At 37.1% G+C, this 72,089-nt stretch overlaps 2 protein-coding genes across 5 annotated transcripts; both read left to right on the top strand.

Moving 5' to 3' along the window:
- Positions 1 to 1,259: 1,259 nt before the first annotated feature.
- Positions 1,260 to 11,067, top strand: LOC140331958 (carbonic anhydrase 3-like). Its single transcript, XM_072413283.1, has 7 exons — positions 1,260 to 1,349; positions 1,823 to 2,020; positions 3,122 to 3,240; positions 6,266 to 6,358; positions 7,928 to 7,990; positions 8,595 to 8,750; positions 10,339 to 11,067. Exons 1-7 carry the CDS (start codon positions 1,310 to 1,312, stop codon positions 10,456 to 10,458), a joined length of 789 nt encoding a protein of 262 aa, XP_072269384.1. The 5' UTR covers positions 1,260 to 1,309; the 3' UTR covers positions 10,459 to 11,067.
- Positions 11,068 to 18,420: 7,353 nt separating this feature from the next.
- On the top strand, positions 18,421 to 41,440 carry LOC140330664 (carbonic anhydrase 2-like). 4 transcript variants are annotated; one of them, XM_072410973.1, is made up of 8 exons: positions 18,421 to 18,512; positions 19,459 to 19,648; positions 20,754 to 20,951; positions 33,533 to 33,651; positions 34,867 to 34,959; positions 37,965 to 38,027; positions 38,783 to 38,938; positions 40,777 to 41,440. In XM_072410973.1, exons 2-8 carry the CDS (start codon positions 19,615 to 19,617, stop codon positions 40,894 to 40,896), a joined length of 783 nt encoding a protein of 260 aa, XP_072267074.1. In that variant the 5' UTR covers positions 18,421 to 18,512; positions 19,459 to 19,614; the 3' UTR covers positions 40,897 to 41,440. The 4 variants fall into 4 exon arrangements, with proteins under 4 accessions (XP_072267074.1, XP_072267073.1, XP_072267072.1 ...); XM_072410972.1 differs by lacking the exon at positions 18,421 to 18,512 and adding an exon at positions 18,805 to 19,022; XM_072410971.1 differs by lacking the exon at positions 18,421 to 18,512 and adding an exon at positions 18,805 to 19,105.
- The last annotated feature ends 30,649 nt before the right edge of the window (positions 41,441 to 72,089 follow it).

The following is a 72,089-nucleotide window of genomic DNA, read 5'->3' as shown; positions in this document are numbered from 1 at the left end:
GAGTCAAACTGTCCAATTTTCCATATCATGGTGGCAAGTTAACTAACTTGATCTTGCTCTTCCATTTTCGACTTTTTGATTATTCTATGGTATGCAGCAGGTGTGATGAGGTTCACTATACTTTGGTCAATGCTGAAGGTGAAGGTTTATTAAGCAAAACTGAGATGTTTGGTGGGGATATCTTGCTACAAGAGTTTTCTAGAAATATTATTATTTTCTACGAATTCCCTACAGCTGGCTCTGCCAAGTGGTGCTGGCCCCAAGCTACGCAAGCACCATTTTTTGGGAGGTCAGTCAGCCACAACTCAATGAACACCTTAAAACTTTTAGAAGAACCCTAGGGTTCTACAGAGTCCTAGTTGAGAATGGCTATGGTAAGTATTCTATTCATTTTTAAGGCTCTAGTCTGGGCACTTATGCTCCGAGAGTTCCACATATAAATGGTAGTTATAGTAGTCATCTTAAGACATTCCCATTAATAGAGCCCATCTCCCCCCACAGTTGAACTAAGAGAAGTGATTTTGGAGTATGTGTGTTGAACTATCTTGGGGTCTGGGATATCTTTGCATATGTTCATGGTCCCGGATAGTTTCTAAGCAAAATTTGTACACTGACCTGCTTCTGTTTGTTATGTTTCAATTTGTTATCTACCCTTTTATATTAATCCATATTAAATGTTTGCTTATTGTATTATTAAAAAAATAGATTTAAAAGAGAATGATTATGGCAGGGGGTAAAATGTGTCAGCCATTGTCAGCATTTTCTTCAGTCACGATGTACATTTCTAAAATGTTGTATTATTCCTTATGAATCTGGTCCAGCCAATAGCTGGGTCCTAAAGGCTATGAAACATATACTGTGTCTAATACATTTCTCTAAGTTCCAGTATTCCCCTTTCTTATACCGACAAGATGAACTTATAAATGTTCTAATCATGTACGTGTTAATCACTTACAATACTAATGGCCTTGGTGGGACATTTTCTCACATCATCTGCTGTGATTTAGTTACTCTCAGAATTTCAGCGTGTGTGTCTGAATGTGCCTGGCAGGGTGATGTATTCTTGTAAACAGATTAGCTTTGCTCCCTACAAATATGAGATGGGATCAGAATATCTCCATCCGAGTCCCACAGGGCCAGAGGGCTTGTTAGTCAAGATAACTCTGTAATTCCCTTTCCATCTAGCAGCCATGAGGGAGGGGACGTATCATTGTGGTCTGAGCATGAGTTAGTACAAGTATATAAATGGGAGATCTCACACATTGTACATCCATCCATCCTGTAAAAAGGAGAAAGATTCATTACACTGATGTCACGAAGATATGAATGGGGATATGGCCCTGCCAACGGTGAGTGACTCCGACTGACATAATGCATACTTGCATATAATTGTATTCTTACAGGATTAATGGAATAAATGTATTAAAGAAATGCAGAATATTCAGTTATCAAAATGAAAAATCCCTTGGTAAGAAAATCTTCACGTTGCTCAGTGAATGGGGATAGGCCATTCTGCCTTTTACCCATCTAACCATGTAAGCAAATTGTGTAAATTTTCATCATATTCACCGAACCTATTGAAATCTTATTTGAAGAGTGAGAATTTACTTTGCTAAGTGAATAATCTGAACTCCTTTATTAAATCAGCCTCCATTGTTTAATGTACAGTAACAATCAGAATTCAATAATCTTAATAAAGAAATCATCATTGCTCTTCATTGCAGGGCTTATTATAGAAATGATCAGCAATCTATAAAACTATACCCAAAAATCTTGCAATATTATTTAATTTTTTTTTGTATTGTTTGTTTACTATATTTAGGTCCTGACATGTGGCTAGACTACTTTCCATTTGCCAAAGGTGAACGTCAGTCTCCCATTGAACTTCATACACGGTATATCAAACATGATGGCAGCCTGCGGCCCTGGACCCACACTTATAACCCATCGACCTCTCTAACAATCGTCAATGCTGGCACCACTGTAAGAGTGATGTTTGATGATTCTTCAGACAAATCAGGTGATTCTTGTCTTCTTGTTATCCAAGAGTTTGCCTTAATTTAGGTAGCATTCCTACCACAAAGTAGGTAGGAATGTGATGGCAGTCCTTCCCCTGGGGCCATAATATTATCATACTTGCCCCCAACTCTTTGAGCACAACTGAAAGTTTTAAAATTTTTGCTGCATTGTTTCTACAGCGGTATGGGGTGACTTGTTAAGAAAGTGGCGCTTAGAGGCCAACGAGGAAGTCCCTAAAGTTTTCCCGGTAGTGCATATTAGTGAAACCAATTGTTGGATGTAAAGTGTGTTTATATGAGCCTTGGAAAAAACAAATATAATGGCTATTCTGTAAGTACATGAAAATTAGATACCCCTCCCCTCCAAAAACAATAAATTGTATTATACTAACTATAGATAAGTAATACCATCCTCTGAGCCATACCATATAAACATAACATAAAACTGGAAAATCTCCCATGTTGATCTGATGATACTCAAAAGAATTCTGTACTGTATTTACACAATGTGTATTGATGTATAAGGCCTGATTTATTAAAGCTCTCCAAGGCAGGAGCGATCCAGCAAACCTGGAACGGATTTCTTGAAAGTCATTTGCTATTTGCTATCAAATATTTTGAATCTTGGACCGGATTCATTTTAGGTTTCCTTAATTAACCAGCTTTACTGATAAAAGTCACTCCTCTCCGGCCTTGGAGAGCTTTAATAAATCAGGTAAATAGGAATAAGTATACTGCTTTATCAGTTATACCTATTCCTATAGGCACAGTGGGATGACAACGAACTTTGCAATATGTTGGCATTATATAAATATCAGTAAATAACAATAAAATAAAATAATGGTTATCTTTTATTTATCTGTAGTTTTACTAATCCTCATTAAAACACCCTTATTTGATGCTTCCCTCTCTCACTGTGGGGTTTTATTATTATCTGCATAGCATAACTACACAAGTTCCTTCATAGTATACATTTAAAAAAAAATTAGGCTACAGTTTATAAATATCACCACTTTATTGTTTAAATTTAAATGTATGTTTTGAAATCAATATGGCTGGGCTTAGGATGCTAATGTAACCTCCCTTCTTTTTTATTTTCCTAGTGATAAAAGGTGGCCCTCTTAGTGGCACCTACAGGCTTCGGCAACTGCAGTTTCACTGGGGTTCTTCTGATGACCAAGGATCTGAACATGTTATAGATGGCCTAAAATATGCTGGAGAGGTGTGAATATTACCTGTTCTTTTTACTGACTATAGGAATGCAATGAGAAAAAAAATAATTTAACCCTAAAATTGTAAAACAATTTAACCCCTCCCTTGTTCATCTTCAGTATCAGTGCTTTAAAGCATCTAAAGTGGTGGATACTGGGATTGTTTAGTATACAAAGGTCCAACTCAACATAATTTATTTCAAGGAGTTAAATAGCAGGAAGCATTCGCTGTTGCATACATTACCAATGTGTTCATTGGATGTTAATTTAACTCAGGGGGTTCCCCGCTGGATGCCAGTACTTGAGATGGTGACATAGAGTTAAAGTAGAAGAGGACTAGATTAAATCAAAATTTCAGTGAACTGCATGGAAAGGTAAGTAAAGGTAAGTATTTTTAAAATATTTTATTTTACATTTTTTTATTATTGCTTTATCCTTCCGTTTCTAGTTCAATTCAACTATAATAGGGATCCAAAACAAAGGAAGAATGAATGCAGATAACATTACCGAATCCTAGAAACATATTTTGGATTTAAAGCTCAAGTCTCCACAGAGTTTGCCTCTCGACAATCCATCATCCTTTTATGAGTTTAATGACTTCTGAGGGTGTATTTATAAATTATTCACCTGTCAATTCTACCTTTGATTTGTTACTAAATTTGTTAAAAGATATAGCACTTACCGGTACTTACGTGTGACTGCTGTGCTGTTTTCATAATTGACCACTAGGTGGCAGAATGAGTCTTAGTTTTAATATGCATTGAAACCAGCAATTTATAGAAATTTGCATGGCTGTGAACAAAAATTTAGCTAAACTGAGAGGTGAATAATTTATTTTTCAAAATACAGGTAGTCCCCGGGTTACTTACAGAGACTGTAAGTTTGTTCTTAAGTTGAATTTGTATGTAAATCGGAACAGGAACAATATTTAATAAATGCAATTAGAACAGATGTTTGTCTGAACATATTATTAGGCAGCGTGGTGTCAGTTACTTTATATAATCCTTACTGTAAATTAATCACAAACAAAGCAAAAAAACAAAGGAAAAAAAAACTTAATGGAGCCTAGACATTTATTAACTTCTGGAGCAAGCTGTGCTTTGATATGCAAAAGGAAACAACTGCAGAGTTTGTCTTGGTCATTAAAGAGTTACAAGAGATTGCATAAGAGCTCAGTCTCAGGTGTGTTTAGCAAAAGATTTCTTCTGCAAGTCATGTGAACTGCCCCTCGCCCCATCAAGCCTCCATCCTGCACACGAGCGAGCAGGGAAGCCCTGTTTGTATCCAGGAGTCGCCCGTATGTTTTTATGTTCTTAACCCATAGACTACCTGTACACCCCCTACAATAAATCAATCTATTTCCCCTTACTCCAGGGCATCAATAGTCCACCAAGGATTGCAGAAAGCTGCAAAGTGTTGTTCCTTGTAATTACATAGTAACACTTTTTGCAGCATTCAGTATTCATTATCTATGCTGAAAGAAGCAGGTGAAGTGGAGCTGTGTCATCACAGGACTAAACCAAAGACACCATCATAAAAAGGCCTCCATTTTTTGGTAAAGAATTGGCAGGAGACGAGGGGCAGGGGCGATCCCTAACCCCCAACTAGGTGATAATCAGCACAGATTTCATCACTAATTCTCTGTGTGCAAATATTATGAGGCTTTCACACGGATACTTCACATGGTCAGTACAATATGTACTACTGTTGGGGTTACTTTAGTAATAGATTCTAGGGTCAATATTAGGCTAGGGTTAAATCAAGGTTTGACAATGGCAGGTGCAAAATGTTCCAATGCTTAAGGGCCCTGGACCTTCCTTAGCTAACAGAGGCCCCACAGGGCCTCCAAGTCAGTTTGTCAGGTGGGGCCCTAAGTCAGTCATGCACAGGGGCCAGCTGTTAGTTATGTTCGCCATTGCACAACAGTAAGTGTCAAGGTTTACATGGGGTAGTAGCACCAAGTTTAAATTGCAGGACTGGGCTCTATTTGATAGCTCTGTCCTGTATGGTGTAAAAGAGAGAGAAGGAAGTATGGAGGCTGGAAGGACATTCAGCATGGCTTCTCCTTCCACAACTTGCACTTCCTGTCTAAAGACACAACAGGAAATTGAGTAGATCTCTTCAAAGTAAGTGAAAACTTTTAGACAGTTTGCACCTAAACAGTTGTCTTTTTAGCAAGGTTTCCAACTCCTGGTTCTGTAAAATCTCAAGATTTTAGTTTTTACCTTACTTTCTGTCCTGGTTACAATAGATAATGTCTATTATAGACCAAGTAGTTCATTGAGCCCGCTCTTTTTTTTCCTTTTTGTCTGAGTATAGATCTGTGTGTCATTTCCTCTATTCTGTTCCAAGTACCAACTATTCTTTCTGTAAAACAATGTTATCTATAGTTACTTTTGATTTCTCCTCCTACATAATGTACCATGTTCTCTTTACACTCCCATACACATAAAGAATAATTTCCCATGGAACTTTCTATCTTATAATTCATCTAGGCTCTAAGGCAGGGGTGTCAATCTCAAATACACAGAGGGCCAAAATTAAAAACATAGACAAAGTCGCGTGCCAAACTTGAAGTTTATTGAAAAAATGTAAGGTTTTTCCTTCTCATTAGATATAAAACCTTTTAATATGGAAATAAAGAGGTTTTGCTTAACATTCATCAATCTGGAACAAGCTTATAATAGAGAAATAACACCACTGCTACAATTCCCTGCATCTAAACAAACAGTCCAATGTGGGTCCATGCATAGGCAGAGGGGCCGCTGGTCTATAGACGCGAGTGATACTGGCAATTGTAGTAACAACGCTATTTAAATGCAGTGGAGGGCCAGCTGCAATTAATGTTTAGAAATTCTTTGGGGGCCAAAGAAATTCATTTAGGGGGGGAAATTTGGCCCTCAGACCAAAGTTTGACACCCCTGCTGTAAGGCCTACTAACCTTCAGCTTTTACCAATATATTTGACATTCATGATGTTATATGTAGGATATATGATAATATAAAATCCTAACAAATGCATTTTTTTTTATTTCAGATTCAGTTTGTGCACTGGAACTCCAAATATGACAACATTACAGAAGCCAAGAAAAACCCTGATGGAGTGGCCATAATCTCAGTGTTCTTAAAAGTAAGTGTCACTCCATAATCCGGGAAAATGCCTTTCTATATGTATACTTATTCAGTTGTTTAGAAGAATTTATCAGTTTTACAATAGCCCTAAATTTATTGAAGATCCTGTTGCTAAATCATTCATTTCAACAAAAATCCTCCCATAAGATATTATGTGCATTTAACACATTTTATGCATAGGAACGTCCTGAGTCTCCGGCTTAGTTCTGCCATCTTGGGTATGATGTCAGCCACCCCAGCAGACTGAAAGCTGTCATATGACATTGCGCTGTATTGTCCTTTCCTTTTACCCTTGGAAGTTACATAAAAGTAGGCAGATGAGAGAAGGGGCGAAGGGCCTGGGTCAGCAAAGACAGTAATTAGAGATTGTGATATGAGAGGAACTAGAATAAAATGTGGCTGTGCTAGGTAATCAACTTTTTAGTAGATTGGTTAAATTCCCAAACAAGTTTAAAAGCATATTACCTGTGAATAAAGTAAAACACTTCAAGTATGCATTTAAAATACAGTAAACTCCCCATGTTCCAGAACTCAAGCAACCAGCATCTTTTCTCCTCCCCTGCTGTCATTGGAAAGAATTTCTTAAAAGTCATTTGCTATTTGTGAGCAAATGTTTTCAAACCTGGACCAGATACTTTCCCTGTTTTCAGGATCACCCAGGTTCACTCATGAAAGCGTATCTTCTCCAGTCTTGTAGAGCTTTAACAAATCAGGCCGAGTCTAAGGTGTCATACAACTCACGGCCAGCAGACGTCACTGTGGTAACATGATTTACATAGCAGAAACCCATACTGTAAATTGTATACAGCTTCATACAGTATCTTCTCCAAAAATGTTTATATTAGAATGCCACCATGTATCTTCATTTTAAATATAAACTGCACCTATACTTTATTATATTAACTCTGCTCCCGTTCCCAATAATAATATTCATTATAATATTTATATTATTATTATTATTACTAATAATCTGCACCAATACTTCATTATAACAATTATACTTCATTATTAGAGGTTAATTAACCTCTAGTGCCTCGGGGATCGCAAACAGGAGGATTCCCAGGGAATCTTGTGAATCCCCTGTGAATCCTCCTGTTATAATTTCCTCGATCTTCAGATAGTTTCGTGAAATCTGTTTGTCAAAATTTCCTGAAACCATCGGAAATTTGAGGAAACTTTCGCAAGAATGCCAGAGGCTCATCCCTATATATCCCTTACCATCAAGATCTAGTACAGAGCCTTGTGGTACATCACTTATTTATAAGATCATTATGCAGAATCAATATTCATTATGCAATCATCATTTTTTGCTAAAATCAAGATAAATGGTGTTTACAGCACCACCTTGGACTAAAACAGCTGTGATATAGTCAAAGCAATAAATCATCAGTGAGATAATGTTGTATTAGGTCTGAATTCTATGTTTATAAATGATCAAATTACCTTTGTATATGTTTCCATTCATTGTATCTCACTAATCTGAAATTGTCAGTTTATTCTTTATTATAAGTCATGTGCTAGGTACAGGACATTATGTTTCTTCTAATTGCTGTTATTTGCTTCTTAGATAGGTAAAGCCAAACCACACCTGAAAATGATTTTAGAAGCACTGGACTGTATTAAGGCAAAGGTAAGATAAGCAGAATTCTGCAATTATACCATACATACAGACATTGTCATAAATATGATAGTAGGCTAGACAGACCAAAATAATTGCCAAGCTAAAAAAACAAGCATGCAGTCAAAGCATGAATGCTGCTCCATTTAGAAGTGTATTTTACAATGAGGTTGTGCATAGAATTACCACAATGTCCATACATCATTTGCCATACCGATAGGATTGTCTCCCCTACTACACAACGTATATCTGATTCCAGAGTACTCTCAGGTTCTGGAGAGAACAACTGCATGGCATTGCCACTGTCACCTAGTACCGCAAGAGATCTACACTGCATGGTGAGCAGCAGGGACTGCTAGACATTCTCATGATGTTGGGAGCTCATGCACCTCTGTGCATCCCTTGTTGTTCCTTCTCAAGCAAGTAAAGGATTCCAAAAATTGTTTTTTTAATGGTTGACTAGTAAATTAAAGTAAAATTTAGGTTTAGCAATCATACATCCATAAATGTTTCTGTAATACAGGTACACTTATAGTAAATAGCTGGTGCTAATCTTGTGACATTATTGTAGAAAAAAATTGCTTAGCATTTTGTTGACTGTGTATTTGAAATTTAGGGCAAGAAGGCTCATTTCACAGACTTTGACCCTTCTGTTCTGTTCCCCATGTCCCATGAGTACTGGACATATCAAGGATCTTTTACAACCCCTCCATGTGAGGAATGTGTCACCTGGTTACTTCTTAGAGAGCCAATCACGATCAGCCCAGAACAGGTAATGTATTGCAGATATACAAGATAAAATATTGTAATATATAGATATGTAAGATATAGGTAATGTATTGCAGATATATAAGGTAGCTTACAATAATATACTTTGTAAGCTACCTGTAGTCAAAACAAGGCAGCCCTGATCAGTGATTCAAGGGGGAAAAGGTAAATTTTAACCTTATCCCACCCTATGTAATGATTATCTGCTTCAGCAGCATAGAATTTTGGCCCTGCCGCAAATTCTTTCACCCCCCCACCCCTTCCCCACTACCGCTGAACACCTTTTATACCTATCCCTTGCACCCGGTCTGGCAAATTTAATTCTGACCACCAGGGCCACTATCAGAAATTGCCCATGTCAAAAAGTACCAACATACTTGGTAAAGCCACACTTATTTTGATTGGGACCCGGTACAGAAGTACCCCTTGTACCTCCTGATGGAAGCAATTCTGACCACTCAATCAAAAAATAAACAAATGATTGTCTTCTTTCTACATCTTTTGAACTATGATATAAAAACATGTACGACCGAAGAGGCAATTTTAACTTTGATCGCTGTTTTATGTCTGGACAGCTTAATGCTGGTCACATGCATTACATTTCAACAATCTATATGCAACCTAATTTGAAGGTATCCACATCCAATTCATTAGTACAATCCCTATTATATTTACCAACAACTATGTACCTTCAGGGCCTTTTAATTAGGGTTATCAAGACAGCATTGTTAGGTAGGTCCTTAATACACTATTGTTGGTAACTCAACTTAGGAAGTTATATGTAAAGATAAAACACAGTGATATTTTAGCCTGTGTGGCTCCCTACACCTTATTTATATATAAGCAATTCAATGCAAGTAGATTCAGCATTTCAAGGATTAAGTTTGGGGTAAGAATTTGGTTAAGGTTAACTTTTTAGCTTTTTTAGGTCATTAAGGGGTCAATTTTAAAAAGCACCCACTTGCCAATTATCTTGGCACCCAAAGCTGATGCTGAATATGTGCAGCTCATATTTTTGCAAGAGCAAGGTAGGCAAGAGGGATTATTGCAGAAGGGACATTGCCTATCCCTATCTGCAAAAATGACCAGGGTAATCATGGATTCCCAAAAGTAGAACTTTAATTCCGCTATAAACATAAGCAATTATTTTTTTAGGGTATATTAATTGCTAGGACTAAAATAATGTTATACTCAAGTACAGTGTTATGTTTTGGCTTACGGGGGAAGTGTTAGATTGAGGGTAGGTTTAATTTCAGGTTTACCTTCTTAATTAGGTGGCTGCGCTTTTATGGAACAACTTTCATTTTTTTATGGCACCAACAACCCTGTACTAGACACTACGAGCACTGGTAGATATCTATCAACATGGTTGAGTTATATAATAATCAAATGTTTGTAGTGAACAAAATCCAAATCTCACAACTATAGTACGTACAAAGGTCTTCTTCCATAAAAGAAATGCTGCAGAATCTAAGGCTGAAGATTTGGTATTCAGAAGCATAGGGAAATTTTCATCTCCTTTCATATCATATATCTGTATTCTACCTGTTTAACTTTACCTGGAGTATATCTTTGTAATGTTTCTATAACAGATGGAGAAATTTCGGAACACCTTATGCAGTATGGAATGTGAGGTCCCTCTGAAGATGGAGAACAACTATCGCCCCACCCAACCGCTGCATGGAAGAGAAGTCAGAGCATCCTTTGATTAAATCTTGCATTGATTTGCACAAGATAATAACATTACAAATACAAGGAAGAGCAAATTATTTTATATAAATGTCTATTAAAGGACAAATAGGTTGAAAATGATACATTGATGTTTGCTGTTGGCTGTTCTCAAACATTCAAAGATATTTGGCTGGTATCAAGTTAAAAGCAAGGCAAGATTTTATATACTAAAAACAATCCATATAAACTGTGCAATACATAAAATGACACTGTTGTGGCTTTATTATTTTTCATTGTATTATCATATTTTAATTTGTTTATTCGGATAGTTTTCATATAACTAGCAAACTATAAAACAACTAAGAAAAATTAAGTAACTGTAACCCAAATGTTTATAGCTGCCCATGCAGGAGTTTGGATTGACATCTGAGAATTAAATCCTGTCCTATTAAATGTAATATTTTTTTTGGGGGGTGGGTGGTTGAACATGAAAATGTAACCTTTAAACATGTTTTTATTCTAATTTTCACTACCATTTTAAATTTTTGTGTTTCTTCACTTTTGTCCCAGAAAGAGTTTGTCTTATTCTGCCTGTAAAATCCTTCAATTAGGAATGTCTTTTTTTAAATTTACTTTTAATAAAAGGCCCCCTTCCCACCTTCTTGGTCTCGTGTAGTCAATTTGACAATGTGATAGTTTCTTTCCCCCATCTTTCTCCTACCCATATAGTATAGCCTATGTAAATATCTGTTTATATATCCATGTTGATATGGATAGTAAATGTAATCCTGTAGCACAACTTCAACCCAAGTTATAGAATTGAACGGATCAGTACACATCATTATAATTCCCATGGGATAGAGTACACCATTCTGGTGCCACATCCCATCTAAGTAACATTATTTTTTATTAAACGACAAATAGGTAAATAAAAAGCAATATTAAAAAAAAATAAGTTAGAAATCCTTTTTATTCATGTCCATAGATCGCTACAAGAATCAATAATGGTGGTGTATATGAGTGTATGAGTGTCTGAATCATTACAATATAATAGTGATATTACTCTTCTAAAAATACCTGTGTATACCTCCCAATTATCTCTAATTTGGAAGGACTGTCTATCTTTAAGACCTTCTGTCTCTCTTTAATTATTTCTTTTTTTTTGGGGTAAATGTATAAACATGTGTAAATATGGTTGTTTTTAATTATGAAAAATAGTATTTTGCATAAATTGTGCCATTAATTGTTTTGTATACCTAATAGAAAGAAAAAGTAATTTGGAAAAATATTCATTTTTGTGTATTTGTTTTTGATGGTCTGCACAATAGGGGCATGGTAAGAGTAAGTATTTTGTCTGCAAACTTTGTTTAAATTTTTCCCTTCCCATGTATTTTCAAAAACTGGGAGTTGTGCCTATGGATGAAGTCTTGTTCACCATACTGTAGGAAGAGATCAGAAAGCCTATTAAAATGGCCAATTAGTATTCTCCAATAAAACAAAAATCTCAAAAATCCAAATGAGAGGCACTCCTTCATTATGGTCCCATTGGTGGGGCAGAGGCAAAATGAAGACATTGGACATATATTAGGAGCTAGGGGAGGATTTAACCCAAAGATGGCTACTTTATACCAACATATTTTTTGCTGACAGAAATTGCTCAAAATCTTTTCTAACTCTCTGATTTTCACAAGGTTTGCAACTCAGGAATGTCAAATTTAAGTCAAAAGTCTTTAAATTCTCCATTTGGGTAAAAGAATAAGGTCCTTACATACCCAAGCGAACCACCAGCCTGGAAACATTTGCAATAATTTGTGACACTGACCCAGAACAAGTATGGAAATGAAAACCGCTGACATTTATCTAACCCTGATGACCTGCGTAGTTTAGGGGTCAGAGAGTCAGAAAATATTTTCAGTATCAGCTGGATTTAGAAGGAAGTCAGTAATGGCAACTTTCCTGTGAAATCTCCATTTATATATATTTATGAGTAGTTGTGTGTTGTAATACCTAAAAACCAAAGCAACAGCTTTTAAAATGAAGGTCACTTGTAATGCACCTATTAACTGAACACAAATAGAGAAATGAATTTCCCCTAAATGAGGAAAATGAAAAACCCCTTTGATACAAAGACCATGTGAAGGCTGTAACCCATTGCAAACAATCCTAATTCCCCTAGATTGTAAGCTCTTCGGGGCAGGGTCCTCTCCTCCTCCTGTGTCACTGTCTGTATCTGTCTGTCATTTGCAACACCTATTTATGTCATGTTTAATAATATTATTATTATTTTTATTATTATTAATATTAATAATAATAATAATAATAATAATAATTTAGCTTTCTGCAGCTTAAATAGGAAAGGAATTGATGATCTGCAATTATCCTCTTAATGGCCACCATAAATGACTGTACATGCTGCCCTTAGCACTAATTATTTAAATTGCTTGTTGCTTGAAAGCAGAAATTAAGACATTTTCTGTGCATACATGTTTAATTCTGCGTTCTAGGAATAGCATTTAATTTACAATTAAAATCCAAAAAGATTTAGGAACAATTCACTTAACATTCCGTGATTGATGGGCTTTTTTTCATCTGTAGAGATTTGATATAATTACAGTGCTCTAACAAGGGTTGTAGACGTGGTTTAAATACTTAATGATTTGTGGTGAGATAATGCATTTCAGGTAGTGTTTACTGTATAATAATATTAGGTTAATGACTGAGGAATGCTGATATAAGCAGGATGTTGGTACTTTGAAATACCAATGATTGCCGGGTTTAAGCGCAATGGTTGTATAAATAATAAATTACAATAATAGAGTATTACATAAATAACACATATTCACAATTTTAAATGATAATGCAATAATTTTTACAATTTGAAACTCGTCCAATTTAAAGTTGAGGTTTAGGATACCAACGGTGGAGCCCTGGGAAGGTCAGAATAAGTGGATTGGGAGGAGGGCATTGGGTTAATTATTGTAAGTACAACCATAAGCAAAAAAATAAGTACAGGTAGTCCCCGGGTTACATACAAGATAGGGACTGTAGGTTTATTCTTATATTGAACTTGTATGTAAGTCGGAACATGTATGTTAGTTTAATAAATGCAATTAGGACAGATGTTTTTCTCAACATAATATTAGGCAGCATGGTGTCAGTTACTGTATAAAATCCTCACTGTGCGTTACTCAAAAAACAAAGCAAAAAAAAAAACTTTATGGAGCCTAGACATTCATTAATTTCTGGAGCAAGCTGTGCTTTGATATGCAAAAATAAACAACTGCAAAGTTTGTCTTGGTCATTAAAGATTTACAAGTATTGCAGAAGAGTCCTTAAGATCACCCACAACCTCAGCTGTGTTTAGCAAAAGGAGCGAGCAGGGAAGCCCCGTTTGTATCTAGGAGTCGTCCGTATATCGGATGTCCTTAACCCATGGACTACCTGTAAAATGATGGCAATTTTGGTTTTCTAAATCCTCTTTTTTATTTCCCAATTTTAATTTGACCCTGCCAGTACTTTTGCAGTCCTATTAACAGTGACATGATTTGCCTGGTCCTTTAAAATTTAGCTATTTATAAATGTTAGGATTTAATAAAGGTGCACTTCCATTGTGAAATACAAAAATAAAACTGATAAAAATGAAGCAAATTTGTGCATTGGGAAAATTTTTAAAAATGTACAGTAAAAAATTTGACTCTTCATGGTGCATTTTTCCCCATTGTGTAGCCACAACCTATGTAGAACATCATTGTGTTGTCTCTCCTAGTAGCCCGTGGCTGTATGGACGGTTAGGATTAGGGCAATCCGGAGTAGTATGTCACTGTGTCTAATGCTGCTCCCATCTGCCTTCTGTAATGTAGGTCATTATTGTCTTCCTATATGGTAGTATTAGACATGGAATAGAATTCATGCCAGAAGGGATTTATGTTGTATACTGTCCTTATAGACCGTCTATAAGTGAATGTGCAAAGCCCTGGAGGCCTGCTAGATGATCTGATGATAAAGATGTTTAGAAAAATTAGAATGTGCCAAAGTATTACATATTATCTATCCTGTCTTGCTTATAGTACAAGAACAGGAAGCATTGATGAGCAATGTTGGTCCTTACAATGACCACAGAGACATTACAATATTATGTTCTAATAAAACATAATGACAAATGACAAAAGTATCTCCTAGATTGTAAGCTTTCCTCCTCCCATGTCACTGTCTGTATCAGTCTGTCATTTGCATCCCCTATTTAATGTACATCACTGCGTGATATGTTGGTGCTATATATATCCTGTTTATTATTAATAATAATATTAATAATAATAATAATAATAATGTAACCCTGTACGTTACCTGTATGTTACCTGTCTGCAAAGTGTCCTGCTGCCTTGACCTCAGACCACAGTTTAAGGAAAACATGCTAAGGTATTTATAGTATATTTTACCCAATTACAAAAATCTCATATAGGTTTTACTTTCATAAAATAGTTTCAAAAGTACCTATAAATATTTTTCAAAACTGCAGCTTTCATTAAAATGAAATCCAGTGATTCTGCCATGACAGATCTTTATCCATCCACAGACTCTCTCAAAGGAGACCCAAGCATCTCTGCTGAATTCCATTACACAGGCATGGTCCACTGCTGGAATCATCAGGAAACCTGCCTAGATAAATACTGCGCCGCAGTTCATGGATGTTGGCCATAGGAGATAAACAGCATTGCAGTGAAACAAATAATGATTTTTTAAAATAATATTGAAAAATGGCGAGAGGTGAGAGGTGTTTCATTTAAGGACATTTAACCTTTTTATTACAATTGAAGTCCACGAAGCATTAGTATGAACTGGTTAATTTGGAAGTTTTTTTTTTTCTAAATCATGTTAACTTTGCAAGGTACAAGGCACACAGATCCTGATTTCTATTCCGAGATGTCAGATGTATAATGGCACCTTAATCTTAGGCATCAAGTGGACATTACATTACATGGGAACCAAGTGGTAAAGAATATAAAGAACAACAATACATGTCACATATCATACAAGGCACAATCATAAACTTTAATAAATCATAGCCATTACTTTATGTTTTATAAAAATCGTACTTTGGCTCTTCTATTCATTATGTAGACAATATAGAAATGGCTTGTTAAAACTTTTCTCTATTGTTTTATTGCAAAGGTGGTGTCAGCATTCACCAAAACATCTCAATGTAATCTTTACAATAAAACCGAGTTCATAATAAAGAACATTTTACTTGTATAGAACAAATCCATATGACATTAGACTGATATAAAACATGAAATGTCTGTGCCTTATGTTCTAAATTTAAATGTCTATAAATTATGTTATAAAAAAACATAAAATGTCTAGAACTTGTTGCTTTCTGGGAATGAAACAATCCGGCTTAAATCACAGCTTGTAAATTGTCCTCCTTTCCACCACACCTTCTGTACAGGAGCTGCTTAAATATTGGCTTGTCTGCACCCTGCAAACTTTACTTAGAATAAAAGTCTTCTAATAATCAGAACCACCTTGTAAGTACATAAAAGAGATTACACTGCAATCAAATACCATGCAGTCGCTGAAATTTCAATTAAAACCAAATGACCTTTGAAATCTGTTCACAGGTCTATGGCACGATATATGAAAAGCTTTGTGTGTTCACATTGTACAGTGATATTTTATACGGGTAAATCAAAAGGCCACCAACATTGAACTTGGAAATGATTATCTGGCTGCCTTTGGCTTTAATACTGACAAGAATATGCTTTAGGAAGTAACAGCAAATGTATATTTATTTCAATACAGAGCCTTTGTATTTATTATTATAATTATTATTACTATTATTATTAATAATAATAATAATAATAATAATAATATTAAACAGTATTTATATAGTGCCAACATATTACACAGCACTGTACATTAAATAGGGGTTGCAACCGGCAGACAAAGACAGTGACACAGGAGGAGAGGAGAACACTGCCCAGAAGAGCTTATAATCTAAGAGGTGTGGGAAACAAATATGATTTGCTAGGTATACTGCACTTTATTACAATCCTATACTGCACTCATCTCTAACATCTTCTTTTCCGCCCATAGCAGTAGGGATCGGGAGGTAAAGGAAGTGACATCAGAAAAGGGGAGGAGCAGGGTGGAATTGGGAGGAGCTACACCGATCCATGCAGTGCCATGTATTGCCTACCTTTGCAGAGGGCCAAGTGGCCTAATATACACCGGGGCAGGAAGAGGACTGCTTTTAGGTAGTGTCAAAGCTTGCATCTTCCTCCTGCTGCTTCCAGTGTGAATGAACAGGAGGCATGCTGCTCATACATAATCAAGCACATTGTATTTTGAATGTAGGTGCTATAAATCCCTGAATGGGACTTGTGTTTAGCACCTATGATCTCTTGTACAGCAGCACTAGGATGTACTCTGATTAAAAAGAACAGGTTGATATGAGAAGAGACCAGAGAGATAATCTAATTGGTTACTGCTTTTCCTTCACAATCCAATCACAGAGGTGATCTGACTGGGTTGCAAAAGTGCATTGATTTTGATTTTGCCTTCAATATTTGGCAGGTGTTGATAAACAAATGCCTCAGTCCAATGAAAACAGCAAATGGATCCTAAATGCTCCTAAAGCATTAGAGTGTTACCACAAGGATTCTTAAAGAATAAAATACCAGGCATGATTAGCGCATTAGAAAATGCCTTTATAATCAACTAAAAGGTCAACTAACACTAAGGGCATTTAATAGCGTTTTAAATACCTTTACTATAAAATCCCATGTAAACCCAGCCTAACAGGCCTTACCTTGTACCATACACCAATATATATCCCTGGAATCAATTACTGCTATTGAAACACATGGACCTGGAAGGTTCTCACAAGTGATTGTTTTAGGGGATTTCACATTCCCTGGTATACTCCTATAAATATTTGGAAGGCGATCACTTTTGTTTTGGTATACACAATTCCAAATGCGCAAAATAGTTTGCATTCAATATGACAAAAATAACAAAGACGCCTGAGAAAGAATGATATCATAACCTCATCACACGCACGGCTCCAAGACTTCTCTAGAGCTGCCCCATTCTCTGGAATGGTCTTCCTCATCCTATTCGACTTTCTCCTACTTTCTGCTCAATTAAAAAAGCACTCAAAACCCATTTTTTCAAACTCACCTACCCATTATTATTATTATTATTATTATTAATATTAATAATAATAATAAACAGGATTTATATAGCGCCAACATATTACACTGCGCTGTACATTAAATAGGGGTTGCAAATGACAGACTAATACAGATACAGGAGGAGAGGACCCTGCCCGAAGAGCATTTTCTGCCGTCCTTTGAAACTGACTGTCACTACTTCCCACCACTACATATGTCCCCTTCCATTGCCTGTTACTTCCCCCGCCTACTAGACTGTAAGCTCTTCGGGGCAGGGTCCTCTTCTCCTGTGTAACACTCTGTATTTGTCTGTGACTTGCAACCCCTATGTAATGTACAGCGCTGCGTAATATGTTGGCACTATATAAATCCTGTTTAATAATGATAACAATATTAATATTATTATTATTATTATTAATAATAATGATAATAATATTATTTTAATAATAATAATAATAATAATAATAAAATAATAATGTTGACTAGAAGACTTCTGTTGTCTTTAGAAGAAATCCAACTGGTGTATGATTTATTATTATTAGTATATTTATTATTATTATTAATAATAATAATAATAATAATAAGAAGAAGAAGAAGAAGAAGAAGCTGTGTAAAGTGTGAGATCCTAAAAATGTGCCTTGCAATGATTCCAGGTGGCCGCTAGATGGCGATACTAAACCATTTACAGATGTGCTCTCCCCTGCCCTCCATACATTCTTTTTCCTATTCTGCATCTGCAACTTTCCATTCTATCCAGCAGGGGGCGTCCCATTACCATCAATTGAATGTAATCCTATCCTAATTAATAAAACAGATCACACAAACGCTGTTCCACGTCTCAGAGCACCAAGGTCAATGTCTGATTTATTGCAATGCGTGAGATTATATTATTTTTGGATCGCGTGAAGCTAAGCAGAGTCAAGGTAAGTGTTTAGAAGAAGCTGGGGTGGTTTAGGGGTAGGGGTGAGTTGCTGGGTATGGATGTTATTTTGCATGCAATGCACCAGCAGTGTCTATAGGATTTCCCTGCTCTAATGTGATCTGATGTTGCACGATCTTCCATGCAGAGATGGATGCTGAGAGGAGGAGCACAGGTTTACACATGATCCATCAGATGCCATTGCTGTGTTAATTCTTGTGCTTATATGTTGCATGCAGTGGTTCTGCTCTCAGGATACAATCTCACCACCCCCTGCTCTTTAATTCTTTGGATTCCTGCAAGTGTCCTTGCACAGACTTCTGGAGAGCAGAAGAAGAGCCCTGAGGTCTGTTGCTCTCTGTGCAGCTTTTTGTGTGCTAGGTGAATGTTCAGAATGACATCCTGATGATACATCTACATGTGACCTTGAACAAGCTACTTGTAATAAGAGGAAGAAGTGTTACATTGTAGCAAGTGGTCACTTCTGCAGCATGGAGGACAGGACAGTGCCAAGGTAAATGGGATCACAGGACCCTGGCAATCACAGGATATCCTGAATGGAGCTGTAAATCTGTATATGCCGGTTTTACATACATAGTAAGTACTGTGTGTAAGGTTTATATTTGGGGCTACTACTAGTCTTCCTATGCACCACTCACTTCTTGCACTGTGCAAGGTGAACCCATTATCCTTGGTGATTTATGAACCGTCCCTTGATGTTGTGTCTTTCACTATTGTCTTGACAAACTTGTCAGGTGAGGATAAGGCTCACCTTGTTATGGGTGCTTGGAGATTGCCTTGTACAGCATGCATGTGTTTTGTGTATACAAAAGTTAAAGATCAGAAATGGGAGGAGTGCAGAGCAACGGGATGTCAAAATGTCAAATCATCATGTATGCCCTAAAGGGAAAAGAAGAGGTTAATTTATTTTTCTCTCCGCCCCTAAACAGGCTGATCTCTAAGAGCCAAGCCCACTTACTGTGGTTTGCGTGAGATGGAGCTGGTGGGACCCTATAAAAGCCCACAAGAAGAAGCCTGGTGGCAAACATTGACTCACTGTCATCCAGAAACACCTGACCAGCGGGAGCAGCAGAGAGCACCTCATCATGGCACACTCATGGGGATACGGTCCTGACAATGGTGAGTGATGGGGACAGGTGTCCCCCCTTTCTTTCACACCTAATTAAGAACTATTCTGAAATGGAATTGGTATGTTAACTGCTGTCATACTTACCTATTTACAGATCTCTAGACTAAAGTACTTCTCCTTCACAATGTATAGTTCAAGAGTGTGGGTGATCACCCGAGGCTCTATTTTTGAGTGTTGTACCTTCAGTGTAGAATAGATGACAGTATCAGTTACTTACGCCATAAATAGAGTTCCCTGTTTTATTCATTACACTAGATTGCCTTTTCATTAACTTGTAGAGAGTCCCCTTGGAATGCAGCAACAGAAATTCAACTAATTGCATTTGGAAATCTTTCAATGTAAAGATCTGTTTATCTGACACTTTGGTGATATGTCCTTTTACAAATAGGAAGACACTGGGCAGAATTTCTCAGCACTTCCCTATATTTCATTAGCACTAGGAGGAAAATATTTATCCTTGAAGAGTATTTTTCCAGATTTTATAAATGTATAAGTCACCATTACAATAAATGTAAAACATAAATTCCATGTTTAATCATGTTTGACCTTGACATCTTACCACCGGCAGGTCCTTTTGCAAAATTAGCAAACAACGTTCTATGTGCAATATGCTTTGACCTGTTAAAAAAAATATTTGGTGTTAATACATGGAATATCTGACTGAAGTAAGGCTTTCCCAGGGAGGATTTTTTTTTCCCTGGGTCATAACGTGTCCTTTAATTGAGTTAATAATAGTGTGGACTGTCTGATGTCAGCTCTTGCAAATTCAGTATTAACTTTTTACAAGCTACTGATTAAACTTTGAATCTTATTGCAAAATTCTAACAATTTCATTGTATTTTGACCTTGAGAAACCTTGTCTGCCTGTATAGTACATAGCTAGCCTCTGATGGTGATTAGATCCCCAGGCTGACAGATAGGGGGTCATTTCTGTTTAAATTGTAGGAAATAAGTCAGTGAAAGTGGTATGATACAAATATTTTATAGTGCAGATCTGCTGTTATGAGCCTCATTTGGTAATTGAATTATTATATAATACCAGATTTAAAGATTTGAACATGTAACAACATCCTCATATTTTTCTCTTGTCCATAGGTCCAGAAACTTGGTGCCATTCCTTCCCTAACGCTCAGGGTGATTTCCAGTCCCCAATTGACATTAACACCAATGAAGCCAAGTATGACTCCTCTCTGGCTCCTTTGAGCATTAGCTACGATCCATCAACTGCCAGGGTCATCCTGAATAATGGCCATTCCTTCAACGTGGAGTTTGATGATTCTGACGACAACTCAGGTCAGTTTTTTTTTAAATGCAGTGGAAACCTTTTGGGTCATTGACCCTGGTGGAATATTGTAAAGGTAGTAGTTCTATATATGCAAAGTTTTTGCATGTACACACACATCAAATTATTTCTTTACTGGGAAACTGCAGGTAGGTTTAAAAAAATGACTTTTAACCCAGTTTGTGTTTGTTACTAAATGTATTTTTACATAGAACTACGGTAGTATAAATTTCAGAATTTATATTAGTCTCCTGCAATCACTTTAATTGCACTACCTAATCTGAGAAAGGAAAAGGAAGCACTTTGTAGTTTTAACATTCATGCATAGTGATGACCTTATCAGTTTGCTGCATCCACTTTGTTGTCCAACTGCAACAGAGGAGTTTGTTGGCCATTGGTGATCCTGAACATTGGCCCAAGCCTGCAAAAAAAAACCCATCATTTCTGAGATTATCCATCTTCTTGGTCCCCAGTAGCTCTCATTGGTTCTCCAAATGACTTCCTTGTCACCGCAAGAGAAAGTTGTAATGTGGGGGTCAGCAAGAGGAACCAGTAAGGACTTTGGAGGGCTTTTCAGTGAATCATAAAAATCACATGACCTTAAAGCTTAAGTTTGCCTGTAGACTTTGGTGGCCATTTTTCAGGATCAGAGTGGCAATAAGTGGCATTTATAACAAATAAAGTAGTTTTTCTGTTTCTTTTTTTACAGGCAGTGCTTGCTTGGGAGTTTTCAATCATGTGAGAGGGGCTCTTTAATTAAAGCAACTATTAATGTGGTCACCATTGTAACTTAGGGTGCCTGGATTGCAAGACTGGTAGAATGCTAATACATATCATTTGACAGGAATCACTTTGAGTGTGGCTTTCAGCAATACAGTTAGCTGTATGTTTGGCTGGGGTTCAACTGTATTGACCTGGTGCTTAGTAACCTGCTCCATGCAACAGGATATCAGTTTTCAGCAGTGTAAAGTGAGCTGATGATTGAAAACTATTATCTAACTGGCTGGTATGGGCTGCCCCTCTGTTGTATTACACCTCTAACAGGGTTACTAGATAAGATAGCGCCAATTATAATACTGTGTGCAAAGTGCGGTATTTCAGAGCAGCCAATCAGATTGAATATTTTTATTTTATTATTAAACAGGATTTATATATATTATTATTATTATTTATATATTAATAATAATATTTTTGTACACATTACAACTTTAAATGGACATTGGTTGCTAATTCTATTAATTACTGCACTTTACTTACAGTTGTTTTACTTTGTACTATCCTACTATCCTAAGTGCATACAAATTTAATATTTTAGTGACTAGTAGACCCTGGAGTGTTGATGCACCCACTGTGGTATTGAATCTATCAGGGATTCCGGTTGTATTATCTCTGTAATTCAGTTTAGCTTGGCATAGCCCTGTCTTCAATGCCTGCTCAGGTGTGCTTGGTTGTTACACAAGGATTTCCTTGCCTCCCAGTTCTGAATTATTCTTGTGTTTTGTGCTATGGAGAGTGCAGAAGGGATAATAAGACCCCCCGTGCAGAGGAAGGAGATCCCATGCCAGTCATTGAGTAAAGGCCCAGGTAGTTATTATGTGTCTAGGAAGCGGTGAAATATGGGTGGACAGGCATGTTAATGAATAAGCCTTACAGCTTGCTGAATATGCAGAGCTTTCGCTCTAAAAACATGTACTGACTCTTTGTTGTATTCTTCATGTGGGTTAGTATGGGCTAAAGACTATTGTGAATGATTCATGTGTAGCTGCCAAGGCTGGATCATGCAGTCACAGGTGTACACCTTTTCAAGGTTACTGCTGGCTTATCTGAAATAGATATGGTGTGTACACAAAAGTCATTCAAATCTGTAGCCTGCTACTGTAATATTACCTGCAGTTTGCACTACCTGTGATAAAACAAACCAAGACATTGTAAATGACTTCCACTCTATTGCTCACTGCAAATGTAATGCACATTTTGGGGGCTTTGCTGATGTTTAAAGGCATACACACCAATCATTTGCTGTCTATATCATACAAAGGTGAGAATAAACAGGCTGAGCATAGATTAAGCTAGCTGCCCAAATTTTTGAACAATTGATGGGTTCATGATGTCAGAGAGGATTAATTGGGCTAATAATAGTAAGATATGCGTACACACGTCCGATGGTTCTTGTCTGATAATTGGCTCAGGGCTGATATTGGACGAGAATCTGGCGTACAGCGCCCGTTGCCCATCATCTGAACAACCGTCCTGGCGGATCCACGGACGATGGATGACAAACGTTCATAATAGAAGTGAAGGGGGAGAGTGCACAGCGGGGTGCCGCTCCATCGTTCTCCCCCTCCCCTCTCATCATTCATGCATCGAGCGGTCCTTAGTCTTTGGAATAAATCGTGAAAGATCCTTTCCAAGGACAATGATTGCACATGTGTATGTAGCTTAAGTGTACCATTCAGATAGGAGCTTTACTATTCAGATATGGATGAGACTCACAGACCAGGCATTTAAGGACCCACCAACCACTGATCAGCAGCCAGTTCTATGCTTGAACAATAAAACACATTTTTTTGAGTTTTTAGAGACGTTTGCCAACCACCGCAGTAAATCCTACCTTATCTGACCCTACTTGTAGCATTTACCAGTTATATGTTTCTTCCATTGAATTGTAAAACACCTATACCTGCCAACCACCTGTCAACCACTTTGGATAAGTGCCAACTTGGTTGTAGACCACTGATGGCATGCAGGTGAGAAGTGGTAACTGCTTCACAACCATTGGTATGCAGTAGGCTTTATTATCAGCTTCTGGATGATATACGTCTGTCTCAAGTATGAAATAGCTAGTTGGTTGAATTTGCTCCACAGGCCAAAGGTTCCTGGTCTCCCCACTTATATTGGCTTCTGTGAAGGACCCCAGTGGTGGGATCAGCTTCCTCACACTTCACAATGTAAAATATAAAAGTGTTAGAGCCTTTAGCTTTGTGCACTTTTGTCTAAAGCTCCCAAAGAAATAAATCAATACTTTGTAATAATTATATTATAATATTATTATAATTTGTGATGTGTGTCTAAGTGGTATGCAGTATATTGTAGTGGCTATAATTCATAAGAAGAAGGAGGTAGAAGTAGTTCCTGGTTTTGTTACAGTGTCATTGTTGATGTATTGACTAAGGGGGAAGTTACTAGTTTTATGTAGTCATAGTTTTTATATAGTTGTCTGTCAGATTAGCAGATTAGAGTCATGGATTGTATTGTCTGCTTTGTGAAAGGTGTGTTAATAACAAAATAGGTTTTATTGTTGTTGTCTAGAGCAGCCTTCTAATTTTTTAACATGAGGGAACTCCTTGAAATAACTTTCAGGTCTTCAGGGAACCCCTGCTATAATTACTATATCTACAGCTCACAGTACATTAGCATTGGGGTCAGTGGGAAGAATGGTTCTTACATTGCTGGCCATTTGGGAATGTCAGTTTTACAGTCAACCAAAAAATCAGTGGTGCCACCTAAACTGACCCGAGAGGCACAAATTTCTCACTGCTCAAGGAACCGCTAGCAATCTCTGGAGGAATACTGGTCGAGAAACACTGGGTTAGAGTGTGTGATAGGTTGAAAATGAAGGATGTGTCTTTATGACCCTAGTAGTAGCATTATTATAGCCTTAGGATATCTATAGATTCGACAGGATAGTTGTTTAGTACTAGTATTTGGAATTTTTACAGTTTGAGATAAATTTCAGGCAGATTATGGAATTTGAATTAACTGCAGACCATGGCATGGGCAGAATATTCGTCCCCACGTTTTAGCTGATGAATTTTTGTTTTTGTCAAGGTACAAATAAATACTTTGCTGCAGGTTGTTTCACATAAATGTCAGGGTAAAGCTACATTTCTCTGAGCTCGGAGCGGAGTTTTCTCGGAGCTGAAGACAAACGAGTCTTGATTGCAATGCCCTTCTTAGCATTATACACTTAGGAACTAGAGAACACTTTCATTAGGCGTGACAGTGCCAGATCTAATAAAATGTCAGTTTACAGGGTGGCAGCATGCACAGGTACATGAATCATTTATGCCAGAGCCTTTGTACAGCTATTATGGCCCGCAGTTGTGTAGCTAGACTCCCTGGAACAAATGAAATACTACTGTTTCTGGGAAGTTGTCCCTTCCTTCTATGATGGATGGCTTAATTGGCATTATCACTGCTATAGTGAGGAAGAAAGACACAAACATTTGTGACTTGGGGTTAGAGTTGAAGCCTTATGGATCTAGTAGCAGCTGTAACCTGTGCTGCCCTACCAGCTCATTACTAATGTACACTTATAAGACACTAGAATGTATTTTTTTTAAATTGGTAAAAAAAACTACTACTGAAAAATGATTGGGTTGTTAGAAGGTATCTCTAGCTAAATTATGTAAAGTTTGGAATAAAGTAGCAGAGAGAATGTTTTCAGTTTTTTAATATGCTTTTAAAGAGTGTTGATTGCCAAAAATGCATCCATGTCCTTAAGTATTGATTTAACAGTAATCCTTGGAATTACTGATGAAAATTGTGTTATCCTCTGTGCCAATCCAACCAGCTCCTTATAATAGCACATTAGCAGGTCCGGATCTCTGAGCTTTACCCATTATGCACTAAATATTTTTACTGTCACCCCAGGATAGGAATAGATGGGACTGACCATTGTTAAAATATTACGTACTTGGATTGGTAAATCTCATAACATTCCAACTTTACACATCAATAATTGAAAAAAAAGTGTAAATATAATAAAAAATTGTGTATTTCTTGCTGAATGCACTCAGCATGTGAAGCTTTTGTAATGCGGCTTTCATAACAGCTTGCACATTCCCCAGATAGATACACAGCTCATAGTGGATGCAATAAAGCAAGCGGTAAATGATTGTTCTAATTGATTTCCCTATGGCGGAGAAGAATTTAAACCTGGGCAAGTGTTAAAAAAAGTGAGTGTGTAGCAAACCCCCTTGTGTCAGATCACAGTACCCCACACAAGCTACGGAATGGAAAGGAATGGTGCGGCAATAAAACCAACCATCAGGGTGTTTCATTGTGCAGCTTATTACATTTATTTATGTTAGCTGCACAGCAATACACTCCTGCTGAGAAATTCAATAAAAACATGTCAGGAGAAAAGAGTTTGAAGAAGTGCCTGTGTTACTTAATGAGTGATCTTGCCTATATAATGTTTATTGTATCAAAAATGTTCATTTGATGGGCTCATGTAGACAGGTGCTCTTTGTCAAACTCTGTCGTTTGTCAAATTCATGCGTTCAACTATACAACATATCTACATTTCAATAGGACCTGCTGCATCAAAAGAATCACAATAAATAAGATGTCAGACACTTTCATTTACACAAGTAATACAGAAAATGGGAATCAGTTAATAATATTATTAATATTATTATTATTAATAATAATAATAATAATAATAATAATAATAAACAGAATTTATATAGCGCCAACATATTACGCAGTGCTGTACAATAAATAGGGGTTGCAAATGACAGCCAAATACAGACAGTGATACAAGAGGAGGACCCTGCCCCGAAGAGCTTACAATCTAGTAGGTTTACTTGTGCTTCTAAAATGCTGAAAAACAAAAGTTGTGATTTGTACATATATATATATATATATATATATATATATTTATATATATATATATATATATATATATATATATATTACATAATAAATTGCAACTTCTTATCATAGTCTTTCTAAGATGAGAAAGATGAGAAGACTTTGCTTGATCTGAGATACCGGCTCTCATAATGTGTTTGTGGGCAGCTTAGGCTGTGTTAATTCTGCAGTATTTAATTGAGTCCAATTACTGTCCTTTCTAGACTGTGCTGCTGTTATATAGATAAAGCTCCTTGCTTCTCTAAAAAAGACACAAATATATAACACAGTTTAAATATTTCATAGTAAATTAGAGCTGTGGGAAATACTTAGAGGTGATTAGGCTAAATGTTTATAGACATTTTGTTAATTTTGGTTTCTGTGGCCTTACATATAAAAATCATCACTCATCACTTGCTTGTCTTTCCATTACCTACGCCATACCTTCTCTGCATTCTCCTTTTTACTTCTTATAGCTTTGGCTGTAAACTGCATTTCAAAACAGCCATTACAATAAATCAAAGCAGTATTCTGCTCTCTCTGTAAAGTTTGCATTTCCCAGGTTGACTAATTTATCATGGGAAATAGAAGATGGATTATGATGAGTGTTGTGGATATTGTGGTTAAGCTATGTGCATACTGTAATTGAGTAACAAGGCCGTGATAGCTGCCAGGGGTGTGTATTGTGTAGAGTTATCTGGGTTACATCGAAAGGATATCAATGAGAGGATCATGTACTAGATAAGCATAGCTTAAATGTCATTGAAAATTAAGAAAGTATACAACTTTACAATACTTGGTCCGGTTCACTAAGATGTGTTTAAGTCTGTTTGTATGAAATCAATTATTTATTGAACATGCATGCAGATATGTTAGCACGAGAGCCAAATATAAATGAAGATAGAAGATAAATGAACATAGCTGGACTTCAGATAGGTATAAAGAAGAATGAAATAATGCAGTGGTGTATTTTATTATTATTAATAAACAGGATTTATATAGGGTCAACATCTTACACAGCGCTGTACAATAAATAGGTACTAATTAACACATTTTAGGGTAATTTTACTAGGAAGCCATATACAAAAATGACTTTATTGCACTGCAGCTTTTGTTATCTCAATGGCCAAACCTTATGATTTCACATAGCGCCCCTAGCAGTCCCACTACCCAGATACCCGTGCAGGCCCAAGTGGCCTCTTAACACGACATCTCATTGGGAACAAGAATCCTGTAATAGGGTCCTAGCCCAGGTGTTTCAATTCTTCACTGCAAATTACATCTTTGCCTCTTTTTCATCAGAAAATTATCTGTTGGCAAAGCGTTTATCTCGTTATAATTCTGCTTGTGTTTCCTACAGAAAACACTCAGTACTACACTAGTACCCCAGCAGGTACCTCTCCTTTCTGGAGATAATCATCACCCGCTTGAAGTTTAACTATCAGCATTTTAAAGACCTGGGTTGTGTTCCTGGAAACAACCGATAACCAACACGAACGCTAAAGTTGCCACTAGAACCTGTTTAAAACTTGTTCTTCAGGCTTAACTTTCCTAATCAGTTAAATAGAATAATATATCAGTTCTCCAACCACTCCATTCATTGCATTACAGTCTTTAAAATGAAATTATGGCAAGCAGATTTCTAGCAGTATTGCAGGCAGAATTTCATTTTTTGATGTTTTTTTTAAAGATTCAAACAATGTGTTCTATTTCCTATGTAATAAGAAAACAAAATGCAACACAAATTGTGTTTGGCTTCCACTGTTTAGCTGCCCTCTTATTTCCTCCTCTACTTTTTTATATTTGCCTGTGACTTTTTCAACTCAAAACAAAGACTGCCTTGTCTGTGTTTATTTAGGCATCCATTGTGTCTCTGTATATGTAGAACATTGTTATTCAGCTGTCAGAACTCGATTTGTCAAATCACAGGGCTAGGACAAATGTTTGTGAATAATTCATAGAGCCTGATTTGTGACATCTTGCTGTTTTTACTGATAATAATTTGTATCCCCTTTTAATTTTATTAGTTGTCTTGTTGATGATTTGAGCTTGGACAGGGCATTAAAAACATCATCTACATCATATGTGATACCATGACTTGAATATGAAAAAATGATTATTAAAAATGCTGTTTGTAATTGAATATGTGTGGGGTACACAAACCAAGGAATGGCACCCTTGGTGCCTCTGTAGGCGCATGACAGTGATAGATTACTTATGGGCACTTTACATTTTTATATTTTGCTGCTTTAAGAAATTTCAGGGGGTTTATATGTTTTTCTGGTACGGAACAATATGGGCAATACACCCCTGGGCAGCACAGTGGCACAAGCACTCTTGCGTGGTTGCCGGGTTCGAATCCTGGCCAGGACACTATCTGCATGGAGTTCGCAGCTCCTCCCTGTGTCTGTGTGAATTTCCTCCGGGTACTCCAGTTTCCTCCCCCATTCCAAAAACATCCAGTGAGGTTAATTGGCTTCCCCCCAAAAAATTGACCTTACACTACAATAATGACATATGACTGAGTTAGCGACATTAGATTGTGAGCCCCTTTGAAGGACAGTTGGTGTCACAACTATGGACTTTGTACAGCACTGCGTAATATGATGGCGCTATATAAATAATATGATTAAAGCACAGTCTATAACTTTCCATGGCAGAAGGCTTTGAAACTATAGTGTGTTGTTCCAAAATCCCTTGAGGTTTTTAGATTTCTAGCAATACCCTTTATAATGAATGCTGGATTTACCCCAAGGTGTCTACAGGTTTGATAATGTAGTAGTAAAAAACTACTAAAAGTAGTTTGCATAATGTGCGATGATCTGTCTGTGCAAGTGATTATTGAAGCTATTTAACAGTGCTCATGGAAGTGATAGACTGCAAGGTTCAGGTGCTTTGGTCATTCATTTTGACTACTTGTCTTGCCTGTAAATAATCAATTTACAAATAGGATATTTATTGGTTGCTTTTTTTTCAGCTAACTGTGCAAATCGATGTTTACTGAAAATAACTAATCCATGTATTTAGAAAAGTTAATATTAGTATCTCTCCAGCCACTTCATTAATTAGGAAGAAGAGCTAATAACTGATTATGAGTCAATCACATACCGACAATACTAACAATCTAATGTCCATTGTGCAGCCATACAACCCATGTGGTCTAATGCCAATTTAGTGTGGAAGGCAGTAAACTCAGTAGTATAAGTTTGGACATGGATCAAAAATGGAACAAGTAATATGATTTTACCACATCTGAGCTCCACTGAAGCTAGAAAATAATGGTACTGTATTTGTAAAATCTAATTATTGTTCCACAGTACTGTTATTGAACGGACTAATGGAATCTATAAAGAGACAGGGTTCTTGCTGTGTAGAATGGAAAAACTATTGAAGATGTCCTATTACACCAATTAAAGTATATTTTTATTCATGTTTGTTTAACTGTTTATTTACTGACTTATTGTTTGCCTGGTATCATTTTAAATTATTTTGATAGTTTTTTAGTTCCTTTGGTACAATCTCAGATTTTCATGGTGACTAACTTAAGCCTCATAAAGATAATAGATATTCATCACTCAAGGTAATCGGCTGTGATCATTTTAATTGAAGATCTAGTGTTAATACAACTTTCCCCCGACATATTATTCCTATATAAGATAATTTATAGCCACTTTTACCATACAACATTCAGGATTGGTAAATAATAAACAAATTTAGGAGAACATCGAGGTAATGGAATATTTAACAAACCAGAACAGCCAATCGAGATCAGTTTGCTGTGATCAGATCAGTAAAATATACTTTTTAATAGTTATAATCCTTTGTGCATTTCTTTTTTCTTTTTTAAATAAGCCATGCAGGGAGAACTGTGCTTGGGTAGCCAGGATTACTTGTTGCTCTCTAACAATATTAGTGCATTAAGCTGTTGCATAACCTGTTTAACCTCCATTCTGTCAGATGGCCAAAACATTGTTCTTCAAAGTCCTTCTATTAGGCAGATATTCATCAGCAATAATTCTAGCTGCAGCTTGCAGTCTACAATGTCACTGTATGGGGGAGACAATGAAAAGGATGGCGTATTTTACCTGAATGTGAAAATTATTCACTTGCTGTATCTGCTGCTGTAAATTCTCATTGTAGTGCCTGTATATGGTGGGTAATAAATGTATCAAATTATAGTAAGATTCTTGTATCGTCACCACCATTTTTAAACTGGGGAAGATAGTCTATTGTGGGGGAACTTTGGTAATTCAGCAAACCTGGAACTGATTTGTTGAAAGTTTTTAAAGCTATTAATTGTGAACATTTTAAAACTGCCTCCTGTGTCACAGCAGACCACAGAATGAATTGGTAAAAGGTCAATAATTAAGTAAGTGAGCTATTATAGTTATGTGCACACATCTAGATTGTTTTTTTTTTTTTTTGGAATAAATCATAGCTCTCATTGCAAGTGCAGTCATACGTTTGTGTTTGCATGACTGCATTTTCACTGAACTTTCAGTAATTCTAATTTTCTGCTTTGACCTGGTTCAGGATTGGTAATTTTTGGCAGCTAATAGCAAACACTTTTTAGGAAGGCCATTCCACGTTTGCTGGATGACTCTTCCCTGTGATTGTCTATCTTCGCCTTCAAAGAACTTGTGTAAATCAGGTCCATTCTACTAAAATGAAACATGGACTTATGGATTTGAAAATCTGAATGAGCCATGTTTGATTTTAGAGAAAAATATTTTCTTTTTTTTGTTTACTGTGAACAGTGGGACTTATCACCACTTATGTTTTTCATTTCAAGGAACAATAGGTACAAGCCTGTACGTGACTGGCGATATCTCATCGGCTTGTTCAAACAGTTAGGTGTTATCTGCTTGCACAGGCGGTGAACTGACACAAAGAATAGTTCAGTTGTTGGGCTGTCATCAGGCAGACACATGTATGCCTGAACTCTTTTTAGTGTTTTACAAAAGCCTGAAAAACCATCAGGTTATATTTCATTACATGGGACCATATTAGACAATTCCCACTAGCTATAAAAGATGTCATACATGGTATTATACATTATGAGCCACAACCATATACAACTATATTGTGACTACATTAAAATGACAAAGCATAACATGTTAGGATAGTAACATCTACTTGTAAAGTTTGTAACACAGCCTAGGCGACCCAGTGTCGAATTCTAGGTATTTCACTGAGAAGGGAAAGATGGTTTAGTTTTACATGGAGGTAATAAAAAAAGCAGTTTTTACATATTTCATTACAGTTTAACAGTAACCCTGTTTGTAACAAGTCCCCTGTAACCCTAACCCTAAGACTATTCCTTCTTGTAACCTCGACACTCACACACCCTTCCCTGAAATCTTTTCAGTAATTCTCACTGTTCCTAACCTTCTAACATAGACTTATCCACTTTTCTATAATTAGCTCTCCCGTGCAGAGCCAGATTATCCACAAGGCAGCCTAGGCAGGAGCCCAGGACCTGCTGGATGTCCAGGGGGGCCAACTACAACCTTTCTGCTCCTTCAGTAAACCAGGGGAATTGTGCAAGGTGCCAAAACTGTGCACCTGCCTTTTATTGCACACCAGTCAGGCTATATTTGTAGGCAGTTGGTGTCTGATTGGGCTATGCTAGTAAAGACAATGCAAATTTTTGCAGTCCTGATACATTTCCAATGAATTGATGGGAGGCCAAATCTGCTTACCTTGCCCAGAGCCATGTTCTGTCTTAATCCATCTCTGCTCCTGTGCCAGGATCCTCCCGGCCAAAAACAAGTCAACCTGTAGCACAGCTGGATGTGACATTGCAAATCATTCATTCATATTTAATTTTGTTTATTCTAGCAAAGTCAACCCAGGTAGTAGTAAAACAATGCTCCCACTATTATGTACCAGTGTGTGTGCTATGGTGAAAACATTTATTGTATACTCAAAGTGAACTGAAGTGTTGGGTCTGCCTTTACAATAAACTAGAAAGCCTCTGTAAACATGAGAAATTGGTATAATTGCTTTATCACAAAGTGCAGCTAAATATGATAAGTCCAGTTTATAAAAAAGATGCAAAGAAAATGCAACCTTAGTTGACTAAGTTGTTTTTTTATAGACTATATAACATAACATTATTGAGAGTTGAAATTATTTGACTTGATCTTAAATGTGTGTTGTGAATTGATATTCATGTTTCTCGGAGCGGCTGGGTAGGGCTATGTCTGCATACATAGATAATTTTTAAATATTCACAGCTCATTGCAGTGAGTATCAATCTATTGCATAAACACGCAGCGTACTTTGTAGAACACAAGAGGCCCCGAGCATTTATGTGTGATTACAGTTGTTGTTTGGGCTCTGCATTTCTGTTTTATGAAGGAATCATCAAATTCCTAACTCTTATTATGACTACAAAACCCCCAATTATATTCAAATATCTCAAGCAAAGGTCTGTGTTCCAAAGCAAACCATTTTGTCTTATTACAGGATGTAAAAAAATTGTTTAACTTAGTCTTCATGACAACACAGACATATATACACATTTGGCTATCTCAAGTTACTGTATATGTAAAGAAAGAATGTTAATTGGTTGTTGCAGGTTACTTTATATTGCATATTATTTCTTTACAAAATTAATCTTATAAAAAAAAATTTGTAAGTGCGATCAATAATTGCACAGTGGAAAATATTCAGTATATTTCCAGGCATGTGAATTTGAAAGAACAGGTTGACTCTTCACCTCCTCACCGATGTAAAACCCTAACAATGCCTTTAAGAAGATTGCCCTGAGACACATGTCAAAATTCATTTGACTAATTAGAAATGACTCATTAGCCAGGAGTTGACAAGGAAGGTATAGATGCTTAATAGGTCAATGGTCTCTTAAGTGTTTATTAAAAGAACATGAGGATGTGGATTTCCCCTGGCACAGATAAGAAGGCACTAATCTTTATTTGTTCTGGGATTACAGTGCTGAGAGGTGGGGCTCTGGAAGGCACTTACAGATTGAAACAATTCCACTTTCACTGGGGATCCTGTGATGGCCATGGCTCTGAGCACACCGTGAATGGAGAGAAATATGAGGCAGAGGTAAGGAAGCGTTTCTCAGATGCCTGCAAATTGTCATTGAATGACGGGATGGTTTAGAGTAAATGTGATAAAACCACATCTCATGTCAATCCTTTTACCACTTTATTTATTAAAGCAGCAGTAATACAGTGGTAAAAAACCTGTAGTGCTCGTTTAGATTTTATTAGACCAGAGGCACTCCGATAAATGGACCCAAGGCCAAATTTCCCATAATGTCTTTGCTGGGCACAGAGGATTACACCAAACTCATAATGGGTAACCTGTAATGAGGATTTGATTTTGTTTCCCTGCACTCGCTATCTCAGCAAAATTCAGTTCTGTTAGGGTAGTCAAAAGATATCTTTGCTACTTCATGTTGGTTGGCCTGTACGGAGTAAAAGTATAAAGAAGACAACATTCTCCCTTCAATAGTTATTTTTACCATAATACAAGAGCTCGTCATATGACTCTACAGACGCTTCCTCTACTTTATACAATGGTTTTAGGTCGGGTGTGCTTACTTAAGAGCTTGAACATTGGCTATCTAGTTCGACTAAAGCATGAGCCATCCTCCTTTAGGATTGTATACAGTTTAAAGAATGCACTAGTTAAACATAGAATTTTCAAAAACATTTTCAGTGCAACTTTGTAAAACACAAGGTTAAACCCTCATCAGATTTTTATTGCTGTATCTGTAACCTTTCAGGGCTTTTAGGATGCTATTATGTGTTAGGCTGCGTACACACGTGCAATAATTGCGACTGACGACTGATCGTTCAATAATCGTTACCAAAAAAGTGCACAACGACAGACCAACACCACCCATGAACGAGGAATGTTGCTGGAAATAAACAACCATCCTGGCGGATCCGTTTGGGTGACAATAATTCGCTATTGTGTGTGATCGTGGATTGTTCTGTCATACACTTTCTGCGGTATACGTCACTTCCTGCATCGTTCAAACGATCGTATCTAGTGTGTGTATATTATCGGTGGATAATATTGGTGAATAATAACAACATGTACAGAAATGTGCACTTTACAGACAATCAAAATAATCGTTGATCTGTCATTAGTCATTTGTTTCCTAATGACTATTATTGCACGTGTGTACGTAGCCCTAGGATGTGATAAATGGTTTGTTAGCAGTCTACACGTTACCCTTTTATGTTTTAATATTTACTTTATATTGTGAATGATTTTCTAAAACTGTGTTATATTGTTTCTTTTTGCCAGCTTCACCTGGTCCACTGGAATACTAAATATGGCTCTTTTGCTGAGGCCGTAAAGCAATGTGATGGTCTTGCAGTCCTAGGTGTTTTTCTAAAGGTAAGTCATGAATTCATTTTTATGCATTTAAACAGAACATTTATGTCGTGGGGGAGTGCAGTGCTTCCGCTTGCACTAATATATGTATATGTCTGACACTTATATTACACACTTTCCATCTTTACAGTAGGAAAGTCAGTTAGATGATCAATGGTTCTACATCAACTTTAATATCCACTTCATCTGTGAGCACATGACCACATAATGTGGCATGTTAAATATTTATTTTTAAATAAATATTTATAGCTACAAGAGCATAGAGTGATCACAATGTAGAGAGGTCATGGTCACCTCCTAAATGTTCAAGAGGCTCATTAACAAGCCTGCAGATCATTAAATTCCTATTCCACTGAAAGGAAGCCTATGTATTAACTGTTATCATACCACAGCAGTGCCATTTATCTGTAGAGAACTGATACTCTGGGTTATTTAGGTTCAGCTCTAAACTTTATGCTTGCTTTGTGTTACCGTAAGAAGATATCCTTCTGTTGTGATATATAGAGAGCATGAAAGGAATGTGGTTGTATTTCTGATCCATCGCTGCCGTGATAACATTACTGAGAAGAGGTTGTGTAATATGTATACAACATAGTTATTGTATAAACACAATAGCAGAGGAAATCATAGTAAAAAGTAGTTATATACCATTTCATTGCTGCAGAACAGTTTACAGTACACTCCAGTCTATGTAGGTGTACACAATAGTGAGTAGTTGTATTGTATGCAGATAAATGAGTGCCATTATATACACATCAGATATAGCACACAGTATAGTAATAAAGATGTTATATGGAGTTTAGAGAAAAAAATAAACCAACAACCATCAGGCTAAGGTGTAAATATTTTAAAAAATCCAGTTGAGTGAGGCATTTACTTCATACTGCATAAACATGGCATTTGCCTAGTAGTCATTTCTGCTTTTGGAGACACCTATTTGCATACAATTCCCAGGAAGCCTTGTAGGATGGTAACTGTTTCTTCTTTGTGTTTATAAACAAGCATTAATAAGAAAGGGAATTGGAGTTTGAATCAGGCAGAATGGTGCCCTAGGCAAGGTAGCCCTACCACCCCACTTTCATTGTCTGTATTGACATGGCAACATCATGAAAACCTTCTACAAGAGAGTTTACCACAGGGGCATGTTGGTTGAAGCTAGGTCCCCCCGGGCATCCACCTTCTGAATGGAATGACAAGGAATGTACAAGACTCATGCAGTAGTATTCTATGTAAAATTGCAGTTGTTCAGTTTTTCATGCAGTTTTTTAGTTGTAATAAGTTTATATAGGAGAAACTTGCTGTATCCTTTGCTCTCACATCTTAGGTCCACTACAGCGCCTTATAACCCTAGTTGTACCACTGGTCTGACTACTGATATTACCTCCTTCAAAGGCAGGTTTATTAGCCTGGAATACAGAATGGCACAGAAAGTCTGCCCACAAACTGAAGCATCAATCAATTGGCGCAAAATAGCTTAACTTGATATGGGAGCAGTCACCCTTGCAGTGAGTGAATAATAGTCCTACCTGGAGTTCAGCTAATACTAAACCTAACAATGCAAACTAAGCATACAACATTATAAAATGCATTACTAGAGATTACATTCACTGAATTCTGCATGTCAAAATGATTGGCAGATCCAATTATGGAGTCAGCAAAAATGACTTCCTTTTCCTAACTTTTCTTGCAAAAGACAAATGTTTCCTGTGCTCACAGCCATCTTTCATGGTTCTTTGTTAGTTAGCTCCCCATCACATTAAAAGGACAATAGCTTAGATTGATGGGTTGTGCATAACTTTTAATATAAAATGTAAAATTTGCCTGTAAGTTCAGCTACTTAAATTTTGGGATGTACTGATCATTCTGATGCATTCTCCATTGAAAATGAATTGTCAGGTTTGAGACAGGGTAACTTTAATTATAGATGTCATCCTGTTAGGCAACAGTACAGTATTTTACACTGCCATTGGTTTCCCAACGCATTTTCAAATAATCTCATTTATCCATCTGACAGAGTTTACTGGGAGCTCCCTTTCCTTTAGTATGACCTTCAATTTTTCATTGTATGTGTACAGTGCAAACAGTGATCCATTCTACTGAGAAGTGTGTAAGCAGATCTTGGTTTCTCTTGTGCAGTATAACTTGCTGTCACCTTCCTTGGTATTTGTAGACTAAACATATCCAACTAACCCTGCCACTCCACTTCTGTTCCCGTCATTAACTTTCAATGAAGGCATTAAAAGCTATTTTTACCTTGGTAATTTCTACTTTTTAATATTAGCAAAATATTATGCAATTCATTAGTAATAACATTCCTGCAAAGTAGGTAGAATGTCAGGCCATAGATGGACAGATCTGTTTCTAAGAATGCTGGCTGGTATTCTGGGTGGAGGTGGATTGTATACCTTTTGTATAGCAGGTGTTGGTGATATGTGTGCACTCTCTGGAAAGCAGGTGTTACCATTTTTTATAGCAAGTGTTCATGATGTATGTACAACCTCCATATAGCAGGTGTAACACCACTATAGAGTATGTGTTGGTGTAGTTATGGCACTTATAGCTTCTGAACAGGAGGTGTTGGTTTACCTCTTTCTTGCAGGTGTTGCCGGTTCATGTACTTCTCCATTTTAGCAGGTGTAGGTGGTACATTTCCATCCCCTGTAGTTAGTTGTACATGTATAGCAGATATGGATGGTACATGTACATTGTACTAATAAAAATAAAAATCCAGCAGTAGTACAGAACAGTGTACAGGTGGGGGATGATGCATATTTAGGGTCCAACACGTTGTTTAGACCCTGATGAAGATATGACAAGGATGCAACTGTTTTGGTTCAGTTGATGTATCTTATTCAGTTAATTCAACTAATATTTTTTTCATAACAATAAGCAAACTTCATTATCCATTCTATTTATTGCTTGCTTGAATAGTTTGTGAACTTGTATGTACTGTAACCTTTATGAATGGTTTCCTTACTCCAGTTCTCATTTGTCTCTTCTGTATTCAGGTGGGAAAAGCCAGACCACAGTTGCAGCCAGTGATTGATGCCTTACAATTAATTTCAACAAAGGTAACATCTTCTGTTTTTTTCAGATATTAAGAGTATAAATCTAGGGAATTTACAGAGCTCCACAGTGGAATGTTAGGTTATATTACTTGGAAATGGAGTATTTGTTTAACTTTGTTTAATGACAGTTTTAATGTATCAAGAGTCAGAGGTGGGAAACTATCAGCATAAATGTCAAGTTTTGAAATGTCATTACTATTAAAGTAATCGCGAATCTGTTGACATGAGCTTGATGTGTTCTACAAATGTACAATAAATGAAGAAATCAGAGCTGCTCTATGTGAACGGTAAACAAAACAGATTCCTAAATGTAATAAATTGAATGCATAATTTTATATGAGCCAATGGCATCAACAACATAGCAACAATAGTAGGATTGCCACCTGGCCTGGCTAGTAAATGTAGACTATTTGTTATTGTATTGATAATTTATATGAGCAGTAGTAAAGTTGGTTTGTTTACGAAATGCCAACCTGCTTTAAAAATTAAATCCTCCATGCCCAGCCTATTCTGTCATATTGGTGCCTTAAGAATAGGGCATTGTACACAACCCAGTATTAACAAGGCTCACATTTCTGACCATCAGAATTGGTCCCCAAAGCAATAATTTGCTCTTCATGACTATATTTACTTCATGGCTATGTTTTGTTAAGTTCTTTGATAGGAAAATAACATAGCAAATGTGTCTTCCAATGTATCTGTCTGAATCCAATTAGGTGTTTATGTTCATAACCACAAAAATATTATATTTATTTCAGGGAAAAGAGGCTCCATTCCAGAACTTTGATCCTTCAGGACTGCTTCCAAGTTCTTTAGATTTCTGGACCTACAAGGGATCCCTGACTACTCCACCACTACTTCAGTGCGTAGTCTGGACCGTCCTAAAAGAGCCAATCACTGTGAGCAGTGAACAGGTACGTCTAAACCATAAATCTGCCTTACTGATTTTAGTTTATGGCTGTCACACTGCAGAATAAACTCACTCTCTTTTGTCCAGATTTGGTATTAGACTAGAGCATACACAGTTAATTTGTGTCAAGGAATCTTATTTTCTAAAAAATTCTGCAAACTCAGACAATACAAACTAAGAACATAAAATAATTCATGGTAAGGTCTATCTGCCATATTTACGAATACTCTAAACTTTGGAAGCCATGTTGGAAAAAGGAAGAACCCCCCCCCCCCTTAATGACTGCACAAATTGGGTACAGTTATTGACGATGGGTTTAGGAGTTAAAAGTTCAGAAACAGTGTGTAAGTTTAGATTCTGAGATCTTCCGTGACTGACAGTTTGCAAGCGGTGGAGCCTCCCTTATCTAAGTTCATCAGCTGTTTTTAACTACCAGCATAGTTTGATTACAGTGTACATTTTCCCGTACAGTAATGCAGATTAGATATTACATTTAACATTTAAAAGTGTACCTGTCATATTTGCACATTGCCTTTTGCTTCACAGCCCAGTCAGTTAGTTGGATTCTCTACCATCTTTATGCAGCAGCATTGTAAATAGAGAGTCCCCTCATACATTAAAATTACATGTATTTAAATGTATACTGGGGAATTGAAATCCTTATAACCAGGCCAATATTTTCACTTTTAGTATGTATCTGTTTATGCACTATATCTTTTTCCAGGGAAATGTGTTTTTTGGGTTGAGGAGGGCGTTGAACTTTGGTGGATTTATTAATGTAGTGAGAAATGATCATATGCAAAGTAAATTAAAAGAATTATTGCTTGAAGATGATCAGACTACTTTGTCTATCTCAATTTAGGGAAAGCTTCATCACTTTCTGATAGTGTCAAAGCATGACCTTTCTCTATCTACTCCCATACAACAACAGTCAACAGTATCATGGTCATCCTTTGTGAAAATTAGAAAATTGTAGGTGGCATGCAAACTGTGACACTACCAACAAGTGCTAAATTTTGGCATAACTTTGACTGCTCTGCAAGTGCCAAGCCATAAATTAACAAAGGTCCATGTTATGATCTTCTTCTACTTATTGTACCAACAGCATCATCTTTATGGTCTGTGTTTATTATATAGATCACAAGTTCTTAGCTTTTTTATATGTCAATGTACTGTCTATGACTGCACGGTGCCTCAGGGGTTAGCACTCTGGCCTTTGCCAGCGCTAGGTCCCAGGTTTGATCCCAAGCCAGGACATTACCTGCATCGAGTTTGCAGGTTGTCTGCGTGGGTTTTCCTCTGGGTACTCCAGTTTCCTCCCACATCCCAAAAACATGCAGTTAGGTTAATTGGCTTCTCCCTAACAATTGACCTTAGACTACATTAATGACATATGACTATGGTAGGGACATTAGATTGTGAGCTCCTTTGAGGGACAGTTAGTGACATGACTATGGACTTTGTACAGCGCTGAGTAATATGATGGCGCTAAATAAATACTCTGTAATAATAATAATAATATGAGGACGCCAGCGGTATATCTGGCATTTTATTAGTGGCTCAACCGAATTGAGGTAAAATTATTGCAAATTTGAGGACACCAAAATTAATAGTAGGAAGTTGTTTGGAGTCCTAAATTTCAGGATTGAATAATACTTTGAAATGCCAGAATGTGTTATGCTAAATTGTTAAATACATAACAACTATTAATTGCATGATCTGTGGCCTAGTTGACATTTACGACTCAATGGAGTTTATCTATGCCTCTACTAACACATGTTGCAAGCCTCCTTGAACATCACTTTGTATTTAATCTCTCATGTTCTGCTTATCCCCGTCTAGCTGTCAGCACTTCGAGGCCTTTACTTTAACGATGAGAATGACAGTCCTTGCCACATGGTTGACAACTTTCGCCCACCACAGCCATTGAAGGGTCGTGTTGTTCGAGCATCATTCCAATAAGAAGAGAACCGCCCACCAGTGCTGCGAATCAGCGCGCTAATATTTCATTATCTCTCACTGTGTGCAAACTGGAAGCCTTTTCTTTCTCTATGCTGAACCTCTAATCCTCTGGCAAGTATTAGGATCTGATTAATGAAATGTGAAAGTCAACTGACATAGGCAAATCATTTCTAATGTGAGATGTTGCTTACAGCTTAACAGATCCTATCTTCCGCTTATTTTCTTCTGAACAATTCTGTGCTCACTATGGGAGAGGGGAGCTAGTTCCCCGTAGATCCTTCTAGAATTATGTCTTAACAGATAAAAACTTGAATGAAGTACGTACATACATTTTATGTATTTTATAATGTGAATTATAATGTGAACTTATTCCAGAGGAAAAAATATTGATTTTATTAGAGAAATAATATTTTAAATATATAACTAATATATATGTATTATTGGTGCTTATTTTGCACAGTTTTAAATTTCCAAGCTGACCTTAAAGAAACATGAAATGTATTGTATTTTGGATACCATAATAAATGCTTTAACTTTAAATGCATACTAAGTTGTTTTGTTTTCTTAATGATTCTCTCTTGTTTTTGACACAATGAACAAATCGTGTCACTGTTTAGCACAATGTGGACAGCTGTTTAGGGCCATTTCAGACTTTTACCGCAGTTTGAGTTCTGCTACCGGTCAGCCACAATCGATGCATGTGGCTGCGGATGCAATGAGTTGCGTTGTGATTCCTGGAAGTGTCAAGTCGCTTCTTAAAGTTCCATAGCACATGGTTGGCTATTCAAATTTAACATGGCTTCACTCATTCAATTTACAAATTCAAAGGTAGACATTCCAGATTACTTTAGTTACTAAACCAGAGTATGTACAAAACTTTCCCAAGAACATTCTGTACTTTAAACACATTTTTTACCAATGTTGTTATCCTCATTTTTCTACTCCAGTAGGTTAAGTAAATGCCGCTGGGCTAGGGGGACTGTAAAGCCCAATAGTAATAGGTGTTTAAAAGGCTATTGTCCACTAGTTTCTCTGCATAGAAATTAGAATAGGTATCGAAATACATCCATTATACAGAAGAGGAGAAATGGTATTGTGTATAAGCCATACATAAAGAATATGAACAATGCATTTAGAATTGTGCTTGGTATACACTACAAAAGAGTTCTAGGCCAGTACCTATACATCCAGAATATGGAAAGATAATTACATCCGGCACACAGGACAAGCAAAATGGTACTGTGTATATTCTAAACATTCAGAATATGGACCATACACTGCGAACTGAACTCAGCATACAAAACCAAAGAATCCTTCTGACCGAATACAGAACAAAAGACGTACTGTTGTGGAATGTACATAAATACAAAACAGAAACATGATGCAAAGTATACACCCAGCACCAAGAAAAGTGCTGCTACAAAAATTAATACATGCAAAGTCCATATATACTGTTTAAAACAGATACTGAGAATTACATTTAGCATATAAAGCAGGCGGAGCATGTCCAGAATAAAGAATTACACTCTGAGAAGAGTCCATAGATAATAAAATATTATACATACTATGTTTTTCTCCTAGCATGGAAAATAAGGGACATAATACTGTGCAATATCAATGAACTACCGGTAAGAATAGGAACTGCAATACTGAATACTGTGAATTATACACTCATCATGTATAACAAAAGTTATACTATGCAGTGTCTATCCATACATAAAGGTATATGAGGAAAAATGATACTGTTCAGCCTTTAAATATATTCAGAACATGCAATGGCAAAGAGAATTCCCCCCCTTTGTACAAAACAAGAGAAACTGTTCTGTGCTGCTTCCATGCATACAGTACAGAATATGCAAAGGCATAAGAAAATAATTCCTCTTCTACAGAACAAGAGAAGTGCCATGATGTCATTACCTCAAAGAATAGGGGGAACTTTATATAGTAAATGCAGAACACTAAACAAAAGTGATAGCAGCACACAAATAGCAAAAAGAGAAAAAGGGACTACAAGTAATATAAAGAAAAAAAGAGTATTTTAACAATTTCATCACTTCACATGGAAAAAAAATGTGTAAATAAAGAGACATTCAATGGAGTCCATGTAGCTTTTAGTTGTTCTACACGGTAAAGATTTAGGTCTATTATTATCTCTTTTTTGCCCTTCAAGATTTCAGCAGTTGACTTTTTCAATTTGACTCTGTTAAGGGCTTCACTATCCTTGTTTTTGGCTGACCTTATCTGACTGATTATTTCAGAGGTAGTGAGGTGGTTTTTCAATCTGGTATGGAACATTTATAGATTGTTCATGTAAGGTTCTGTGTTTGAAATACATAGCACCAAGGAAATAGCTATCAGTACTATGGAGTCATTCTGCTCATTGACTGAACTGTTCTTTATATCCATATTGGTTAAAAATACATAATATGTATTTGTCATGGCCCCACAGAGCAAAGGTGTAGGGTTCAAGCAGTAGCTTGGTGTTCTCCAGAGTCTCTGGAGGTGAGGATGTTGTGCGGCAAGCTTCTACCAGGTTGTGGACCCCATGCCCACCAAGGCTGACAAGAACTGACAGGAACCCCCAGCGAAGTACCAGGGCGAAATCCAAAAGGGTAATTGAAAGGGGCTGAAGGTCAGGACAGGCAGCAAACAAGAGACGTCAGGAAACAAGCCGGGGTCAGTACACGAATAGCACAGGAACAAACGCAGAGCTGTAGGAACCTGTGAGTGAAACTACAAGGAACTCCTTGTCCAGGCAACTTCCTGTTGGCAGGTCACTTAGTAAGAAGGGAATGTCAGGTGATAAGTGTAGGTCATGTGAGCCGCAGATAAGAAACCCAGCAGCAGAGGGAGTGCTGGTGATGCAACAGCCTCAGGTGTTAGGTGCCTGCCAGCAGATGGAGCGTGTCTGCGGAACACCCTAGTCCTCTAAAGGCAAGGGAGCAGCTGACAGAGAATCACCTGACCTGGACCAGGAAGTATGCAGAGTGTTGGATCCAGAGGCAGAGATGGTGCTGGCAGCAGGGGACTCCAAGGAGGGTGAGCCAGAAGGAGGCACAGATGCCCTAGACCTGCAGGATTCTGTGACAGTATTCCACGCAATGTAAACCACCTGTTAATTAATATACATGTTTAACTTCCTTTGTGGTTCAGTCTTGCTAAAATATCTTTGAGTGCTTTATATTTTAATGTACTTTATATTTTAATGTGCAGTGCTCTAATGTTCTCAGCTCACCCCTGAAGAAGCCCTTTGGCAAAACGTGTCAGGATAAAGACATTACCATTTTGACCATATGACCATGGGGAAATCTATGTATAGGTAATGGTCTCAGACTCCAAGGTTTGACCTTCTATAATCCATGTATATGTTTACATGACCAAAGTGGTTCATTTAATGTATTTGTAACCTTTGACATTTAATATATTTCATTTACTGAACTAAAAGCCCAGTTTTCACTCTCTTTCTTCTCATTTTTCATTCTAGGTAGACTTTTATACACTGCTAGGAAAGTTTAAAAATACTGAGAAATTGGATGGCATTTCAGGTGGCAATAATGTCAAAATGATATGTATACTGAACTGTTCACCAAATTAAACTCAGCAATATAGTGCTGAAAGGTTCATTGAGCGGTAGTAGTGCCCCAAGTAAAATACATAGAACAAGCTGTATCTAATACAAATATTGCGTTACTAGAGTTATCTGAGATTTAATTTCTGACCTGATGAGTTGTAATGCCATTTCTGGAATAAAGCATGATTATTAGAAAATCCATTGTTTTCGGTAGGGTCTGTTTGTTCCTACTGTATGCATTGCATAGTAATGTGCTGTAACTAAGTGCTGCTGCATGGGGACTTTAATTTTTTAGTTTTCCATTTAGTTCATTTCATAGGAAGTCTAAACAATACAATGAAGCAAACATTGGTGCATGACAGTGCAAGTTAATACAACACTTGAAAACATCTCAAACAGCTATTTCTGCTCTGTGTTTTAGCAGCAGGTGTGGAAAACCAAATTATATGCCCAAAGTATTCACTATATTACTGCAATGTACATGGATACATGTTCAGAAGCTGTATATACATATTGTAAATTTGCTATGGAGTTTACACCACAACATCCAAAAACTGACCAGATAATGTGCTAATAATAGGAATATGTTTTTTTTGTTTATAATTTTAAATTTAATGGATTACTGTTGGATGTAGGACATCTGTAGGATCAACACTGCAGAAGTGTGTATTGATAGAAATAAAGGTAAAAGTAAAAAAAAAAAAAGTATAAAAGTGCTCAGTTTATTTAACTATGGGTGCTTAAATTTAATTTCTGTAGCAACGACCACTGGGTCTGCTTTACCAAAGTAATTGAACAATAGTATTTATTAATTGCAAGCTTGGGTTAGCAGCAGTGTGAAGAGAGCGCATATAGCAAACACAATACTGCGACCTGATTATCAAATTCAATGTGTAAAATATTCAACGTGTATGTTTTGAATTTTGCCTTGCATATTGCACACTTAAAAAATGCTGCTTTTGTTCCTTCTGTTCTGATAAGGTGCACTTAGGAATGTGCTTATCAATCATTTTCCCATAGATTAAGGAAAAAGTGTGATCAGTTCCTAGACAACAAAAGACAAATGCATTCAAGCAAATCTGCAGTCCAAATATATAACTGAAAGTTTTGATAAACAGAATTAAATGAAATTTCTTGGGCTTAGATATACTTTTACACCAGCTGAAGTAATTGAACTAAGCAATGAGGTCAGTATTAGCCACCCAATATTTTTGATATGACGGCTTTACTTGCGTCAAAGCTTCAGTTTAATATAGCAGGTACATGATCAGATGGAATACAGTCATTGTCCTCCTGTTATGTCTTTTATCACAATTTCTACATTTGATATTTGATGGTACAGTTTATTGGTTTATGGATGTCACACATTTTCATTTAATATTCTTTGAACAGATTGCTGTGAGTACATGCTGAAACCTACCTGATCTTTATTATTTCAAGTCTTGAGATGTCAGGCTTCACACATTGCTATAAAAACTTGACTTGATGTGCTAGCCATGCGTGCTGGAAAACTGTCAGTTCAGACTTCAAGCAGACAGCTGTGATGAGCAAAGACCACTATACGGCAGTGTTTATTTATGGAAATTCCATGTGCCCATTACTGTTCATATCTGATAAGCCCCGGCTGTCTGTATGGCTAATGACTTACTCATTGTTTTTGCCCGTGGCACACAGTCATCTCATTTCTTTTGAAATATATAATGAACTCATTACAGTACAACCAGTATAGATCTGTTATGTACAGAGAATAGAGACATACTTTCTCAATGATGTTGGAAAGTAGAGCTGATTTCCAAAGATGTGTGCCAAAAAAAACTATAAAAGAAATTATGTGTTGCTTATGATGAAACAATTATAATATTTTATTTTTTGCTTCTCCTAAAGAATATGCATTGTGCTAATAGGTATTTAAAGATGTATTAATGCAAAGCACAGTAAAACATTGCACTTTGTGTTTTGGTGGCATTTATTGAGAAGGGCACCCCAATACACAAAAACAGATGCCAATGGGCCTGAGGTCCAGTGCTCAACAATGCACATGCAAAAAGGTTTGGCCTTATGTCCATGATCTTCATTGGGTGTCCATTCAAAATGGGCTGCCTTAGGATGTCACTAAAGTAAAAAATTGTATATTTGTTGTTTGTTTTAATGATACAATTATTTGCTGTTCTAGAAATATGTGTTTAGTTAAGCTCTATAAATGCCTTACAGGTAGTCCCCAGGTTACATATGAGATATGGACTGTAGGTTTGTTCTTTATTTGTATGTAAGTCGGAATATTATTTTAATAACCTAGTATTAGGCAGGGTGGTGTCAGTTACTGTATAACTGTTAATCACAACAAAGCAAAAAAAACCCAAAACTTTATGGAGCCTAGTCATTCATTAACTTCTGAAGCAAGCTGTGCAAAAAAGATAAATATGAAAATAAATAATTTAAATTAAATATGCAAAAAAAAACAACTGCAGAGTTTGTCTTGGTCAATAAAGAGTTACAAGATGTTGCAAAAGAGCTCAGTCTCAGCTCCCCTCCCAACAAACCTCTGTCCTGTACACGAACGAGCCGGGAAGCCCCGTTCATATCTAGGAGTCGTCCATAAGTCAGATGTCCTTAACTCAGGGACTACTTGTATATTCTTGGGAGAACTGCATATCCTTATTGTTATTGGCTACAATTCATGCTCCCTTCCAAATGTCTTATTTTTGTAGCCATTCCTCTAGTGTTCAGCCAAAAATAGGAAAAAACCTTTAGCAGTCTCCAAACAGATTGACACATACACTAACATTTTTTAAAGGTAAACAATGTTTTACAAATGATATTACTAATATATAATTGTGCAGAACTGTGCTCACCTTCTGATTACAGTGGTGATGAGCCTTTGAGCAGGGTACAGGGAGACATAAAGGGGTCCAATGGCTACAGTGGCAGTTGGCCACTAAGTGTAAGATCTCTAGAGTGGATGTTTCCTCCTAAGTAGCTTCATCCACTCACAATAGGCATGGAAGGTTCAGGAAATTTGACAAGGGCAGAATAAATGTCATTAAATAGCACCAACAAAAATAAAAGTGAAAGGTAAACTATGGATTTGCAAGTCAGCAGTTAATATTGTTAGTCTATTTAAAGTTTGATTTGGGTGAAGTTTTAGAGTTCATTTCTGCTTCAACATGAGAAATATCACATATTAAGTTCAGTAACAAACAGAACGTGTGGGTGTGAAGTGGCCTTGGTTGATTTATAGGTAATGGTTTGCTCCAGTACCTGTAACTACACCTTTGTGGGTCATATTAATATAAGAAAAAAGAAAAAGTGACTATGCAGTTTGTTTCAGGGTTCATTGAATCATTCACTTGCCCAATGCAATAACAACCCAATATCTATTGTTATCAGTAGCCTTAGTTTACACCAATGAGTTGTATTAGTATAATCTGAGTGAAATGGAACATGCTGCATTTAAACCCAGCACAGAGCACTGTATTGTGTTGCAATGGGTCAGCAAGCTGAAACACATGTGAAGCAAAGAAAACCGTGTATTTTGGTTCCTCTTTTAGAAAAATGGATGTCAATGTATATGGTATTTGATTTAAATCCCATCCTTTATAATAGTGTTTGGGCAAAACTTTTTTTTTAGTGTGGATTGGGGAAGTGTTATACCCTTAACTAAGATGTTTTTTGTGTATTTGCAGTATGTGTCCCTGTTGGATGACATCACCCTTCTTGAAGGTGGTCACTAAGACAGAAAGTATCCTAAATTATAAAATCCTACATTTTACAGTTCACATAATAGTAAGAAGTGGGGGATTTTTTCAATGGGTACACATGTTCTCATGACAGTAAAGTGGGGAAATTTTTTCTCAATTTTTTGACATCTTCAGAACAGAAAGTGAGGGGAAAGCACCCCAGTAAAACACAGATAGGAAAAAATACCCTGATAGGTATTTAGGTTTAACCCTTTTTATTCTTTTAACAACTGAAAGAAAAATTTAGAATAAATATACATAATAATGCTAGACTATGCAATATGAAATTATTAAGTGGAACCTGTCATATGACTAAACATACCAACATTTTAGCACAATTTACTAATGTCTGGGAAATGCATGTAACCCATTCTCTTTCTTGAGCAAGTAGCCTTTGTTTTCAGTGCCCAAATACAATATTTTTAAGAATGGCTGGGAGAATGAATGAATGATCATGGTACTAAGTAATAACTTATGGGATGGACATATTCAGATATTTTGTTATTGGGTGGTTGTTAAAATAGGTGACTTCAGTAGAGCTGAACTGAGAATCTGAAGTATAGTTGTTTGGATCAACAGTCACTATAACAGCGCTAATGTGTAAAAACCACATAAAATCCCCCAAAGTGCTATTTTTAGCCTTTACCAATATTATAAAGCCCCCTATCAAGGAAGAGCACATTCCCCTACTGCTCTGCATTCTGAGCTTTGGTATTGTGTTTAATACGATTTCCTCCTTTTTCTCCACCAACATCCTGATATCTGCAGATTACCTAAGAGCTTCACTGGAACGGCAATGTGAATTCATTGCATGCAATCTGAACAAGAAAGGAAAGTAATTGGTCAAAAATTTTCTCTATAGTGGCTTCACAAGTCCAAACCTGTGCCAACAGCATTGCTGATTATGAAACGGAAATCCAGAGCAGAAAAAAAGTAAATTCATGAAGGAGTAAATATACAGGTAAAGTATTTTTAAAGGTGACTGAAAGTTGAGTTCTTCTTTCATCATTCCAGTCAATTTGTTTCCAAATATCTGTACTGAGTCAAAGAAAAAAAGCTGATTTCCTAACATTTTTCTGATTGATGGCTATAAATGAATAATAGGAGATTTATGTGAAACATGCTGTCATATACAATGTTTACTGCTGTCCTTGTCATTCTTTAATATATAGACTTCACAAGAAGTTACTTGGAAAATTAGAAAGAGGAAGTTTCTCACAAACTGTAGCAATCAAGTCAAGATAAGAAAGATAAGAGTTAGCCAACTTGCTATTTATTTTAAAGAAGTTTATTTAAAGGTACCTGCAGCATCAACAACAAAAATCATAGCCACCATAGCATGCCATAATGTGCTCCCCCTGTCCACAGCTTAAAACAGAACTTCTGTGAAATAAAAAATTCACTCACCTTTACCAATGACAAGCCCTTGATCCGTCCATAAATGAGCCATAATCAAGCCCAGTAAATCCTCAACTGGGCTAGCTTCCCTCTTCTTTCCAGCGCTCCCTTTAGCATTCAAAGCTGCCATCTTCTTTCTTCTGGGTTTTTCTCATGTCACCTGAACTCACACTGCGCAAGCACAAGATTGGCTATGTGTATTCCTGAAAATGTAAGGAAAAAAACATGCTGATCTCACTATGCATGCGTGAGATTAAGCTTTTTTTTTAGATTGTAGGAAAACCAGTTTTGGGCATGCACAGAAATAGCAGCCCACAGCTCCCTGGGATATGTGTTGCAAGTAAGCCCCAGAGGCTGTGGGTTTCCCTTTCAGTCTTCACAAAAAATATAAAAAAAATTAAAAACACACATTTCCATCATATAAGGCATAGCCACCCTTTTATATAATGTTAAAAATGTGGTGATAGGTGAAGCCGTTTAATAAGCTTCCTTCGGTCTATCTGATGTCTATAACTATGTGACACTCTGCAAGCCAACCACAATCTTTAGGCTCGTCCACATCTAACACTTTAAATGGTGGTATTCAAGTCTTATCCACCTCTTAAATTTCCTTTTGTACTCTCTTGATTGGATTTGTTGAGTCTGACAAAGAGCATACTATCGGTTGGCAAGAAGTATCTGTCCTTCAGAGCTGGATCCTAAAAATCTCCCAGTGTGGTCAGCAGCTCACAAAAGTCACAGAGGCTTTACCCTTCCCATACTATAAGAACACACATGCTTTTATTGCTGTGCCTTAGATACTTCTTAATTTTTGTTCTTTTGACACAACTGGAAGCGAATGTCTAAGCCCATCATGAGGAATCTGCTTACCTGGATGTTTGTAGTCCACCCCTCTTGGAAGTGAAGTAGATGCAATGGGAATCAAATTGGATCTACAAGGGTGGACCTTCAGTTTGAGTGGTACATAGTGGTATTCAAAGTGTTCACTAAAGGGTCACTTTAACATCAATATGAACACTGGAGCTGCAGCCAAAGCTTGTATAGTAGTAAAAAGATAAGGCCCTGCATTGGGTTGGTATTGCTGTCTATATCCCTGCGGGGGTAGATCCTGTGTCTGTCTACTTCTAATCTCCAGGTGAATAGTTTTTTTTTCTTTTTTTTTTAATATAAACTCTGAATATTAGCATGCAATAGTGTAACAGCTAACCCCTTACTATATCAAACAAAAGGAGTAATTCACCATGACATGCAGTTTTCCTTTTTATTAATTTCAACAATCCAATGGTATTTCAGTGTAAATGCAGTTATTTGAATGGGTAAACTCTGCTGAATCCACACATAGAATTGCACCTTAAAAATATCACATCCCACTTACACTGTAACTATTAAGCTGCATACACACCTGCAATTTTTCTCGTTGGAAAGGATCTTTCACGATCCTTTCCAACGAGAAAAGACTGCACGATGCATGAACGATGCTGTACGGTAGTTATGACAATGGTGTTTATAAAGGATGGGCTAGAAGGTCTGAGCTACCCTGGTCAAGAAATCTCTTCAAGGTGAACAACATTTTATTTCAGGTCAGTATAATGGATCCCATACCTTTCTATCTTAGTAACAATGGTCATCAGAACAAATTCAAGGGGTGAATCTCACCAGCAGGCACGCAGACAGCAATAAAAACTTCAAGTAGGGCCTAAACTCCACCACTTAATCCAAAACTTTAAAAAACAAACTTACAAGTATAAAAGCATATTTAAAATAATGTATCCATAGGGCCCATTTGCATGTCCTTACTTGGAATTTATCTTTCTGTCTTCATCAGGCACCTCCTAGGGCCTCTGAGAGCCTCTAAAACCTTAAAAAGATAAAAATAGGTCAAGACTTTAGATGGAACCTGTAGATGCAATTGTATTTGTATGGTATATGGTCTTATATCCACCATATATACATTTGAACATTATAATGCATGTCTGGCATTGTGAGCAGGGTACAATATATTTTAGGTGGTTCCTTTGAAGTTAGCAGCCTGTAATTATTCAGCTGCCAGGAGCTTGTAGTTGCAATGCAGCAACCATACAGATTCACAAAGAAGCCCTTAGAGTTTGGGCGCCTTCATTTGAGTACAAAGGGCACTTCTGTACCAGGACCTAATCAAAAGAACTTGACTTTTGCAATGCTGAAACTTTTAAACGTGGGGTGAGGGCGTCCAGAAAGTTTACCATGTGTGATTTCTGATGGTAGTCCTACATACAGGTGCACCTATAAAGTTAGTTAGGTTTACTCATTGAAGGACCTTGCTTTAGGGCTTGTTCACACCAGGGTTGTGAGTTTGCAAGCGTTATCGCACAATTTATAGTTTCCTGTCAACTCCATTCACTACCTAGGATTGGCAGTGCACAGAAATGCCTTTAGCAGTACATTAGCAACACAACGCATAAGTGGGAACACCAGACATTGCTCTCTATACAATTTCTAATGTCTTTATGTATTACAATGTACTTTTACATGTCACAAAATACTATATATGCTACAACAAACTGCACAGCAATGCATATAGTTTGAACAAGCCCATACACTTGAGTGGTAAATTGATTGCAAAAAAATGACTACAAGGCTAAGTGTATTACTATTTATCTACTATTTTACTATTAAAGAGGAAAAATGTCCTAATGTGGACACTGACAGCTTAAAAAAATCTAACGGAGGGCCTCACCTCTGTGAGAAGGGAACAGATATTGATATAGGGATATAAAGTCAATTGGAAATGGGGGGAAAAGTGTATGAGAAGAAAAACAAATGTGTACGTAATAAACCTACACAGGGCATTGCCCACAAATATTTCTCAGTAGCAGGTGAGCTCAAAGACGGTAATTATTCAGAAGAGTGTTCATCTGTAAACTACAAAGGATCAGTTAAATGATTTTGTCCTGTCCTGAACATTCTGTTCTTCCAGCTACAAAAAATGTCTGTGGGGACATTTATAAGGCTGGTTCTATGCTGGGCATTGCCAATTACTGCAATCAGCATGTGAAACGTCTATAACTAAACCTTGTCCCAATTTGGCACTCATGCTTATCTGCAGCTTGGCATAATGATTGCCAATGATGGCATTAATAATTGTGTCCTTTATATTCTGTTACTGTTTAAAACTCTGGATGGCTTCCTCTTCTGTATTCTCACAAAACATGTTACTATAATTCCTGGAAATATGCAGTGTTATCTTCTTTCCAAATACTTATTGACATCAAATAAATAACAAAATAATTTCATTTTGTATGTTTTTTTAATGATTTTAAAACTCAAGAATATTTGAGTAATTGTATCATGTTGCATCCTATCAGTTCTTGTAATTGCTTTTTTCCTTTTTTTAACCTGGTGATCCTGTTATTACCATATTTCTGTACTAGGATGACAATGCTCCCTAACTGTACTGTGTGTGATAAACCCTAGGACAGGACTCTATTACCGTGTTTGGGTGGGGGTTTAGATTTATGTTAGCCAATCAAGTTATAAACTTTTGACCTCCCCACTCCCTACTACAAAAAAAAATACCATCCCCACCCACAACCACTTTAATCCAACATATAAGGCACACCCTCCAACAAAGAGATTTACACACCAAAGACCATTCTGACTGATCAAATATTAGACCTATATCTTTAACAAATACAGAATTAAATTTTTCATGCATAACCCTTGCAGTGGCAAAGACAATAAATTAATTAGACTGTCCTCTGCCTAGCAGCTTGCAGCATCCTCACCTTCCCTTTAGCTGTGTCTGAGGCCTCAGCATCCCCAGCGGGTACATTGTGTGGTAAAAAAAAAACCCTGGCTCTCTTCTCTAGTTTGTTCCCTGCCAGACTCACCTTCACTGTGTCATCTGTGCGTCTACTGGTTACCAACCCTGGCTGTCTGACCTCCTACTGTGTCTCCTAGAGGTCATCCTTTGTGCACAGAAGCCCTAGGAGCGGCCATGTGCTGGCATGACACCATTAGCCTCCCAAGGCTAGGCAGGAGCTTGCTATAGACAAAGAGTACTGAATTGAATTCAGAGATTGGCACCTTGTAAGCAATGATGCTGGACCAGGGCCCTACAGATACATTCCTTACTAGCCAATCCCCAAATCCAACGAAGGAAATTTTTGATCCAATATTGATCCAATATTTTATCTATACAAAATCTTGGGAATGCAGACTTTGTACTTCTTTTTAATGGGGATGCAGCTCAAAAGTTTTATGTGGTCCTAAAACATTACATCTTTATCTAACAGCTCAGATTATATCTTTCTGTAAGGACAGAACACCCTCTATTGTTATAGCTCAGTTTTGCTATGGAAATCAAAGCCGCTAACCGCTCCTTACAATGATGTACAAGGATGTTGGTTGTCACAAATGTTAGTTGTTGGTTGTCACAAATCTCCCCAACCAAACACACAACAGTTCAATACATTTTTGGAAGAAATGACAGTTGTTCAAAGTCGGAAGCTCAGTGGACTGTCTTCATATCTTCTAGATACATTTTTCACTATCTTTACATCTATATCTTCCCTCTCTCCACCTTATACCCCATTGTCACCTCACCATCTAAAATCTGGTGAATATATATGTTGTATACTGTATGAAAGCACATATGTTGGCTACTGACAGTTGTTACTTTAAAGTTTTCAGTTGCTAATCTGTCAAACCCATCCTGTATTTAAAGTGAGGATGCTGCTGACAAGACAGACTACATGGAAGAAAATGTATAGAAAAGCCCAGAACCCAACAGATGTTTGGACATAGAAAAGATTAAAAAGCTTTACGTACTATATCTCTGCATATATATATTGATCCAATTGTGCACATATGCAAATGTGAAATGCAAAAATGTGGAAGAAGCTACAGAAGCAGATTGCAAATCATAGTAATAAACTGAACCTAATTGGAGAGCTATACCAGGCTATGCTGATGAAAGGTTAGCTATGTAGACTTTATAAGATCTATCTTAAGCTAGGCACACACTTGCAATATTGTCGTTAGAAAACGAACGACTAACGATTATGCATGATTATTTTGAACCATGGTATTGTGCACAATTCTGTACATGCTGTAACTATACAATCGTTTAAATATAATCCACTAATAATGTACACACGCTAGATACGATGGTTTGAATGATGCAGGAAGTGACATGTAAAGGAGAAGGTGTACCGCAGAAGCATCCACCATCACTAAATGACGGTGCACACAATATATAGCGAATGATCATCGCCCAAACAGATCCGCCGGGACGGTCGTTCGTTTCCAGCAACAATCCTCATTCATTGGCGTCGTTGTGCACTTTTTTTGTTAGCGGTTATCGGACGAACGGTGGTTAGTCGTTGGTTTTCAATGATAAATATTGCACGTGTGTACGCAGCTTTAGAGGTGGTAGAATGTCTATGAACTATAGAAGAAGAAATTCAAGACTTTCATATAACAGCATTGCCACACAGTAGTCAGCTAGAAGACACTTGTCAAAGCACTTGACGCCCAGATGATAAGTTTACACTGGAATATGTTAAAAGGCAGGATTGTGGATAAATATATGAAAAACAGAAAAAATGATGAACCTGCACTAAGAAAAAATAATAATGCAAAATTAATATATGCAGCATGCATTAATTAAATGCTCATTGGTGTGGGTAAACCTTTGCTATAATCACCAGGGATGCACAGCATGTTTACCGATTATAAGCACACAAGTACTTGTAGGCATCTTGTAGCACTGATCAAGGTACCTGTCACCGCTGCATCCACACAACTCCACAATGATCCAGTTTGGCCACTGAACAGCTACTGGCCACTGTAATTCTTGCACATGCATGCAGATAAAGTTTCATTGCCCCCTGGTTCTGGGTCCTTTTGCTGCAGTTTATGAACAGAACTGGGCTCTGCACTGCATGGTACATGCATTGTGCAGTGTAGGCAAAAAACAAGGATCCACCGGGGGCCTTGGAAAAGTGTTTTTTGGCAAAAGAGAGTTTGCATGTTTTTATGCCAAAAGCTTCCACCTCCTGGTGTTTGTTTTTTGGCTTTGTTCATAATTTTTCATCTGATACATTGAACCCAGGGTTTTGTCCAATGACCAATGATAAACTTTTCTCTCTCCAGCTAAATCAGTATTTCTCAAGCATTTTAATTTGGGGGAAACCTTTGAAATAACTTTCAGATCTTCAGGGAACCCCTGCTTTAATTACTATCACTACAGCTCCACTGCATGTGGGAAGAATGCCTCTTGCATTGCTGGCCAGATGGAAGAATGTCACTCTTACAGATAGCCAAAAAGATCATTGCTTGCAGTTAAACTGACCTTAGAGCAGAAATGATTCACTGCTTAAGGAACCTGGAGCAACCTTTGGAGGAAACTTGGCTGAGAAACACTGAGCTAGATCAAAGCAAGACAGAAAGAATTACAACAAAGGACAGTGAAGAATGTCTAAAGAACAGTATATGTTATTAGAAAGTATAGGTCACAAAGAATCATAAGGAAGAAATGGCGGATGAACTGTATCAGCTGTAAAAGTGGTTAACACGGTCAAAGCTTCAGGATCAGCATACCTGTGGCAATAAGTATTCGGTTAAAGAAATGTACTCAAAAAACTGATCAGGCAATTTTTCCCACAAGTAGCAACAGCAGATCCCGGTGGCCCCTGTATTTATTTCACTGAGATCTATGTGGCCTTATGAAAGACAAGATTCCAGAAAAGAAAGGATATTTTCCCAAATTCATTAATAAGTACCCAGGGTTATACTGTACTCTGCTTTTACACAGCAATGATGAAGTTAAAAAATATCTTCTCAAGTAAATATCAAATTTGGCAAAATGCCTAAAATACTCGCACAGATAATGGCACACAGAACAAGTGGTAAAACACAAACTAATCTGATGAAGCATGAAATTATGTTCCACGCTATAGTACCAGAACATAATGATGTTGCAGAGGGAATAAACTTCTCTTCATGTGAAAGTGGCAGAGGCAGATTTTTTGATGTGGATACGTCAGAAACATACCAAGGAAAATCAATTATGACAGCCTGCTATCTCTAAGACTGATTGCCTGAAAAACAACAGAAAAAACAACACGTGAGTGATGGAATACAATGAAACAGACTTGATAAATAAAATCTTTGGAAATAAAGCAAACATATATTTTTACATAAAGTAAATATAAATAAACATACATTCTATACATAAATAAATATTTAAAACTGGAACATTGTGCGAAGAAAGGTATATTTGTCAATTACACTGAGCCTAAAAATGGTTGCAGAATTTTGCATCCAGACAACTTTAAGATATTGATAAGCAGAAGTGCAAATATTAACAAAAATACTGTGCCCTATGAAATAACACAATCAGCACCATCTGTACAACAACATGAGCCGCACCATATTGCAGGAAAAAAATCAGAATATCAATGAAATTAAAAGTGGCATTAGTTATTTTTCCTCTATAAAGAAAGAAACTGAAGCGCCTATAACCCTAATCAGAAAATCTGCCAGATCCAATAAGAACATCTCAGGAAGACACCTAATATATATGGCTAGTACAGCATCACAGCCTGGGTCAGCGTCATGGGAAATAATACAAAAGCTGCCTGTAAATGAGAAGCAAATACAGATTGAAGATGAAGAGATTGCATCTTTCAACCAACTCTAAACTGGGAAATGTACAGAATGACCTTATGGTATACAAACAATAAACAATGTAGACAAGCACTGGAGTCTATTTATACATTGCAATCATTATGTATCTACACATAGGAGTGACAATACCGTGTAACTTCCCTGCAGATGTGTAAGTTAACGCTGGCAAAGCACATACAGTGAAATGAACTGCTAGAACCAAACACACAGATGTCAAGTAACAAAAACCTCATAAACTTTGTGGAGTAAAAAGTAATGGCACTTGACTACTAATAAAATGATAAGGTGTGCTCTAACAGCAGTCGCCAACTGGTGGTCCGCGAGAACGTTTAGGTGGTCCACGGGTCTTGCCAGTACGGCCCCCACCAGGGCCAGGAGAAGGACCCCGCTGTGGGGGATGCACCGGTCAGAGCAGCAGAACATGTCTCCTGTATGGATAGCAGGCTCAGGGCGGTGGGTGGGTTGTGTCTCTGGACAGACCTGCGCATGTGCTGTTCAGAGCCCGTAAGTTTATTGGTCTGTAGGTCTGAAAAGGTTGGTGACCGCTAGTGTTGGTCGAATATCTCACTATTTGATTCGACAGCTATTCGATCGAATTGGGAGATATTGTTCGGGTGATCGAATGCCAAATTAGAATGCCGAAAAGCTTTCCTCAGCCAATCAGACAGCACTAAAGGTTTTGAATGGGGAGATTTGTACCCCATTTAACCTCTAGTGCCACAGATCGCACACTGTTCTCAATGAATGCTGGCCCGCGCCAGCCCGATTCACCTCTAGTGCTCTGTGATTGGCTGGGGAAAGGAAAATCCTGATGGCACTTGAGCTGTCATCAGGGTTTACCTTTCCTCAGCCAATCACAGAGCACTATAAGTGATGAATGGGGAAACTTGTCCCCATTTAACCTCTAGTGCTCGGGGATCCCTGTGTAGCCGTGGGAATCATCCTGTCATTGTGGGATAACCTGTAAAAAAATAAAGTTTGTTACACAGATCACACACATTCAATAAACTACCTTAACCCATTTTTTTTAACACATTTTTTTACACACACGCCATCGAAACACTTGTTTTTCGGGTCGGGTCTATCCAAATTCGAACAGCCATATTTGGGTCGAATATAAGGACAACCCGAATTCGAACACCAACACTATCTACCACTGTGCTATAACAAAATGATCACCAAAGATTGAAGTACCAAAAGAACATAGAAATTGTTATTATAATATATGATATTATTACATGGGCAGAATGGTGGCTCAAAAGTAGCACTCCTATCTTTGCGGCGCTAGGTCCCAGGTTCAAATCTCAGCCAGGACACTATCTGCATGGAGTTTGCAGGTTCTCCCCGTGTCTGCGTGGGTTTCCTCCGGTTTCCTCACCCATCCCAAAAACTGCAGTGAGGTTAATTAGCTTTCCCCCAAAACTGACTTAAGACTGTATAATTGATATTTGACCATGGTAGGGCCAATTAGATTGTGAGCTCTTTGAGGGACAGTTAGTGACATGACTATGGACTTTGTACAGTGCTGTGTAATATGATGGCGCTATATAAATACTGTGTAACAATAATAAACAGTAGTTGTATAATGCCAACATATTAGCACTGTACATTAAATAGGCAAAATTATATTAGTGATTAGTAGGTGGTCTTGTTATGGTTAGTGCTTGTTTATTCTATTGAGCTTTACAGTAGAACTGCACTGTTACAATATAATGTCCTGTCTGCTATTGCACCTATTGTTTCCCAATAAAACAAGACAACTTCGGTCATGTGCCCAACAACACCTTAAAGCAGACATATCACCAAGTCTATTTAATGTACAGCGCTGCGTAATATGTTGGCGCTATATAAATCCTGTTTAATAATAATAATAATAATAATAATAATAATAATAATAAGTGTTTCACTTGTTTTTTGGTATTTTATACTTTTTTTTTTTTTAAAGTGAAGGGGAGATCCTTTCTGTCTGAATAGGAAACTCACAGCCTCCTGGAGTACATACGTCACACATCCCAGAGTAAATACGTCACACATCCCAGAGTAAATACGTCACACATCCCAGAGGGCTGCAGGCTATTCTTGCGTATGCCTGATTTTGGGCATGTGTAAAAGGGACTTTCCTGAAATGTAAACAAAGTGCCAATCACATTTACATTAAAGCACTATGCAGGCGCGAGTTCAAGTGGCGTCATTAGAAGAAGACGGAAGAAGATGATGGCGCCCAGTGTCCATTTAGGCATTTTTGTTTTTCTTAATTAAAGTCAGCTTTTACTAGTAAGTGACGTGTCTGCAGCAGATTCCCAAACACTTTTGATGGTTTTCTGTCTGGTAGGCTATAGATTGTTTTCCATTAACTTCAACAACATATTCACTGATTTAATAACTGTATCATATTTTTAAAGCTTATATAATGTGTCAAGTTTCTCAATATCCCTGCCAATGATAAATTGCTTTTCTTGTTATACTGACGTGTTTCAATCCCCCCCACGCTTTTCTTTTTATGTAGTTGTACTTTACTCTCTCTGCTACGCTCGCCTATTGGGAATTATGTGCCGCTGCCATGAGAATGTAAATGGATTTGTTCCTAATTTCTGCTGCTGTGCCACATCAATTTCCTCCACTCCACTCTCCTATCAATGAATGTGAATTCCCCTGCCAGCTAGTGCGCCATAGTGTGTTTAAGTATTGGCTTTTACATTGCAACACTCCCAACCTACACTTCATCCGCCAACACGGCAACACGGAGCTCACCCTACTGAGCCTTTATTTCTTAGTAATTATACTAACTCTGAGCTGGCAAAGATTGCTACATGAAATTGTTTTTCTGGCTTTTTAATTGATGCAGTTTTTCTTTAGCAGAGCATTAAAAGTCATATTTCAGAAATATTACAAACTGTTGCTACATGAAATATATAATCTTATCCGTTTTAATGACCTCGCGGTCTTAGGCCAGCTTTTCCTTCAATTCTTTCCAATTACAAAATTGCTTTGTATGATTACAGTGCTTATTGTGTGTGCTATGCAGAACAGAACAAATGCAGCAGTTAGAGAATATTCAGACAAAAGGGGGACATGGAGCAACAGTACTAGTTGAGGCAGCAACGTTTGCCAGAGAGCAGTCACAAGGTCCTGTATTACATCATTCTTACCCACTCATATTATATTGTATGGCAAGGAAACACCATATATTGAGTGAAACTTGGTCTATGACTATCAGCAAAAATGCCAATTTTGCATATCTTCCTAATTACCTTTACTTCTTCTTCCACCTGATATAATGATATATGTGTACAAATGACAAATTTAAAATTAAACCCAAGCTTGGTTAAAATAAAATGTTTTGAAAAAACAAAAAACATCTCTGTTTGCAATGTTCACCTACTCCTTGGCACTTTCCACTGCTGTAATTGCTTTTCACTATAACTTGTCTTCAGCTGGACGTCATTCAAGCCATCAGTGCTGCTCTCCATCAACGACTTCCCACTGCCTTTAGAGGATCAGAGGAGAAAAAACATTGTCTGTCTTTTGTGACCAGCATGACGAATTTCAAAACAGTGTATATGGGCTCTAGAGCTATGGGGATGGTAGGATATGTGGCACAAAATGGGCTTTAGTTATCAGCAATGTTTTTGTAAACTAAACCTTTCATCATTTACAATTGTACAATTCATATATACAATTGTATTTGTATTATTTATTTTTTTAATCCAGTATTGAGAAAAATGTTTATAGTGTGTGATAAAAAAATTATAATCAACTGTAACCGAAGACATGGCAGGGGTGTATCTTTTGTCTACATTGTGCAAAAAAATGCATTCCTCTTTCCCCTTTCAGGAAGTTGAAAGACATGAATATCTGCTGATTTTCCAGTTTTCACAACCTATAGAGTAAAACTCAAATATATTTTTGAGTCCAGTGTTAAGAGTTACCTTCAGTAAGAATTTATAATTAATAAAAGTGCTCAGTAGTGAGTACGATCCCCAAGAAGTAAAGTGATAGCTGTGACACACATCTGATGATAGAATTCCAATTCTTCATAGCTGGTAGGTGAATATTGTGTGAAACATAGAAATGTTTTATTTTTAACATGCAGAGTTGGCATTGGAGTCATCTTCATAGGAGACAAAAACTTCAGACAAGTCTTCCATGACCTATCATAGATCTACCTGCTGTTTCTTCTATTCCTGCAAAGTACAAAATTACTCTGTATAATTATAGGCTTTCTCCATTCTCAGGAGGTGGGTGTTCTGAGCCGCAGACACATATATCATTGTTCTGAGCTGTATTTATGAACCAGCAGAACTCAGCCTATTTCTTGCAATATTGATATGAAAAGAAGTGTGCAAGTTTTTAAAAAAATATATTACTGCAGAAAATGAAGAAAAGCCACAAAGTGTCTGAACTGGATTAGTTTTGTTGCTGTTAGTATCTTGCACCAGAGAGCTGGCCCTTCACAATCAAAGAGGATATTTTATTTTGACTATTCATTTTTCTGTTAGACATAGTTGGAATATATGGAGAGATGGCCTCTCATTGTAAATACAGTATTTACTCTGAGAACCAGTGCCTATCTCCAATTGAAAGGTTACTTATGAGTGGAGTGACCCTTTAATTCTAGCTGCGATACCATCCCAAAGCTTATTAAATATCAAAGTATGAAGAAATGTTTGGTTCCCCAACCTCAACTTTAGAGTCTGCTGATGAAAGGTTTGGCTAATGGGGAAATTAACATTTTACTGTTTTTCATTTGCAGATGAGCAGAAATTAAGAAAAAGCTAACACACTGTGATTTGCATACAGAAGAATCTGATTGTTCATTACCAGGGAACACAGTTCCTCTTATTATATTAGGCCGGCATATCATAGGCTGGTATGACATCTGCAAGTAGGTCATTGTGATGATTGCTGGAGATCAGAAAAACAGATTGTCTTCCTTACACAGACGGGAAAAGACATTTTAGAAAGTGCTTGACATGCAGGAATGGCACAGAAAGCATACACACTGCTTTACACATTGCCCCCTGGCCTAATACATAATGTATGAGAGGTGCATACAATTGTCTATTTTATATAGCCTTGGTATATAAATGTTTGAGTACCACTGTGTTATATGACTGATATATAGCTTCACTGATATATGACCCATAACTAGCCTGATACATAACTCCATACTATGTTATATGACTTAAATATAGCCCCACTTTATATGGATACAGTGGGTGTAATTGATTTAACAATAATATCATTGTTATTTTGTAGTATAGTATATGAATCTTTACATATATATGTTTTACTTGTATAAACATCATTGGCATCCTTGAACACCATCACAGTGATCACCATAGAGATTTAGAGCTATACTTTATTGCTTTATAAATTTATATTCACATTTGTGTACTATTTCTACTCAGTAGCATTGTATATGAATTTCTATACATATGTAATTTTTCATATGCAGTTACTTTCTGCAAGTCCTCTGAGGAAGCCAGTACAGGCAAAACGCGTTGGGACACATTTTGTTTTTCCTGTTTTGATCATGTATTGTTATATGACTTATAATATAACTTACAAAAAAATACACCTCACATAATTTGCCAATAAACCCCAGCTTTTCTTGTCTTCATTTCTTGATATAATAATGTTTAACTAAGAGAGAAAAATGAGTCTAGGTTATTTGAAATGCTTTACAATTTAAACAATACAGATCATTTGGAACTAAAGGTAAACCAAAATGAAATAGGATGTAGTCTGCTAAAGCATGGTACATCGAAAACAATTGTCAGTGTTTCATTTATTATAAAAACATATGTGTTTAAACTTTTTTATGTTTTCAGTTACATCTCAGGCAGCACGGTTAGCTCAGTGGCTAGCACTCTGGCCTTTGCTGCACTAGGTCAGGGGTTCGACTTTGGGTCAGGACACTAGCCTTAATGAGTTTGTCTAACTGGCTTTCCCTCAAAATTGTCTTTAGACAATGTCAATGTCATCAAAGTAAAAAATTAGATTCCGAGCCTCCTTGCGTGGGACAGTCAATTAAAAAAAAAACCTCAGTCCTGCAGATCTCCTTTGGGCTGCATCTTTTCTGTCTACATACATAGCTCTGGGATTGTTTAATGGAATTTCTGTTAAATTAAACATTTATGGTCTCCATTGTAATGGGCTAGTGTTAGAGGGTTACAATGCAGAGGGACAGCACTGTAACAATTTAACAGCAAGTTCTTCATCAAAGCCCCTATAGTAGCATCATCGGGTATAATTGTAATAAGCTACAGATTTGAATAAATTGATATACATTATACATTTGCAATTACATTAGCTTACAAAAACTTATATGAGATTTCAGTGATTGGTCTTTCACATTCCTTTAAGATGCTACAAGGAAGTTTTTCTGCACCACAGCACTTATTAATTTTTCAGTGCAGTAAGATATACAAATGAGAATAGTGAACGGTGAACAAAATCTAAAAGTGAATCAAAGCATATGTTCTTTATTAAGCTTATAATACCATTTCCACATGACTTTTGCCATGGCATGCAGTATCATATGGCACTGGAGAATGCAGCACTTTCAATGGGTGTCAATGGCCCCATGCAGCCCCTGGGTCATCACTTGGACATTACTGGGCAAAAAGAAATAATTTGTCCTAACTATTTGAACACTTTTCCTTTAATATTAGCCATGGCATCTTGTGTAAAAAGTCTGGCACAGTACATGTTCTATAAAGGTTAGTAAATATATTTAGGTCATTGTTGAGATACACAGTGTTCTTCTTTGGTTTAAGGGCTCATTTATTTTTTAAGTACTGCAGTTTACTTCACACCTTCCCTTTGAAAAGTTTCCAAACTTGTAAAGATTTTACAATGCACCTTGAATTTTTTAAGCTCATACTGCAGTTTTGAACTTAACTAAAAATTAAATGTGCAGGACTGGACTGCAAATTTTACATTGCAAACTGTGCATTAAGATTCAAAGTAGTTCTCCCCAAAGTTACGGAAAAAAAATAGCTGGACTTGTTTAAAGATAACCTTCCTAAATCATAGCATTTTCAAAAAGAAAGACTACCACCTACAGAACAGGTTTTCTTCAACCCCTTTGAATGTTTAGTTCTGATTGGTTGCATAAATTACAAATTGCTGATTCGTGTCTGCAATTATCATGAAAGGAAATCAATATTGATGTTAAAATGAATACAGCTATTACAGACTTCACATTCTGCAAATTTTAGCTGTTTGGCTGTCACAGTGAGCTTAAGGCTTCAATATTTGAGTTGCTTATTTAGAATATCTATGTACATAGAAATTCAGTCTTCTCTAATGGTCTGCTGTAATGTAAAAGCAATCATACAGTATAGCATGGCAATGATCCCACACAGTATCTTGTGACACAGCAGTGAGCACATTCTCTATGGCAGTAGCAGTAATGTACGGTCTATTAACACAGCATCAGTCACAACTAGTCAGCAGTCATCTTCTTTAGCTCATAAAATAACTCATCACTTACAATCCCTCTTTCGGTATACATACCGAGCACAGGAAGAAAAGTGCTAAAAAACTGTCCACTAACACCACAAAAGAAAACCACTAAGCCACAAGTATGGCACATTTTATGTGTTTGTTTAGATCTTACAGAAACTTTAGGTTTGTACATATATTGCTTCAAGGGGTCTTCAGGGGCCGGGCCAAAGCAGAGGCAGGAGGAGTACTGGCCTTGGGTGCCAATTTGCAGGCAGTGCAGGTGGATTGGGCCCTTCTCCCGCCTTTGCATCACCTCTCTCCACTGAACGGTGCGGGGCCAGACTAGCAAACCAGAAATCTTAGTTTGCAGATTACGCGGGCTCTCCATTGTGCTGTCAGCCACCTTCTCTGTAAGCAGTTAGAGCACCACAGATCTCTAATCGTTTTAAATGTAGAGCTGTTTTCTGTTCTCCTTGTGTAATCTGAGAGACTAAATTATCAGTTTGACAGCTCGAGTCGTGCTCTGCATTCATAAATTTTATATTGTATAAAACATAGAAAGAAAATTTTAGCCCTTTGTAACACCTAATAACCCCTAATTTTTTTCTAACTGCATCATGCCCTTCTTTCTAGCATTTTTATTTGAATAGTATTTATGTGAACTTGTTTATTCTTCATTTATATTTGTAGTGGCAATTTAAAAAAAATGCTTTGTACCAAAAACATGATTTTTGTCTAATTATTTTATAAATGTATAAAAAATGTGTACATTATCAACAAGACTTAACAAATATATTATTATATTTATATTTAGTAGACTTGTACTTTGCTCAGCTAGAACTGTAACCTCCCTATACTTTCTCCATGCTCTGTGATTTTCTGCTGAAGCGTAAATAATACTTGTTTTTTCTAAATACTGATATTTAACCTACCAGGGCTGCCAGTCTGTAGGCCCAACCACTGTCTCATGGGGCAGGGAAGAGCTTGTAACCCTTTCTGAAAGCTAAGACCTTCATAGAGCGCTGGTTATTCTTTAATGGTGGATCAGAGCCGAGTAGGAGCTTGGGAAGACAGATACAGTAACCTTATGGTGCCTGCTCATCACTAAACCTATTATTTTGCCCAGTATTAAAAAGGACAGAGTTGCCTTTAGTGAACCATTTCAAGGAGCCACATTGAGTTGGCTGGAGGCACAGAGCCAGCAGATCTTTATAAAGAAGAATCTTGTTTCTCTGTTTGCATAGGTCAGGTTAAAAATAAGTACAGAAAATACACTGCTAAGGCTGGCTCATGTAGATCTCTTGAGAGAGATATTTCTAGGACTATGTTGTAAGTGTAGTGAAGGTATTATTATGGATCTAAAGTGCAATTAAATTTTAACATTTTTTCATTCTACGATAAACTGGATATAAAAAGCAGTCCTGACATTTATTCTGCTAATACTTTGGCTTCCTTGGTTCCATTATATCCCCCTTCCTTTATCAACATGCCAATGACATTTATAAATGAATACATTTTTGCTTTCATTACATAATTATTTTTTGGCGTAGTGTCTGGGTTTTCAATGTAGTAGAGTCACAACTTGATTGTTGGAAATGGCTGTACATAGCATTCTGAAAACATCAGACTGAACTAGGTGTCCACACATCTTATATGCTTTGCTGACAGAAAGAGATGGAACCCATTGAAGAAAGTAGAGGGAAGGAGGAGATGGCATAAGGGACCACAAATATGAATGTAAATATTTGTGGGGAGTGCCCAGCCTAAACAGCATAGATTCAAGAGTAGGAACCCATTGAATAAAGGAGACAAGCCAAGGATGGTAAGGTTATGTTCACACCGGTGGTGAGGTTGTCGTGCAGTACCGGAAAATTGCTGCCTCTCCGGAGAAACTACAGCGGCACATGTTTAGAGAATGAAGGGGGGCAGCCGTGAGCGTCATTGCCACCAGCTGTCAAATGTGCAGATGCTAGTTCTTTAAAATTCACTGCTGCTATTCAAGTGACCAAGCAAGGGGGGAACACACAGTATTAGTTGATCCTGAAGCAGCTCTGTACCTGCTCTAAAGCTGGAGAGGTAGGGCCACCCTAGAGTAAGATGATGATGAACATCATCCAGCCAGAATGTGACCTGAGATCCATATTACTTCCTGCAGCGGACAGAAGTTTGCACTGTGCATTCAATTTTAGGAAAGCAATTTTAGCACTGGAGAAAATTAGGTACAACTGTACAAGAGTAAAGGTAAGACTTTAGGGACATGCAGGTTATACTATGAATAGTTACAGAATTCATAACAGTTATTAACAATTGCTTTTTTTAAAGAGTACCTAGTCTTAATTTTAAAGTGTTCAGGATAATTTGTATATTGAATGTGAACTGTGTGAACTGTGTTCTAATTTTGAATAGAATGGAAAGGATAATATTTTTTGTGCTATTTTTCTGCTATCTAGGGCTTCTGTAATAAAATGTGTCCGTTCAATTTGCCTATGTCTTGTGGGTGCATACCTGTCTTGTTAACATCTATGTGTTAGGTCAGCCTTTTTCAACCTTTTTACTCTAGAAAAGCCATGAGAAACCATGTTCAGGTCTGGGGGGGGGGTGAGTGGGAAAGGGGGCCAGTATGAAAAAAAAACCCCTACTATTATGGTTAGTTTGTCACCATTATAGGAAACATAAATGATCATTAGTCTGATCCAGCTAGCCCTTCCATATGGCTTTAGCACCAGAACTAAGCAGGCATCATCATATATTAGGTCAATCAGCCACAGTTTAAGGAATCCTTCGAAACATCTGGAGGAACCCCAGTTGAACATAACCAAAAATGCTGCTGGCAAGACGGTCTACTATTTTTATTAGGATAGCTCAGAAATGAGAGCATAATTGTCTTTACAAGATTCCAGTGATTTTTTTTCAATTTGTTGTATTGTTGAGTGTGTCGGTTGCTGTTGGTGCTCATAAATATTTGATTAGTTGATCTATGTTTTCCACCTATTGTGTTTGACTTGTTTTTCTGGATCTAAAATTCTTTACTAATTTTTCACAATACCAGTAAACAAATGAATGGATTTTTTTCTCCTGCTGACATCACTGCAGCATTTATTACTTCCTTGCAGTGTTTGAAATGAGCTTTTGCACTTTATTTTTGGAGGTGTTAAGGAGGTTTATTTTTGGTAACAGATGTGTAGGTGTTGTGTGTAATGGCAACATTAGTCAGATCACAAACCAGACAGTGAAGGCTTGGCTGCTTTTGTGCTATGATCCTAGTTTCCTGATTGACAGGTCTTGTGCAGCAAGTCATACAAAACTTATGTCATATGATGTAATGATACTAGAAAGAAATTCACTGATTCATAAGTATTGTTAGAAGTGGTAAGCTGCTGATGCAAGTTAAACCTTTCCAGCTTCTCGCAGTTATATTGTATGTGGGCCTAAATTTAAAGGCTGGATGAAACTTGTATCATACAATTTTTAGTGCTTAGTTATAAAAGAAGTACACGGTCATAGAATACAAAAGATATAGCTGTCTAATTGGTGTAACTCACACCCCAATGGTGTTTGATAGAAACACATAGACATAACTATCCTACAAGTATGTTACAGGAAGACAAAGCTATTGACTTAACATTTTTTAATATAGCTGTGACTAGGGATGAGCGAGTCACAGCCATTGTAAGCGAGAATGGCCGGTGTAAATTTGCTGATCGAGCTTAAATTAAAAAAAAAAAATTACAAACAGGATTCCCAGGACTGCAGAATGATTGCAGCCCTGAGAGTGCAATGCAATCCTGGGGGCACTAGAGGTTAATTAACCTCTATTTCCCCAAAAATCGCAAACATTACCAGGGAATCCTGTGAATCCTACAGTTATAATTTCCTCGATCTTCCGATGGTTTCGTGAAATCGGTTCGCCGAAATTTCGCGGAACCATCGGAAGTTTGTGGAACTTTTCGCGAGAATGCTGATGTAGAGTCATAGGTCACTCAGCTCATATGAAGTACCAGTGTTTATTTACTATATACTAGTTTCTTTTTGTTTTATTAGGCAGTAACTGCAGAAATCATGAAACATCTTTATGAAAATAGAAGCAAGATATGGCAAATATACATAAATAAGAACTTGACAGGCCACTGTATGGTAGAATCTGCTTAACATAAAAGGGACAAATTAGCAGTTTGAGGAGTATTCACTCACCCTTCTATAGGCCTCTCCTGCAAGGCTACGCAAAGGGATCATTCCTCTGTCATTTGTCGTATCTGCGAACACCTAGCCCATTGCTCATTGCCCACTTTAATAGACTGTTGTTGAGGCCTTTATTAAGCCTATTACTGTAGAAAACATAGCAACTATACTAAAAGACTTCCATTGCATAAGCCACCTAGACGGGATGGCCTTCCGTACTTTTATTATAAGTAGTTTTTTCCTACAATAGTCCCACGTCTGATTTCTCTTTTTCATAATATTCTATATTTTTGTTTCTTTGCGACACTTCCTTATCTGGTTCTGTGTTCAGCTCTTAGACATAAACGTCACCAACTACCTAAGACAGTTTTATGCTCCTTTGAGGAAGAAGAGGGTTTGGGTGTAACTGATTTTCTTAAATATTACTTTGCTACCCATTTACCTGGCCTCCTGGTCAACCTTGCCATCCTTCAACCACTGGACTCAGATCAAGAAATTATGGATAGTTTGAAGAGTATTGAACTCTTTTAACAGAGCCTTGGACAATACATTATTCGATTCTATGCAATTCACTTGGAAAATTTGGCTATTTTGCAAAGAGGAGTTCCAGTTCACAGCCTCTGCTTCCTTACTTATCTCTTATCTTTTTTGATCCTCTATTCCCTGACAGTTTACCTGGTGGTCCAGGACTCCTTCATTTTGGCCAGCCAGTCCATCAGTGCTCCAGACAACTTCTCTTCTTTCAAGTCTTGCAGGAGAAGTTCGACATCCCACATACCTGCTTTTATAGTTACCTCCAAAAAAAACATTATGGACTGTCAATCACCAAAGACCTGATATTCTCTCACTTGATTTGCTCCCTAATTTAAATAGATATGTGCAGAAGGCCCTTTTCATGTGGGTCTTATTTCCTAAATATATAAAGTGTTAAACACTGACCCAGCTTCTCCTTTTGTTAAACATGTATATCTGCAGAAATAGGAAGGCATTTTAGGAAGAGAATTACTATTGGAGCTCTGGAAGATAAAATCTGGAGTAGTGCCCGTAAAAATTAGCTTTGTACACTGTATAGAAGTTGCATATAAAATATGGATGCACTGGTACCTCACTCCTGATAGATTGCATGCTTTATTCTCTACTCTAAGTAGCACCTGCTGGGCATGCCAGTCTGGAGTGGGTACTCTGTATCATATATTTTGGATATGTCTGAATATTGTACCTTACTGGAAAATGGTTAATACCCCTATCAGTAATTTATTGTACATTTCTTTACCCCTTGGTGTTATAACCCACCTACTGGGTCTGCCTGTACATACCCTCTCTAACTTAAAGAAAAAGCTGGTTTCTCATGGTTTGACAGTTGCCAGATGCTTTATTACTAGGCATTGGAAATCAACTTCTTCCCCTGACTTTCTGAGCTTTAGTCTCAATATAAAGATGTCTAACTAATGTAGCATCTTACAGCTAAATTAAATGACCACTTGGACAACCTGGACCACTTCAGCAACAGCGGAACCATGGGAGTTTTATCTGTTGTCTAACTCTAATGTTTCAACATTTGACTAGTCTCCTTCCACAAGGGAGTCACAATGTCTAACAGACAACTGCTGAAAACCCAAAGATTATGCTATCCTCAGGATTCATTCTTCCTCTTTTCTTCTTTGCCTCTTTTCCTGTAGATTTTGACTTTTATATAGTCATCTTAGTGCATTGCTTTTGACATATTATATATTATTTGTGATTTCTATTGTAAATGTTTGTCGATTTGTTCTTTTGTTTACTTTCATAAAAATAATAAAAATATAATTTAAAAAGAGGAACTAGAGTCATTGGTGGGCAGCGAGCACATCATCCTTAACCACCCTGTAGTGATGCCTTGGAAGGCGCCATCTTTGCCGCCGGCTGTACAGTGGACTTCTAAGAAGATGGCAACAATTTGCTGCCATATGATGACCACTGATGGCCTGATGTCCCCAGCGGTTGGCTCTGTGCACGCACATTGCATGCCTCTTGTGTCATTTAGTTCTACCTCCTGGTAACTTTTTTTTAGGAATGCTTTAGGAGGATAATAACTGGCCATTTTGAAGAGATCTTGGCAATAAAAAAACCTAGAGGTGCCTAAACATACCTGCATCTATTCCATCTAAATCCTTCAAGTAATTCTGATTCTTTCAGACAAATTTTCATTATCTACAGTTAGTGCTAAGTCTCAATCTGGACATATCTATTAGTCAGTAAATATAATGGAAAGTTTTATTGGCCTATAAGAATTTGCATGGGCATAAGATGAGGATAAAACTTTGCACATTTGTGCTAAAGCGTTACCTTGCAAAAACTGAGGCAGCTGTCATGAGACGGTTTAGAACCATCTTATTCACCAATTGGAGCTATCCTTTATACCTAATACTTTTTTTCTTTACTTTTTTTAATATAAGGCCTCTTAATTCCTTTAATAATAATTTTTATATTTACATAATTGTATAAATGCATACAATTGTTGCAACCAAATAAGCCTTTTGTTGTTGCCAAAATGTTTAATATAGGCTGACAAATGTGCAAAAATGTATATTTTTTACATTTGTAAGTGAATTTAATATTACTTTATTAGTGGTTCTGACAGTTTAACTATATTGGGTACATAATGATACAGATGAATAATGAAGTTTATAAACAGTAGTGTTCATTTTCAAGCTGAAGGGCCTAAAGTGGAACTAAACCTGAAATACTCACTTGTCCCTGTTTTTCTTGCAGGGTGCCGCCATCTTCTTCCTTCTTCACTTTCACTTGGCGATATTCAGCCCTCCCGATTGGTTGGGCCGGGATGATGTAACTCCCAACATTTAGTTTCAGCAAGTACAGGGGAAGCTGGGATTTGCCAGGAATCCCTGCAACCAAGACAGTTCCCTGATTGATTATTGATTATTGCAGTAGTGATATTGCATGTCTCTTTTAGCAATAATGGTCTAAATGAAAATTTGTAACAGCTGAAATGTTCCAATTTAATTTTTGTCAGTGAAGACTTCAGTCTGCAAATGATCAAAACATCAGAGCTGCCATTGTGATCACATAATCGGGAACCTCTCCAATAATTTCCTAATCATCAATGTTGGCTGCTTTTTCTCCAAATAGTGTAAGCGTATGTTTCCTCAGCATGGGGCATCATTGCTCTAAACTGCACCATT

The sequence above is a fragment of the Pyxicephalus adspersus genome, chromosome 5 (genome assembly GCF_032062135.1).
Source record: "Pyxicephalus adspersus chromosome 5, UCB_Pads_2.0, whole genome shotgun sequence".
Classification (NCBI taxonomy): Eukaryota; Metazoa; Chordata; class Amphibia; order Anura; family Pyxicephalidae; genus Pyxicephalus; species Pyxicephalus adspersus.
The sequence above is the reverse complement of the archived record's forward strand: the minus strand, read 5'-3'. Positions and strand labels throughout refer to the sequence as shown.

Coding starts and splice junctions, on each gene's coding strand:
- LOC140331958 (XM_072413283.1), top strand. CDS start 1,310: ATGTCACGAAGATATGAATGGGGATATGGCCCTGCCAACG. Junction 7,991..8,594: donor TGGACTGTATTAAGGCAAAG/GTAAGATAAGCA, acceptor TTTGAAATTTAG/GGCAAGAAGGCTCATTTCAC. Junction 8,751..10,338: donor TCACGATCAGCCCAGAACAG/GTAATGTATTGC, acceptor TTTCTATAACAG/ATGGAGAAATTTCGGAACAC.
- LOC140330664 (XM_072410973.1), top strand. CDS start 19,615: ATGGCACACTCATGGGGATACGGTCCTGACAATG. Junction 34,960..37,964: donor TCCTAGGTGTTTTTCTAAAG/GTAAGTCATGAA, acceptor TTCTGTATTCAG/GTGGGAAAAGCCAGACCACA. Junction 38,028..38,782: donor TACAATTAATTTCAACAAAG/GTAACATCTTCT, acceptor TATTTATTTCAG/GGAAAAGAGGCTCCATTCCA.